General features: G+C 33.7%; 3 protein-coding genes and 1 long non-coding RNA gene across 5 annotated transcripts; 2 read left to right on the top strand and 2 right to left on the bottom strand.

Moving 5' to 3' along the window:
* The first annotated feature begins 26,006 nt into the window (after positions 1-26,006).
* LOC112791594 (proteasome activator subunit 4-like) lies at positions 26,007-42,401 on the top strand. Its single transcript, XM_025834495.3, is given in 36 exon segments — positions 26,007-26,410; positions 27,607-27,709; positions 27,800-27,912; positions 28,185-28,307; positions 28,555-28,656; positions 28,747-28,912; positions 30,898-31,014; positions 31,123-31,190; positions 31,323-31,424; positions 31,509-31,725; positions 31,869-32,105; positions 32,191-32,318; positions 32,422-32,539; positions 32,613-32,825; positions 32,916-33,071; positions 33,151-33,227; positions 34,121-34,326; positions 34,864-35,077; positions 35,180-35,259; positions 35,352-35,469; positions 35,555-35,725; positions 36,209-36,377; positions 36,460-36,503; positions 36,597-36,639; positions 36,726-36,877; positions 37,124-37,218; positions 37,307-38,113; positions 38,116-38,204; positions 39,000-39,269; positions 39,352-39,447; positions 40,291-40,469; positions 40,848-40,929; positions 41,080-41,204; positions 41,550-41,642; positions 41,805-41,958; positions 42,068-42,401. Coding segments are annotated over 36 exon segments (5,430 nt in total). The 5' UTR covers positions 26,007-26,249; the 3' UTR covers positions 42,110-42,401.
* Positions 42,155-43,774, bottom strand: LOC112791609 (transcription factor MYB80). 2 transcript variants are annotated; one of them, XM_025834518.3, is made up of 4 exons: positions 43,682-43,774; positions 43,402-43,540; positions 43,133-43,262; positions 42,155-43,019 (listed from the first exon to the last, which is right to left on the bottom strand). In XM_025834518.3, the coding sequence occupies exons 2-4, from the start codon at positions 43,532-43,534 to the stop codon at positions 42,308-42,310; spliced, it is 975 nt and encodes a 324-aa protein (XP_025690303.1). In that variant the 5' UTR covers positions 43,535-43,540; positions 43,682-43,774; the 3' UTR covers positions 42,155-42,307. The 2 variants fall into 2 exon arrangements, with proteins under 2 accessions (XP_025690303.1, XP_025690311.1); XM_025834526.3 differs by having other exon boundaries at positions 43,650-43,769.
* Positions 42,515-43,173, top strand: LOC140184496 (uncharacterized). Its single transcript, XR_011881490.1, has 2 exons — positions 42,515-42,642; positions 42,754-43,173. It is a non-coding gene; the product is annotated as an uncharacterized lncRNA (long non-coding RNA).
* A 3,233-nt stretch (positions 43,775-47,007) lies between the features above and the next one.
* LOC112791602 (probable amino acid permease 7) lies at positions 47,008-52,199 on the bottom strand. Its single transcript, XM_025834507.3, has 6 exons — positions 51,502-52,199; positions 49,708-49,801; positions 48,921-49,132; positions 48,591-48,724; positions 47,808-48,035; positions 47,008-47,707 (listed from the first exon to the last, which is right to left on the bottom strand). Exons 1-6 carry the CDS (start codon positions 51,815-51,817, stop codon positions 47,306-47,308), a joined length of 1,386 nt encoding a protein of 461 aa, XP_025690292.1. The 5' UTR covers positions 51,818-52,199; the 3' UTR covers positions 47,008-47,305.
* Positions 52,200-72,089: the final 19,890 nt, after the last annotated feature.

The following is a 72,089-nucleotide window of genomic DNA, read 5'->3' as shown; positions in this document are numbered from 1 at the left end:
TAAATATATATTTTTTCAATCATGTAATTTTTACAAATTAAAAGTGAGAAGTTGCGAATGAACCTACAACAAATATGTTTTGTTTATTATGATGTTTATGACGGTAAAAGAGATATTGTAAAATGAAATGGTGAATACAAGAATAAATATGAAATTGGCTAAGGATATTACAAATCTGCACATAAGATTAATGATCCAATTTCTCATATATACCAAATTTCTAAATTACAAAAATAAATTATAATAATAAATAACCTTCAATCTGAATTCATAAAATAACCATATTCATAACAATGAACATCCTAACATATAGAATAAGTAAAAAATGATGTTCAAAATATCATCATTATAAATACAAAATAAAAAAGACTATTTAAAAGGTTTTAAAATACAGTCCAACACAAGATATTATAAAAGAAATAAATAGCCACTAACACACTCATATTCAAATTATATTTATCAACTTCATCCAGACAAGACAACATAAATTGATCTTTATTTTTTTTGATGGTTTGAAGTTTAGAATGGGAACAAATTTCATAAACCATGCCAACTTTAACATTGTCCTAAAACTAACTTCTTACATTGCGTTCACACTAGAATTTACTCTTCTTTTAAGCGACAGTTTATCGGGCCTTGAGATTGGAGGTGGGGTGGATTTAGAGATAGACCTGATAGAGACATCTACATGTAATTAAAAGTATTTGATTAATTACGGATAAGTATGTGAACTTTTAGAAAAATAATTAATTAAATTGTTAGATAATGTTACTTGTTCTATAATTTTTTGCTGTAAATAAGTGAGTTGGGTGAAGTCAATTTCTAACGTAGTGTTTGGTTAGTAGGTGTGTATGCATAAGACAGAGACATGCTGACACACGTTTTCTGTTTGGTTGTTGAGACACACAATTTTAAAGGACACGCTAGTACACAGATTGACACAAATAACATGTATTCAGTGTACTTCTAATAAGTAGAGACATAAAAATTAATACTGAGACACGGATTATTTTGACAATTTTATCCTTGTTTTATTTTTATATTTTTATTTTTGTCATCTCTTTTCATCCATCTCCAGATCTCTTCATCTCTTCTCCCTACCCTTCTCCTCTCCATTTCAACTTCCGCCAATTCTCTCTTCATGGCCAACCAAGCAGAATCTCTTCCCCTCTCCCTTCTCCTCTCCATTTCAACTTATGTTTCTTCTCTCTTCATGGCCTGCCATTGTCATTACCTCACTTCCTCCTCATACTCTCTAGATTGCGTCTTTGTCTTCTTCTTTCTTCTAAATCTCCAAATCTGCGATTTGTATCTCTGCCATATTGCAATCGAACCTCTATCATCAACCGATTGTGCTCCATCTTCATCTCTGTTCATCCTTCTATTTGCTCCTTTCTGGATTTTTTTTCCTAAAACAAAATTCTATTTTTTCTTTGTTTTTTATTATTAATATGTGTTAGGAAAAAATTATAGTCTGGATATTATGGATAATTTATTTCCGTTGACTTCTACGCGTTGAAATATCTCACCCTCCAATTAATTGTTTTAACAACTTAAAATTGACACAAGGAATTCAAAATGAGAATCATGCTAATTAATTACTTGTTATTTAATTAAGAAGATATGTATTAAATTTGTTGTTGAAATTACTGAAATTTTTGTTATCTGAGTAATTTTTTATTATGAATGGAGATGGAAGAAAAAAATCATTGGAGCTGTTGATGATAAAATATAGATAGTGATGATGGTAAAAGTAGATGATGAGGGTATTATTGAATTTTTAAAGTTTTATGTGCTTTATGTATGTTCTTTGCCAAACATAAAATTTGTATACATGTATTTTGTGTCTATGTCTATATAGTCTATGTCTCAATATTCATATCTCATGATATACACTAAACAAATGGAACCTAAAGTCTATAGAGTATCAACAATTTGTATATCGTAGTTGCCGCAGCATTATTGGATATATTTAGGTTAGCTCCATTTTAGAATTTGAATTTAGCTACAACAGCTACAGCAGCAACAAACCAACAAGAGCACGTATAATATCATCAGCTTTCTACTTATGAGAGCAGCTTTTTAGTGTGTCTTTTAATATTATAGTAAGTACAACATGTCACTTAATGTTCCAACTAAGTACGTCGTTAACGGAGATAAGCGAAAGGGCTAACATGAGTACACTTTTAAAAATTGAAAGTTCAATTTGAGTCAATTGAAAATTGGAATCCAATTTGAATCCAAAATTAAATTTTATGGATCATTTTGAGTATTAACTCACCAATATTCTTGAAATATATGAATTTTTTTTTAAAAAAAATTATCTCAGATAAAGAGAAGTTCTTAACAAGACTATTTATGAGTCAAATAAAAATAACAAGGTAATGTATACTTTTATCCTTAAAATTTGTTAAAAAATTTAAAAATACTCTTAAATTTTATTTTATTTCAATTTTGTTCCAAAAATTTTCGAATTACATTAAATATATTCTTGACAATTTATTTTTCAAAAAATTTAGCACGTAACAATTTCACAAGAACAACGTTCAATACGAACAAATTAGACATAGTTATTATGTATTATTGCTAAATTGGTTATAAATTTTTTAAAAATTTAGTTGATAAGAATATATTTAATATAAATAAAAAATTCAATGATAAATTAAAATAATATAAAGCTTAGGAATATTTTTTAAATTTTTAACAAATTTTGAGAAAAAAAATATTTTTTCCACAATAATAATAGAAACGTGAATATGTAAAAATAACAAACTTAATGATCAAAACTCTTGTAAACGTTACACATGCATATATAATTTTAATAATAAATTTGAAAATCAGTTATAAATCATAATAAAAGATTTTTTTACATAACAAGAAAATTAAATTTATAAAATTAATAACCACTAAAACCAGAATAAGTTTTTTTTTGTGTATAATCAAACGGCCCAGAAACTTTGCTCAAGTCAAGCGATGTATCAATTCACAACTTTTTAAGTTCAGATTCGAGATCCTATTATAAAGACTCAAAATACTAGTTTTCTATAATTCTATATATGCTTTTTAATTTGATGCTGTTGAAACCGTTTGACGATTATCCACTAATGTATTTTATGCTTTCTAAGTTTTTTTTTTCTGCTTTATGCTTTAAGTTTGACTTTTTTTTTTTTTTAGAAAAACAAATAATTGTGCACGATTGTTAAAAATTAAGTCTTGTGCTGACCTTTTTCACATTGTTCTAAATCAATTAAATCATTAAATGCTGTTATGTGCAACATTGAAGTGCTTAAATGATCTTACAATAAATTGTGTGCTTCATTTTAGTTTTTAAATTTTTAAAATTAACAATTTGTTCTCTAAAGTTATATTTTACAAAAATTATTTTATTTTTTGATCCTATATGTTCTTCTTTCATAGGCGAGAAAGTGGCATGTCACGCACGTTATAGATGAATGTAACGGAATATATAAAAAGAAAAAAAAAGTGAGTAATAGTTGGTGGTGGAATTATGGTTGGACATTGCATGCATGATGGAGTTGATTCCATGCTTATACTAAAACATAGAAGCATAGCAGACTGTGGCCGTTGGAGTATGTACATAAGGAGGAAGATGGCTCGCGAACCAGTTTCATTAAAGGTTTGTTATTGATCACTAATTAATGAATTATTATTGTATGTACAAAACAAAATTTAAATAAATAAATAAATTAACCATTTGATCAATTAAAATTGATTAGATGGGTTGGTTTTATAGATGTTATCAAGTTATCAAAGATTCTTTACAAGCCATTAGTAACAAAGATGGATGGATATATAGAAACCTATGAACCACGGATATTTGTTTTATTTGTCGTGGTATTTCAGTGTCGAATATATTTCGGACACGACACACATCTACACTCGTTTAACAGGTATATTTTTTATATTTAATCATGTCTTAATAAAATAATTTTTTTGAACACATTTAATTACCATCATATATCAACGTGTTCAATCTTATTTTTAACATATATTTAAAAATGAGTTTAGAAATAATATATATTATTAATTATTAAAACAAAATATATTTTAAATATTTTATATAATTAAAAAAATATATTAAAAATAATTAAAAAATTAATTTATATTTTAATATTAATAAAATTTTAAAATATTATTTTAATTTATATATATATATATATATATATATATATATATATATATATATATATATATATCATGTTCTCATATCTTATAAAAATTTTAAATTTATATTATTACATATCTATATCGTGTTATACTCCATATATGTGTCTGTGTACATGCATAACATATTGTCTTATAGTTGTGGAGGAGTATGAAATCACCAAAAGCGGAGCCTCTTATGTGGATTGTGTTGAAGAAACGACGGCTTAAAAAGGCCAAATATTCTTTTTTGGTCAATATTTATGTGTAATTGTTTTTATGTAAAGTTTATAATTAAATAATAATTTAATTAAATTTATCAAATTAGATAACCGTTTTTAAATATTAATTTTGTATAAAAATAACTGTATGTAAATTTTTATTTTATTTTTCACATACAAATTTGTTAGAAATTTTGGGTTATATAATGCAAATGGTGGGATATGCGATGGATTATGATGGGAAGGCTAAACACTATTTTCTGTCTTGCACAAATGTAGGAAGAAGTAACAACTCTCATATGTACTTGAAAAATGTTAAAAGAACTAATATTTTATTTTTAAAATTTAAAATTTAGTATAAAAATATATCATGTGATATACTAGTATTGCTCTTATTAATTTATTCTTCGGTCGCTTTGGGAACTAAAATTTTGATACATTTGTGCAATGGGAATGGAATAGAAGTTTTGGTTTGCATAAAATGTATTATATCACTAATGATCTTTGATGTATGTTAATGCCTGAAGGGTGATTCAAGGAGTAGAACAGTAGCCTTGTCATCACAATGTGGTGTTTGTAAACATTTTAGACTTGTGTTGTGATTTTTCATGGAAATACCTTGATTAACTTTTTTAAAAATCAATTTAAATTTTATTTAAAAAATTAGAATTTGAAAATTGCATTTAATTTGAACATAATTTCTCAATTTAAAAATAGATTTATATTTTTCATAAAAGATGATTTTTGTTTAATTATTCATTTTTTAAGTTTAAGTAATTATTTGTTTTTTTAAATAAAATAAATTTAAAAATTCAAAGAATAACATTTAAAATTTTAATTTACATTTTGATATCATATTTAGCTTAAATATTTATATTGAGTTTAAACTAAATAATTATTGTTATATTTAATATTGTTTGAAATTAATTTAAAATATTAATTTTCTTAATTTATTTAAGAAAAATTTCTCAAAATAAACTCTTCAAGTTTTAGATATAGCAGTGCAAATCAATATTGAAATGATTATCGCTTAATTATTTTTAGGATAAATTATATAAATAAAATAATTATCTTTTAATATTATCTAATTATAACTTTTGAAAAAAGATTATATTTCAGTTATGTTTTATCACAAATGGATCATATTTCAGCTGATACCACAAAAATTAAGACTTATAGAATAATTTTTCTATACGTTTAATTCTATACATATTAGAATATCATAATTAGGGAACAAAATCAAGAAAATATTAAAGGGAATTAGAAAAAAATCAATGTAATTTATTAGGATATTATTCTATAACGAGCATACTCTTAGCGTACTCTTAGTCTATATATTGATAAGAACCTTGTAATTACACAGATGAGAAATATGAATAAAAATAATATTTTTTTTAAATAATTTTTCATTTTTTTTCTAAACTCTTTGTACCATGATAACATGGTATCAGAGCAGAGTTGGGTTCTAGGATTCAAAATTCTGACGAATTCACATTATAAATTACAAATATGCCACGCAATAGTTTTGGCATGCGATTATCACAAACTAATTCTGACAATTTGTCAATTGGTTCCAAACTAAACGGATATAACTATTCATTATGGGCAACTCTGATGGAAAAAGCAATTGGTGGAAGAAGAACTACAATCCCGCCTATTTTAACCTTACCGTCTTGAGTATTTGGATGTTCCGTCTTTGTCCATATTCCCAAAGCCAATAGAACCAAACTTGATCTTTATGCAGAAAAATGTATTTTTGTTGGGTATGCTACACACCAAAAGGGTATAGGTGCTACAATCCAATCACTCGTCGTATTCATGTGATCATGGATTGTGATTTTTTGGAATCCGAATTTTACTTCAGCCACCAATATGGCATTCAGGGGGAGAATAATAATGAACCACGAAGTTGGCTAAATAACCTTTGTTGCCCAAAAACTGTTCAAACAGAGCAAGTAGATGGAGCCACCGAACATACTTCACTCAATGTAGAAAATAACTCGGTACATACAACCAGTGAGAGTCCTTTTGAGAATGTCAGACAAGAGGTAAGTAATTATCAATCTGATAATTTACTCCCTATTTTTAATGAGGCCATTAACAATAACAGTATAGCACTGGAGCATGAAGAACCAGAGCTAAATACCTTTATTCTTCCTCCAAGAATAAACAGAAGGATCCCTCCTGATCGGTACTCACCAAAACATGTTCCCCGTAACTCAAGATACCCGATAAGAGTGGCTAGAGAATGAATAGCAGATGTTGCAAAGGCTTTTTCCACTAGACTCTTAACAGAAATAGAACTTGGGAGAAGTGTCTCCTACCGGCAGGAAAAAAGCCAGTCGGGTGCAAATGGATTTTCACCATTAAACACAAGGCAGATGGCACTATTGAACGGTACAAGGCAAGGTTAGTGGCCAAAGGTTATACACAAACCTATGGTATCGACTACACTGAAACTTTTTTACCGGTTGCAAAGATTAATACTATCAGGGTGTTGTTTTCAATAGCAACAAATGAAGATTGGCCACTCCATCAATTTGATGTCAAGAAAGCTTTCTTTCATGGAGAGTTGAAAGAAGAAGTGTACATGGAAGCTCCTCCAGGTTTCTCAATAGGATTTAGAAAAAATGAAGTTTGTTGGTTAAAGAATGCTCTTTATGGACTTAAACAATCTCCACGTGCCTGGTTTAGAAGATTTATGGGTACAAGCAAAGTAACTCTAATCATACCATTTTTTTTTTGAAAAAACAGAGAGATTTAATCACTCGCCTAATAATCTATCTGGATGATATGATCATAACGGGAAGTAATGCCGCAGAAATTGAAAAATTGAGAAGGAACCTATTTACAGACTTCGAAATGAAGGATTTGGGAAGACTAAAATATTTCTTAGGAATAGAGGTTCTACGATCCAACAAAGGAATCTTTATCTCCCAAAGAAAGTACATTTTGGACCTTCTAGCAGAAACAAGAATGGTGGATTGCAAACCAATAGATACGCCCATAGAAGTTAATCACAAGTTGAAGATAGTAGAAGGTGTCACTTTAGCAGATAAGGAAAGGTACCAGCGACTGGTTGGAAAACTAATTTACTTATCACATACTCGGCCTGACATAGCTTATGCTGTGGGAATAGTAAGTCAGTTTATGCATAAGCCACAAGAAGATCTTATGAAAGCTGCCATGAGGATAGTTCGATATTTGAAGGGAGCTCCAGGAAGTGGAATCATTTTCAAAAGGAATGGCCATTTGAAGGTTGAGGCATACACTGACGCAGATTGGGCGGGCAACCCAAATGATAGAAGATCAACAGCTGGTTACTTTACACTTGTTGGAGGCAACCTAGTAACTTGGAAAAGTAAGAAACAGAAAGTTGTAGCTTTTTCAAGCGCAGAGGCAGAATTTCGAGGGATCGTTAAAAGCATAACTGAAATATTATGGATAAGAAAATTGATGACTGAGATTGGATTTTCACCACAATTGCCAAGCCAGTTGAAATGTGACAACAAAGTCGCAATCAGCATTTCAGATAATCTCGTATAACATGATAAAACAAAACATGTTGAGGTGGATCGACACTTTATCAAATAAAAAATTGAAAATGACATTATTGAGCTTCCATTTGTGAGATCAACTGATCAGTTGGCTGATATTCTTACTAAAGCAGTTTTAAGACAAGTCCTTGTTAAAGTTCTAACTAAGTTGGGTATTGGTGATCCCACTACTCATCTTGAAGGGGAGTATTAAAATATCATAATTTGATAATAAAATCAGTAAAATATCAAAGAGGATTAAAAAAAAATCAATGTAATTTATTAGGATATTATTCTATAACAAGCATACTTTTAGCGTACTCTTAATCTATATATTGGTAAGAACCTTGTAATTACATATGAAAAATATGAATAAAAATAATATTTTTTTATAATTTTTTAATTTTTTTCCTAAACTCTTTGTACCATAATAACAATACAATCTAAATTTATATAATAATCTGATTTGAAAATCAACGAAACTATTTTATTCATGAATAAAAACACTCTTAAAATCCTTATCAATAAACTTTAATTTATACTCTCTTTTTTGTTTTTCTTAATCTTCTCTCTATGAATATGATATATAAGAGTTAAGAGACCTTTATCACTAAATATTGTATTTGATCACTCTACATCATACTCATAGTATTTGTATACAAATATTCATTCATATTATGTTGTATTTGTAATGGATTTACCTTTGTTCATAATTTGCTCCATCTTATCATAAATTTAAATAATTTATCGTGATACTTTCTTCCTGATGTTTTTATAATAGTTTATTTAATGTTTCAACTTGCTTATAAATTATGACAGAATCTCCCAATTTATGTATAAATTTTGGATTTGTTGAAGTCTCCAAAGAATTATATAAAATTAAAACAGAACCAAAATATAATTTTAAAAAAATGAATAAATAATATTAAAGGAGATTTATTTTATTTAAATAATTTATCCTTATTTTTATCTTGAAAAGTGGGAAGAGATGACAACAATCTAGTCAATTTACAATTTTACACTACTTTCAAATTTTTAGTTGGGTCAATTTGTGTTATTATTTTTTAATTTTAAGAGCGAGATGCCCATGATGATCTATATTTCAGGATGTAAAGTGCATTTTGACTAAAAATTATTCTCATGAAATCAAACAAGGTGGAAACACATAATTTTATCATTTTAAAGTGTTGGGGATATACTGAGAATATTGAGAAGTAGATATCCCAATCTTTAGTGTACAAGATTCAGATGCGCATATGTATGTATCTTAATATTTCCCTCTTTCCACTTTTTGTGGACAGGAACTAACATCTCATGCATCATAAAGTATCGTATGTCATAAAGTATCATATAACACACATCAAACAACAGTCCAAGGAATCAATATAGAAAAAGGTATATCAATAGTTCAATACAATGTGACTTTTTTTTTTCCGTTGAAAACTGTTACCCCTAGTATATGATTTATAAGCAAATAGGCTTTGGTTTTTTTTAAAATAAATAAAAACTCCATATTTTTCCGATTTGAACAAACATATTAGTATTGACGATTTTGCACAATATGTTACAATTTTGCATTCACAGTAATTTCATAGACTCAAACCGCAAAAATATAGAGAGAAAGCATTTCCACAATTTGAATCTGCAAAAAATTATTATGAATGCAAAACCGTAACGTACTTCGACAAAACATCAATATTAATACGTTTGTTCAAATTAAAAAATATTTTTTTATTTATTTAAAAAAAGTCGATTCTGGAAGTATTTATTAGATCTTATCTCCGATAAATTATTATTTTCCCAAATTAGACTAATTTAGGGTTATCTTAAAATCCACTAATTATCTCTAAATGCCAAAAAAAATTAAATAAGATTATTCATTAATTAAAAATTTAATAATTACCTAAATATTTAAGAAATTAATTTTTATGTAATCATAATATCAAAATTTAGACATATATCTAATTATATATTACGATATCATAAAAAATTTTAAATTATTATTTAAAATGATTTAAAGATATAAATTTAATTGAATAATTGTATAAATTTTTTTATATTATCAGTTTAATAAAACTAATCTCAATATTTAAAATATCTCAAGAAAAATCACAAATTAAGTCCGAAATTTTTTCCCCCTTTCTGACCAAAGAATCAAGTCCAAAACTTAATCATTTCTTCCAACTTGTATTGGCAAATGCAATGTGACATAATGGAAAAGAAAAAATGGATTAAAGATCGAAAAGAAAGAAAAATAGGAAGAGAGAGGAACACTATGGGCCTAATGGTTCAATCCTAACACGAAAAGTAGGTAGTCACTGCCTCCCTGCTTTTAATGGCCACACCTTCCCCCCACGCGTGACCCCCCTTTCCCTTGTTCACTCTCCACTCTCCACTCTTAGTTTCTTTTTTCTTAATAAATAAATTAAATATTAAATTTATACTTATAAATACACATAAATAAATTTACGTTTATACACTTTATTACATATTTTATCTTCAGTAAAGATAAATTGTTATGAATATATCTCATGCATTGTTATTAACAAAATATATAAGAAATTATTAGCAGTGTTTTTTATCTGCGGACAAGATAAGATATTAGAATTATATATTTTATTACATATTTCATCTTCAATAAAGATAAAATTGTTACAAATGTATTTTATTTTCTGTCACAAATAAGATGTATAAAAAATCATTAATAATATTTTTAGTCTATAGATAAGATAAGACAATATGATCTTTTTGAACGTATTTCGTCTATGGCAGGGACGAGATATGTTTATAACAATCTCGTCCTATACATATTTAAAGAAATTGTTATATGTGTAGACGAAATACATATGAGACAATAATTTTCAGCTATATAAGGAGCTCGTTCATTTCATTGTAACTCCAATATCCTTTATTTAATTCTCTTGACATATTTTTTGAAAATGACTAATAATAAATACATTGTGTGTATTTATGTAAATAGTTGTATTAAAAATAATGATGAAAGAGATGTGTTTGATCGTCTAGACTCAGTCTTGTTTCAAATCCTTTGGCTTGACACTCTGCATAATTTAGAGAATTTAATATTAATGAAGATGGATGTTCAAGGTTCGAGGGAGGTTACTAGAATTGGGTACAGGTTCCTCGCTCCTTTAGCAAACGAAGGCTTCAAGTTCAAGTTTTTCTAGATCATAGGCGATGAATGCATGCGTGCGATATTTGAGGCCCATGGGAGAATCATAGCACATAAAGTCATGGAGTTATACACAAAGGTCATTGATATTGTTGGAGGTGGAACTAGCCCATCTACATCCGCACTCTTGGGGCCATCGATTGCTGCATATTTGTTGCATTACACTATACTAGAAGATCAAATGCAGAAGGACTCTAAGTCAGTCCGGTAGCTCTGAGGAGGATGAGTTTGTAGCGGATACTCCGTTGGAACGAGAATTTCTCTTACCTTCACTAATTGTTGTGCCTAATCTATCTAGTGTGCCTAGCCATTTTCACACACTGCATCTTGACGCGATGGAGGAATTGAAGATACACTTCGTTGATACGTTAGGTGACAATTACAACCTTGACAAGAGCATTGAGTTTTAGGTGGGCTACTAGTTCAGGAGCATAGAAGCTGCTCATATAGGGATAAAGAATTATAGTATTTGACGGACTATGGAGTACAAAGTGATTGAATTTGATTATATGAAATACCATTATCGATGCAAGCAAAGCTCAGTTGGGTGTCCATGGAGCATACGTGTGTCACTTACGAAATGGGCGTAGATATGGTCATATGATCACCAATCTTTCTAAGTGCATTAACATTGTCTTGATAAGTAATTGAAACTTACCAGTTGGTGTGATTGTCCGATCCACTTAGAGAGGTTACAGTAGTTGTGGATATGAAAGGGTTGTGAGGCACAAGTGCAACTTGCAGGTGGCCAACAGTTTTCACAACATCTCCTTGCAACAGTGGAGAAGAGTAGGAAAAATCTACCGAAGATGCAAGTCACACATTGTGACAGGTGACCATAGGTGTTCAGTGTGGAGGAGCTTGACTCGCTAGAAGGGTGGAGCCAAATCTCGTATCGCATTCGACTAAAATGAATATTTATTTTTGAGTAATTCACCTGAATAAAATGAATGGAGATCAAAATTATGCAAATGTCCATAACAAAAAATTGGTTACAAGTCTGTCCTAAACATATATGTATAAATCGAATCAGTGTAACTTGATGTAGCCATTTACACATAACTTGGCACATACCAATTTGAATTACATGTAACAAAGTATCAAAATAGAGTAATTCAATTTGAATAATGTGAGTTTGAATTATAAGAGGATACATGTCTCCAAGGTAAATAGAATTACCTTGATTAGAATCAGTTATAAATATAACACATAGTAAATCAAAATTAGTTCATTTAATTTAGCAATGGATATGTCCTATAAATACAACTAGAATGTCTGCTTCTGATCAGAGTGGCACTTATAATGGCTAGTAATAATCATTTTTAGTTCTTGTGTACTAAAGAGAGAATATTAAGAAAAATGGGAGAGGGAATAAAATTTAGTGATAAGGATCCAATAAATTTCTTTATCAAATAGTTCGTGAGTTTTGCTGAGCTGCAAAGTACTACAATACAGAAATTGAAAGTCCATGGCATCAAATGTGTGGAAAAATTATTTTATAGGATTTCGAGTTCTGTTGTGCAAGATTTTGTGAAGAATGACTCTTTTGTAATAGAGAATGATAAAGATTTGTAAGTTTTGTTTCACTCTCATTGTCAGTTTCTCGATATGAGAACCCATGAATTGTCGGCCAAGTGTGAAGATGTGGCCGCTAGTTCTGGAGGATAAAATCAAAATACTCAATCTATAGCAATGTTAGAAGCCTCTAACTCAATGCCTATTGTTGCCTTTATATCTATGGCTGCAGTTACACTCGAAGTAGTGTTGATGGCATAATCGTCCTTTGCAGTTGATCTAAACTGTGTTAATGATGGAAAAATTTGTGATAATTATTTTTTTGGTGAACTTATGATTATGATGGCTACTTTTTCTGGGATGATACCAGCTTCAGCCTGGAGTGGAGAACCAGATCCCATGAAAGATGTATTGCGAGATGATGATGATGATGTAGAGCCTGCCATGATAGCTGAGGACAACGATGATGATTTAGGAAGGAGTATTCTAGTTGGTTAAGGTGTCCCATCGAGTTTTGAAACTCAACAATATCCACTACACTGTTTGACTTTAAATTTGGAGGCTATGTGTAAGAATCTGATTTTCATTAAACTGACTTTTTTGGCTATTTTGTAACTTATTCCGCAAAATCTTGAACCACGGCCCAAAAACTATTAGTAAAGTAGGCCTAATGGTAATAAAAAATGAAAATAAATTAAAAAATAGTAATTAATAGGTCAAACTTGACTTTATGAGGGTAATTAATTCCTCTAAGTCAAATTTGACTATTAAAAAGTAAACACTTACTTGCCATTGGTTTATTTTTTCCACTAGAAACTTTTTGAGTTGGGAATTCACTTTTAGTAACGGTTTTGCATGCGCCGAAAAAAGTTAGTAACTGAAAAACTCGGAATCAGTGGTAAAAATAATTTCTACCTTGGTAATTGTGTTCCAAGATTAATATTAGCTATCCATTCATGATTTATCTCTTTAAGAATAAATCTTATCCATTAATTATTTTACCGCAGGGTAAAAGTTATCCTAAACCGAATTTCTGACTAGTATTTTGCAAACGACTCCTAGAAACCCCAAATCCTCTTATTTTCCATTCAAGTAACTAGCCCCTCCCTCTTAGTCTCTAGACTGAGAATATCTTAATCTCTAACCCCTCTCAGTCTCTGCTATGTTTTTAAACCGATTAACTAACTGCGGTTAATTGTGGATAAGTTCGACACGCAAGCGTTGATCCAGCTTTTTCGTTTTCAAGCCCCTTCTTCATTAATACGGTATTAATAATACTTATCCCTTGACCACAAAAAGTTTCAGCCTTTTATCATAAAAAATTCAGCCAAAACTCTAAATTTTTATTTAAAAAAATCTTGCTCACAAATTTTACAAATACTTATGCATTTTTACCACTTTTTTACCGAATTCTTAAAAGAAAAATAATGCACCTTCCCTCTATATTTCAACCTTGATTCCAGTAGCTCTTGTATTGTTTTTCATGTGTTGTTCAAGAATCTAAGCCATACAAACACAATTCCTTGTCCGTTTTCATTAATTCTCGCGTTTTTACAAAAAATTCAACAAGTTGAGCTCTTATTCCTTCTCTATTCTTTTCAATTTTTTAGCAGTGATCATAATTAAATTCTGCAATGCTTTTGCCAAATGTGGTTCAGCCTTTGTGAGAGAATTTTCTGGTGTTTGAGAGATCTAGTAACTGAATTAAATAAGAGGTAAGAATTAGGATTAGTTAGAATATGTTTGTGCTTATTTTCGGTGTTCATATGAGCCATTTTATAGTGAATTTGTGCTTGTTTTGTAAATCTAGAAATTCTCTGAATTATCTCTATTTTGGCTTGCAAATATGTGTAATATGAAATATATTTAACTGTGAATTTTGTGTGATAATAGCAAAATATATGGAAGCACTTGGGGTTTAAGTTTCAAGCCTTAAAGTCACTAAAAGGAAAAAAATATAAAAATTGCACCTTAGGAAATTTTAACCACTAAGAGCACGGAAATTAGGGTGAAAATAGTTAAAAATAAGTTATAAAAATAGTTTTAATCCTATGAAACAAGTAGGTAAGAATAAAACGGGTGTTATGGTTATTTTCGGATAAAAAGAGGGTTAAAAATGTGATTTAACGAAAAGAACAGAAAAATTCTGAAATTAATGTCATCAGGGGTAAAATAATAACTATATAAATTATTTGGGTCAGAATTATATTTAAAATAAAGTTTTAGGTCTAAATAAACGTTTTAATAAAAGCTAGAGGTAAAACGATAAAAATTAAAAAAGTAATTAGAACAAGTAAATAAATTAATAAAGGATAAATTGGTCTTTTAGGTCTCTAATGGTAAAAATTGGAATTTAATATAAATATTAGGAGTAATTTGGTCATAGAAAACTATTAGGATTTCGATAAAATTTTGACGCTAAACAAGGTTAAATGGTAAAATTAGAGTACTTAGAGGCAAAAATGAAATTTTTAGGCATAAAGTACAAAATTAAAAATGATTAATTAACTTAATGAAGGGTAAAAAGATATGTTGGGAATGATATAAGGGTAAAATGGTAAAGTAATAACGTTAGTGGTGAAAGCGTCACCAAAAGTCTAAAAAAAGGGTAAAAAGAGAAGTTATGTACAAAAGGACAAACTTGGAATTAGATAAAGATATCAGGGTCAAAATGATAAAATGTGACAACTTTGAGACATTTTAAGAAAAGAGATTGGGCACACGTTTTTATAAAAGAAGGGCAAAGAAGTCCCTTAAAGAAAAAATTTATTTGAAAAGTGTCACAGAAAAAGAAAATTGTAAACCCTAATGTGCTAAGAGATTATATGGGGAGGAGGAACATCGGTTCTGAGCCTCCGACAGAACCAGAACCATCCTAAGAGATTATCTAGGGAGGAGGAATTTCTGCTCCGACAGAACCATAATCATGTTAAGATGTGGAGATGTCCACCTTATGTTGAAACATGTTTCTCCAACTGTTAGCATACTATGGCGCCAAGCTCTGCGAAGATTACCAATTGCCATAATGCATGTGGCTTTGTCTATTATGCATGTATGCAAAACGTACGCAGTTGGAAAAACCATATTCGGACTTCGTCCCCGGTAACGTCGGGTTGCGAGTAGTCAACCGACGTGTGACCTCATGACCTGCATAGGACTAAACATGCATCATACTTGGTTGCTGTATTTCTCTATGATTGTGATTTATCTACATTTCCTATATTCTGTGCTTGTTACTATTCTTCTATATACTTGTGCTTGTACTTGTTTGCGTGACTTACCGACACAACTGCGCGAACTCTTAGACTTAGGCTGTGGAACCCCTTAGGTTCTCACCCCTTTACTTTCTCCCATTTCGCAGATGGGAACCAGCGTAATTTTCTTTGACTTTTTCGCATTTGGACAGGCGAGCAGCAATATCACGAGTGTGTTTAATGACTCTCTCCTTGCTTCAGTAGAGTGTTTCCTCAGCTACCAAGATATCCATGAGCAGCAGCAGTAATAGTAGTAACAGTAGTAGTAGTCTTTTCCCTTGCTTTGTGTAGACTTTTATAGGGCTAGGTGCTTTTGTAAATATCTATATAAATGAGTTAGATTGGGTCCCAGACTAGGGTGGCTCTTGTGAGTCGAGGCCTGTTAGTATAAATGATGGAATCTATAGATATTTTCATGAATAAGCAACGACGTAACCTGGCATGAACTATGATATACTAATGAGCATTCGGTAATATATATATGATATTACTATGTTTTCTATTCTTCATGTAAATATTATTTGTTTAACTATTATCTATTCCGTTATATCTATCTAACACGCATTCTCGACTAGCGCTACAGGCTCATATGTATATATTAAATATAAGGTTTAAAGTCTCTAAGGAAGCTGTGAAGTAGCGCTTGGCGGCTAGCATTGGTCTGGATGTACTATAAGATGGGTTGTTACACCATGGCACAACAGGGTTTTCCAAATGTAGAATCCGAATTTGGGAGAAAAGATACACATGATACATTAACTCCATCTGAGTTCTAAGTTAGTCAACAATTTTGGAGTAAAAAGGAAGTTGTGTTAAGTGACAAGACTTATAGTATCCGTTGTGGAATTGAGTATAGAGTGTTGAAGTTAGATTATATCAAGTGCCATGGAACGTGTAAGAAATTTGAAAAAGGTTACAATTGGTTTATTCAGATCACTCTTCGCCAGCGAAAAGGTATTTGAGAAGTCAGAAGATATAATGGTCCTCATATATGTCTGACTATAGAGATTACTAATGATCACAAAAAGCTTGATTACCATGTCATATGTGCTTTCATCTTTCCTATGGTCAGAGCTGATACGACTGTGGGTCAATTAAGGTATTGCAAAATGCAATAGAAGTAAGTTATGGTTTCAGATTGAGTTACAGAAAGGTTTGGTTGGCTAAGCAAAAGGCTGTTGCACAGATTTATAGATATTGAAAAGAGTCATACAATGCATTGCCAAGGTGGGGTCTAGCTGTGCAGACAACAATATCGGGTAGTATTGTAGTGCTAAAGATGAATCCTATGTGAGTTGGAGACCAAGTTGACAAGTCATAAGCTTATTTTCATAAGCTTTTCTGGACATTTCCACCATGCATCGAGGCTTTTAGCCATTGTAAGCCGTTGGTTAGTATTGATGAGACCCACTTGTACGACAAATATGGGGTACCTTGACGGTGGCAATTGCACATAATGGAAATTCTAATATCATCCATATTGCTTTCACACTTGTTGAGGATGAAAATGCGAAGTCATGGTCAGTTTTCCTATCTCACCTTTGGCAGCATGTCACACCTCAACTGGGTATTCTAGTTATATCAGATAGACACACCGGAATTAAAACTGTGTTGGAAGCTCCCACCCTCACATCCACCTCTTTTATCACCACCATTTCCTCTCCATGACTAGCATCTCCATCGCTATGACTACCATCCTCTCTCCGACCATCTCAACCTCTACCTCTAGCTCGTCTAATACATCGTCTAGGGCGAGCCCGCCCCTTAAAGCCAACAATCTCCTCCTCAATTCATCTCCATTCACAATCACTTGCTCGCTTGTCTGCCAATGTCACGTTGTTGTTCTACACGACGCCAGACTGGGACATCAGACGCTGGTTCCATAGGAGGTGCTTGTCATTTACCCCTAGGGACCGCCTCTGTCGGAATTCCAACTGTTCTAGGTGTTAGTATTGCAAGTGTGAGGAGTGTCGAAGTTAGTCCCACATCAAAAAAGCATGGAAGAGTGAGGAGTTTATAAGATGAGAGACCCATTAACTTGACACCTTAAGGTTTTGAGTTGGATGTGGTGTCTTCTTATCTTATGTTCTTTCGCTTGATTCCTCTCCGAAATATCTCCAGTTGTCGAGAGCTCCCCACGGTTGGCCCAACAAGTGGTATCAGAGCCGATGGTTTAATCGGTCTGATTTAAGGAGTATTCAAGGTGAAGCATCGAAAGTCTTCCCGGCAAAGGTGGTACGGGCGGCGTGTCCCGCGGTGTTTTGCGGCGGTGTGATGGACGAATACTCGTGGTGGTGGAGGAGCTAGATGGGAGTTGATGCTTGATGTGGAGGCTCACACTTGAGGGGAAGATTGTCAGTATTGCAAGTGTGAGGAGTGTCGAAGTTAGTCCCACATCAAAAAGCATGGAAGAGTGAGGAATTTATAAGATGAGAGACCCATTAACTTGACACCTTAAGGTTTTGAGTTGGATGTGGTGTCTTCTTATCTTATGTTCTCTCACTTGATTCCTCCCCGAAATCTCTCCGGTTGTCGAGAGCTCCCCACAGTTGGCCCAACACTAGGTCACCGAAGAACAACTCTAGTGATAAGAATCTCTAACCATGTTGATACCACCACTTTAAGTATAACTCTTATGGGTCTAGATTCATGACGATATCAAACTAGGGTACATGCTGAATTCTATTATCCTAATGTAAGTGCCAAGACCAATTAGTACTGGGAAAACCAATGATCACCGCCTCTGCCATCTTTCGACATAAAAAAGTCTATATTGAGTGTTGTACGAGGTCAATGTTGTACACCCCCAAATTGTAGTAGCACCCTAATAACCCTATCCACCTGATACCACTTTACTATAACAAAGTATATCAATATCGTTACTACCATCTACAACATCGTATGTTGTGGATCTAGTATATCAAGATGAACCCTCTGCAAAACCTCGGTTGCGCTATAAGACATCCATGTGAATTGTAAAAGAAAAATAATTTTAAAATTCATTAGTCAATACTAAATGAATCAAAGTAATACATTCTATAAATAAAACACACAATTAATGAAGCTACAATAATACTCACATCACTCGGCTGGTGCAATCTAGCCTCAGCCCCATTGCATTACTCTGGGCTCTTTCTTGCTCGAGGATTATTGATATATAGTCCACCTACAATCCGCTACGTTAGATGAATAATGGGAAGGCATAGAATGACTAGCAATCGACATAACACACTTAATATATATACCTCGATACTAACAACAAATGAAATGCGTCAAACCCAACGGACTTAAAAGTAGGAAAACGCCAAAAGATCCATGACTGTAGTAGTTGCAATGGAGTAGCCAACTTAACGACGTTCTTGTTAGAAACACGACTGTACTCATGCATCGATAAAACCATGCAAGAGCGATAGAGCTCCAACTATATTTGCCCAAGTCATCTAACCTAACTATGTAAGGCAACCACCAGATATGAAGATGTGTCCCATACTTGTCACAAAATAACTGAGTCGATAACAACAACATAACGCCCTCGCATATCTCCTTAATCTCTTCATCTGCATCTGGAGAAAGCTCACTGCATGTCTCTAGAATCACGTGCACTTCACAATGAATTTGTAAATGTAGTTTACAGAAAGTAGTATATCTAGCAACTCCTCGAAACAAGTCCAGGCAAGTCTACTGCTCTCAACAAACCTCTCGAAGTCTGTTAGACACCCATTCACATAGTCATCATCGATTAGAAAGCCTAGCTGGTACGCCACATCTTGTAATGTAACGATGTACTCTTCGAATGACATATGAAACGTATGCGTCTTCGGACACCATCTCTCAACAAAAGCGCTAACTAGTGATCGTTGAGTCTTGCAAGACGGTATAATCCAGCGGTCTGCAAATATGGTATAATTCAGTCATCCAAGGGCATACCATACTGTCTCCTTCATACTGCTAATACATCGAGTAAGCTATATAATAGTAAAATACATTTATTAATAATTCATAACAAACTTGACACAATCAACAAATAACTCAATTACAAAATTTTAATATTATTCATAATCCTTTGAAAAAATAATAGCCCAATTCATAAACTTATAATTTATTAAGTACTCCTGATAAAAAGTAATGGCAATCTTATTTTAAAAAATTAAAGCCAATCATATCATATATGCAAAATCCAATCTTAATGTCTCTACTATATATGCTACTTTAGTCTTATCCATAGAAATCAAATCCCCACAAATCTACTTTCACCTATAATTACTACATATCTAAATTTAGATATGATCAACAATTCTAAATCATTATTATCATTAACATTTCTAACTTAAAAAATCCTAATAAAAAATTATAAATCACTACTCTAACTAATATTTATAAACTAATAATTTTAAGTTACTAAAGACAGTTAACATTTTTAATCTAACATAGAAAAAAAAAATTTCGAGTACTCACCTCTTAATTAATGTTACCCACAATATAGACAACTACATCCAATTGGTAGATATGATTTGAATCGTTCTCCATAAACATAGTTTTAAATTTTGTCATTTTGTGTTTTTTGAATTTTCTTTGACATGAGTTTTGGATGGGGGAGAAGTGAACGCAAATCGTATGAAGCCAATTTTATCCTTATATAGGAAAATCAATAATAAATTGAATTAGAGACATTTGATTTATATAGACAAACGTGATAAGTAAATTAAATTAAGGTGAACTTTAACTAATTCAAATTATGGTGATTCGATTTATTCTAGAGATATATATCCTCTTGTAATTTAAACTCACTTGATCTGATTTACTTTGGGGCCAAGTTTTTTCGCGCTCTTCTTATAATAAATCAGATTATCCTATTTTAATTTATTTTGTCACATGGTAATTCGAATTTGTGTAATTTAATGACTAAATCGAGTTACACTGATTTAATTTTTATAAATATATTTAAAATAAATGTGTAATTAATTTCTGTTCGGGATATTTATGTCATTCTAATTTTTATTTATTTTATTAAAGTGAATTATTCTTTATTTTTCTTTTTAGATTTAGATTTTGTAAGGGGTCTTAGTAGGTGTGTAGTTAATTTTCTCCCTGAAGTATCTCTTAGGTTTTAGGATGCTTCAGTTTATATAACAAACTAAAAAAAAGGTTGTCCCGTATTTTAAATTAAATTATTAAAGTTAAAGAATATTTTTCAAAATTAATAAAACTAATTATTTATTCAACTTTTATTTATTTTTTATTATATATAATTTTTAGATTTAATATATTCTGTTAGTCTTAATAATTTTATCAAATTTATAATTAAGTTCTTATATTTTTTTAGTTAGGTTCTTATATTACTTTTAGTTTTATAATTAGATATTTTTTATATCAAAAATGTTAAAATTAACGAAATATTTTTTCTAAAAAGTATATAGTCAAAGATTTAGTTATGTTTTTAATTATATATATCTTTAATTTATAAAAAAATATTCAGTTAATTTTAATATTTTTTATATTAAAAATAATTTAATTATAAAATTTAAATTAGTATAAAGATTTAACTGAAAAAATATAAAAATTTAATTAAAAATTTAATAAAATTATAAAAATTAATAAAATAATTAAATCTAATTTTTAGTATGCTTTAATATATATTGAAAGGAGGAAGAAATAATATATACTGTTATGAAACATTCCATAATAGTTTTATTGAATATCATGCTAAGGTACGAGCATGGTGAATCCATGTGGAATGCTGATCTTCCTTGTAGTTTCATTTTCCTTTTTGTGTTGGACCTTTGCTCTTTTTACGTGGATATATGCAGAAAAAAAGAGAAAAATTCAAAAGGATATTCTTTACCCCAGTCAGCGTCAACGACGTCAAATTAAACTTTTGTTAAAGAATTATTATTTTAATGTGTTGTTTATAGTTTCTTCACAAAGAAGAATTTCGACCGCAGGTTGGATTTTCAACTCAACAGAAAAATTCGAGACCTAAAGGAAAAAATATGTTATTTAAATTATAATTTGTTGACGATATAATATTTTTTAATAATTTATTTGAGCTCAAATTTTACTAAATTTATTTTTTATAGCCATTTTAATTACGGTATATATATATATAATTATCAAATTAGTTATTTACATAAAATATATATTAAAATATAAAATATATATTAAAAATAATTAAATAATATATATTTGTATATAAATATATAAATTTATAATGTATATATATCATTTTTACTTTAATTAACACAAACCTTGAAAGTAATATTTTTTTGTATTTTTTTATTATAAATTAACATTAACTAACTCTTTATATTTTTTGCATTAGAAGTGTTGATTTTTTTAGCATTTTTCATAACTCACCGTATACGTATTATATTTTATAATAGCAAAAATTTGAAAAAAAAAATCTTTTTGTTGTTTTTTAAATTAGGATTTAAGACTTTTTAATCAACATGTAACATAAAATATAAAAAAATTAACACAAGATAATTTTAAAGATTAAATACAATTTTAGTCTTTATAATTTTGGTCAAAAATCAAAATCGTTTATAACAAATTTGGATTTAAAATAAATTTCAGATAACATCTTTTTATGTTTGTTTTTCTCTTTTTATCACAATTTTATTAAAGGCTTTCTTCTTCCATTTCTGCCTCTTCCATAATTTCTTTTATATTTGTTAGATCTCTTCTAACTCTAACAACAGTAGTCATATAATTACTATTGTTTTAAAATTCAAACAAATCAATTAAGTAAATTAACAACACAACAAAGAGAACTCAGTTCAATATAACAATGATGGCAACCGAACAACAATGGTAGAGACAACAAAACAATGTGTGAGAAACTTTTAATAGCGGCGATAGTACTTCCGTCGTCTACTTCTTCCTCATCTTTGTATTTTCTTTCTCTCTTGCTCAACTTCTAACTCTTCTCTCATTCACCTTGTCTCTTCTGGTTTACATTTGCAGCGGCGGCAATAGTTTCTTCCGTTGTGTCATAGTTGTTTTTTTTCTCATTGTTCTTCTATTTTTTTCAACTTTTCTTTTTAGTTTAGTCTCCTTCTCGCTCTTTTTTGTGTGATTGTGTGTGAGTGAGTGGTATGTGTAATGAGTGAGAGTGATAAAAAGTATATCAGAAATTAAAAAATTGTATTATTTTAGAGATGAGAATGTGCGTGAGAAAAAAAAAATTAATACTATTTTGAATAATAGAAGATGAGAAAAAAAAAGTATTTTTGTTCGAAAATTTAAAAAATGATAATTTTTAAACAAAATTTAACATTGAAGATAATTTTAAATAAAAAATTTAAAAACATCAAAATTATAAAAACTAAAATCATAGTTAATCCTAATTTTAATTAATGTGAACATAACAATATTAATATCTTGTTTACTAAGTTAGGCATATCTTTTTTCCCAAGCAAGAAGATGACTTATTCTGCATTGCATTAATATTAAATTTCTTGAAAGGTCAAATCGAAGCACGAGTTTACAAGGTGAATGAATGGTGACGACAAGTATATATCAAATTTTATTTCCTTTTTAGTCATACTTCTTTATCTTCAGTAAAATGATATATCCAAAGCATAATTGATCACCCCAAATAACACTCTATCTCGTGTCACAAACTAAAGAAACCATATTTTTGTGGTTGAAGGCCATGTTATTTTGTGCGGCCACTGCTACTAATATGAACTTAGCTGTTTTTGTCAATGAATTATTTTAATGATATATTTTTTATATTTATTTAAAAAATTGAATGTTCGAGTTTTTTTATTTTTAGTAAAAAAAATATAAACTTGTTTTTAAGGAGATAATAATTAAAAATTGTTAAAAAATAATTTGATTAAATATATTAAATTATAATTTTTTAATTATTAATTTTACAAAAAAGATAATTTTATGAAAATAGAGATTGACTAAAATATTAGGGAAATTATTCAAGTATACATAGATGTGTGTTATGCAGCGTAGGTGTGTAAGAAAAAAAATATTAAGCATTAATTTAATTATAGAGTCAAGTTTTTCAGTTAATATCAATAATTTAAAAAAAAATTATTTTGTATCTTAATTTATAAATTATAAATTTTAAACTCTAAATATCAAATGCTAATTCTAAATACAATAATACTTTAGTAATTTTGTTTTCCAATTCCTAATACTTGAACTGAATTAAAGAAACTATACATAAATGTAACAATACCAATATCAGTTAAACCAACTAATTAAATTACATTAAGTCAGTAATCCATAATTTACAAGATTAAAAAGTATAAACTACACATGTAATAAGCAATCACTTTCTTACTTGTCACACCTTACGCCCACAGATTCAATGCCAATGTAAACGCCAAACTCTACACCTTGGCTATTTCCTTTCTTCTCCAACAATTAACAATAAATAATAATAATAAAACCCACTCACTATTATTTGTTTCGACATATTTGGGTATGAATAATAGTTTTATATCATTATTTAATTTTACCTAGTAGTAAAGTTGAATGATGTGACGTAAGCATTAAGATACGATTTTCGTCTTCATAAAAAATATATATACAATTTTCGTAACAAAATGATAAACAATTCATTGCTAAAAATGATTTTACTCGAATTGCGTGAAGTTATTTGAATTGCAACAATTTTAGTTAATTTTATGGCTAGGAATAAAAATTTTATACCCCCAATAATTGAGTTAGCACATTTTTGTATAATATAAAAGTATTTTTTTTCCAACTTCATAATTTGTCATTTTCTAAATTTTCATTGTATAATGATATGAAATTATTTTATCTTGTTAGTATATGAAATTCTTTCTTTAGATAAATATATTCAAGTAATGAGTATAAATAATCAGTTTTCATTGATATAGTTATATATAAGTAAAAAAATTATTATTATTATTGTTGTATATATAATTATATAAGTAGAATACTCAAAATAAATATATCATATTGCATTAATTGTTTTACTTTTTTTAAATAGCTCGCATAACAAAGATACAAGTTCAGTGAATATTCAATTTGCTTTCTAATTATTCTTTCTTATAAACAGCCATGTCTTAACAAAAATAAAATAATAATTTTTTTTAATTACAAAAAGTGCAAGATGGATCAACCATTGATGATTTATTTTCACGATTAAGAGTTGAGTTGTAGTTTATTTTGTTCAGGATAAAAAATGGTTAGAAACTAAATCAAGCATTTACTTTTATTTGTTATTATTGTTAACAATGGATATAGTGTTTTTACCAAAGACAAAAGTTAAACTATAAAATAATTAATTCTAAGATTTTCACATATAAATAATATAATATTTTTTGTGTAAATATTTAGTATTATATTGTGCATGATTAGTAATAGCTCAACAAATCATTTAAACTTATAAATTTAATTGATGGTCATATAAATATTTTATATTATTAATATATAAACAAATTAATTTTAATATGAAATAATTTTATCTATATATTCAATTACATAATATTATATTAATAAAATTAATATTTTTTTATTTATTACATAAATAATTATTTAAAAAAATATATAATTAAATAATTATATAAAATATTATATTTTATATTATAAATACATTAAACTCTATAAAATAATATAAAATAAAAAAATTAACGTATAATTAATTATTTTAAATAAAATTAATATTAAAAATTTATTAGATAATAATTTAATTAAACAAAATAAATTATTTAACCATTCGTAAATATAAAACTTCATATGGTAGTGAATTTTTGCCAAAAATTAAAAATAAAAATTCAAGTGTAATCAACTATAGGTGAATTTTTTTCTGTTATCTATGGTATTTTTCAATTTGAGACTAATCTATCGCAGATCTAAACTCTACTTAAGGGTTTGTCGTTGGCCAATGAAATACTACATGTAGCAGGTGAAATTCAAATTTTCAACACTTACTTAAACAGATGAGTAAATTGATTATTTGATCAATCCAAATTGATTATTTAGATGGAATTAATAGCTGAAAATTGTTAAAGGATTTTATTAAATTTTATCAAACAGCTCTCCATTTCGAGTGCATCTCAGTTTCACTAAAATGAATCTATAATTTATAATAATATAAAAAAATTAATTATTACTATACATTATGCATTATTCAGATACACATTCTGTGTCTGAGACACCTCTTTCTTGTTGAGAAAGGCTGTACTCTCTCTCTCTTCTCACCATTTTGATATCTATCTATCTATCTCTATCACTCTTTTTCTCTCTCTATATATAGGTAGAGAGAGTCACAGGACCCAATTACCGAAAGCGTTCTTTTTGTGAGTGCGTTTTTCTTATTTCTGCCGTGACATTTTGGTCAGCTCACTCACTCTTCGCTTACAATTACAAACTACAAACTATGCATCTCTACAATGCATGGCTTCCACCGCCGCTCGCCGCCCAAACCGCCGCCGAGAGGGACTCATTCCGCCGTGTCATCTCCGACGTCTCCGCCTCCTTCCGCCCTGACGATCCCGAATCCGTCTTCTCCACTCTCAAATTCATCTCTGTCCTTGACCTGTCAGTTCCATTTTTTTCCCTCTCTTATCTCTTTCTTCTTCCACTTCCTTAGTTCCAATTTTTTACACCTCAATTTCTCTCTCTCTCACTCACTTCAATCAAATTCGGGTTTTTGTTGTTGTTTATTCAGCTTTTCGATTCAAGTGTGTGTCTTTCTCTCTCTTTGACCTTAAATCACTTCTAATTTGAATTTTTTGTTTGTTTGAAGTTGTTATTATTATTTTTGTGGATGCCTTAACTAAGAAAATCTTGTAATCTTGGTTTGATGCATTTGGTTTTGAATTGAGATTTATCATTTATGCTGTTGCTCTGTGTAGTTTTGTGTCTTTTTTTGTTGATTTAGTTATATATTTTGGTGTTTTAGGCATAAGTAGGGGGAAAAAAAGAAAAGGCAAAAGGTTTTGCTTGTGATCGTGGTTATAAATTATTTGAGTTGGAGATGGAAGTCACTGGAGAGGAAATGATTGTGTTTGTGTTTTTCTTATGGTTTTAGGAGTGTTGGATTTATGGTTGTGTAAGCTAGTTGCAATTTTGTTAGGGGGAGAATGATGTATGTTGGAGTTGTTTATGGATATGAGTTTTTTCTGTTTTCTCTGTCTTGCGGTGGTACAGGATTTCTGTTTGTGGTGGGTTTTGCAAAGTGAAGCAATAAGTTGAAGAGAGAAGGAATTATTGGTCTCAATATGTGATAATGTTTTTTATTGTTATGTTTAGCTAGTTGAGTGGGAATTGAGATGATGAAATTGGACAAATTGAAATGAGAGGTGCAAGAAATGCTGTTACCACTTACTAGTCAATAAGACCCTCAACGTTTTCATCCAAGTCATGTTGCAATTATACTAATTACATACAAAAGAAAAGTTTTGAGCTTAAAAAGGAATCTGCTAGTGAATCACTCCGTTTGAAAGTTATATGCTTGATACTGTTGTCACCTAAACTTTAACTAGCTGTGAATAGGCAAAAGGTGACCTTGTTTAGCAATTGTATAATACTGTGTACTGCTTATCTGCTATCGAGTATCGACTAGTCCTGTGAGATTCTTATTTTCATCCATTGCTTATTTATTGTTTCAAAAGCTACAGTATAACTAGACAACTATTTTTATTTATTTATTTTCCCAGTTATGGCTTGTATCTGGGTGGAGTTAGTTGCCGGATGGAGGGGAATGAAACCTGACTTTTGCATGTCTTGTGCAGTTTTATAAAGGCCAAAAGTGATGTAGCTTTGGAAGATGTCGAAGCCCTTATTCAGATGGGCCTTGAACTATTTCACTTGTCCCGTAACAAGCTTTATGCACAGGTGCTGCATTCTGTCTCAGAGATGTGGAGTTTTTGCATTTCAATACATCTCTTCATGCTCTTAAACGATAATCTCATTTTTGTCCATTAGGTTAGATGGGGAAATTTGTTAGTCAGACTACTCAACAAATATAGGAAAAAGATTGCATTGAGTATTCAGTGGCGGCCTTTGTATGATACGTTGATCAGCACACATTTTACTAGGTAAGTTCACATGAATATTGTTTATTAGTTGTTTAAGAATATCCTAGAACCGGAATCTGTCATTTCTTAGTTAACTACTTAATTCATTGAAAGCAAAGGATAATAAAAGAAAGGAAGCAGAGTCTTAATATTTAATCACTGACATGTGGATGAACACCTAAATTAGCTGATTTGAAATACTAGGATATATATTAAACGATTGATTCTTTTGTATTTATATTAGATTATATTAATATTTGGTGCTGATCGCTTTTATTGTTTTCTTGTTACAGAAGTACAGGTCCAGAAGGTTGGAGAATAAGACAACGACACTTTGAAACTATAACTACCCTTGTTCAGTCCTGCCGGAGATTCTTCCCATCAGGTTCTGCCTTTGAGATATGGTCTGAGTTTAAGTGAGTGCTCTGGCATTGTTTCTGTATAACGTTGATTTATCCTCATGAAAGCTTTCTCATTCTGATTTTATTTTTGTATTCTATGTTGATGCTTAGCTAAAATTGTTATTAAAGTGAATTGCCTTGTTTGAGCCATCAGCCACATAAGGATTTATTATTCATTTATTTGTTTTTTAAGGTTGTTTTTTTACTATATTATTTATTATCTAATGATGAATTTTCTTGTGCTCAATGAATAAATTTATAGATCTTTATTGCAAAACCCATGGCATAATTCATCCTTTGAGGGATCTGGGTTTGCAAGACTATTCCTTCCTATGAACGAGGACAATCAGGATTTTTATTCACAGTAAGAAGCATATATTTCCTTCTTTCTTTTTTTCTTTTTAATTTTTTTATTGGCTTTTTGCGGAATTAACTTTTATAATTGAGTTGGCAGTGGTTGGATTGAAGAATGTATAGACTTGTGGGGATCTATACCAAATTGCCAATTCTGGAACAGTCAATGGGCAGATGTGGTAGCCTGGGTCATAAAAAATTACCACAATCTTGATTTGGAGTGCTTTCTGCCTTTGCTTTTTGCCAGATACTTGAATATGTTTGAGGTGAGCATATAAATTCGACTAGCAATGCTTGTCTTATGTCTTATTAACATTAGGTTAATATTGGCACTAAGCAGATTAATTGAGAATGATCACAAAGTATATATATGCCATCTCTGTCTCAAACTATCGAGATTGTTTCTTGTTTTATCCTTTTTTAACTTATTGATAATCTCTCTGTTATTACAACTAAGATATCAACTACAGAACATATAAAAGATGCTTTATACCCTCCTTTATGTGTTATTTTGATATTGCAAAAAAAAAAAAATCTTGGTGGTCTTTTTTATCCGTTGTTCTCATGGCAATAAAGAATTTCACTATTCAATTGTACCTTGTATGCTATTCATACCAAACTTTTAAAGGTATTTTAGTGAAAAGTTTTTCATAATTAAGTTATAGATAAATGGACCAGTGGGAGTAACACTTTGAAGCTGTGAAACGATTAATTTTATTCAAGTGTTGGTCGTGAATATATATGTATATAGATTTCTTGTATGGGTTAATGCTGAATGCCACGTCTTTGGATGATTATGTGTTCCAATCAGTAAAGTGGGTGTACCTGCCATGAATTAATACAGGTTATGTCATGGTAGATACTCCTTGTGATCTGACAGTTACCCACACAAATTGTATTAATACACCAAGTACACACTAAGCAAATTCCCTATATTTCACTCCCCAAAACTCCAAAATTATCCCAAGGTTGCCAGACTGCCTGTCTGCTCTCCTGACCACCATCTCCAACAACGTAACTTAATCTCAACAGAAATCAGTATGCTCAGTATACAAAACAAGCTTTAAACCCACTTCAATCCCAATCTTCCATTATTCTCTACTCAGCTTCCTTTGCTACCTTGGAGTAACTAATAATTTCACATTTTGCAACCTAGATTTTTATTTACTATATTTTTCTTGTTTTGAGAAGAAAAGAAAAAAGAATAGGCAATAAAACAAAACCAAGCACACCATACATGGAGGATTAACATTGTTACACCGAAGAATGTCGTAGAAGCTAATGAAATTTGCGACCCGTGTTTTATTTTGTGAAATAGAGGGAGTAGTAGAACTTGAAGAACAGCTAAGAGGGGCAAAGGGGTGGGGTGGAGTGAAGTGGTTATTGTTTGCCATTTCCCATGAGTGGAACTGCGGCTACAGGTTGTGGATGGGGAGTGAAATTATGGAATAGTGGATTTTGGGGGGTTGGGCATTGGGAGTGGAGGGGAGGGGCAGGGACTGTGTGGACTTCAGGAGAGAGGGGTTCTGGGTTAGAGAGGGAAGAAAAACTTTACCATGAATCACGTGATTTGGTGTACCTATACTTATCATATCTTCTCAGTTGGATAAGGTGGTTCATCAAGCTCCATTTTTAACTTGATGCATGGCATCACTATCCTTGACTGCTAGATTCTTTTACTTAATTTCTGTTTACATCGAGTGTAAACAAAAATGCACAGTTTCTATATAGCATTGTTGACTGTTGGCATGTGTCACCATGCTACTGCATCTTCCCAAGGCCATGAAACAAACATAGTTGTACTGCAGCAGATACTATAATTAGCTTCTTGAGTCCTCCACAATCCTTCTCATGCATATATGCAAGCATCGAAAGACAATTAGTCTTGTGATGTATCATTATGCCAATAGGAATTCCAATACTGTTTCTGAATGACATGACCAAGAAATGCTAATCTTAAACTTATGCAGTTATTATGTTTCTCCTCTGTTGGATATAAAAATTATTCATCTGCCTCCCCCCTGTAGCTTAGGCTTTTGGGAGAGAGTTTATCGGGTTGTGTTAGAGCTTTTCTATTAAGAGGTCTCAAGTTAGATTCTTTTTGTTCCCCTGATTTTCTAAATAACAGTCAAAATTTTAACACATGAATTTGGTTAGTTTTTGGCACTAACTGATTGCTCGTTTTATGCAAACTTGTAGTTGGTTCATTTGCACTGCTCCCTACATTTCATGTTTGTACTTTGAATCACAGGTTCCTGTGGCAAATGGCAGTGGATCTTATCCCTATTCATTGGATGTCCCAAGGAACACGAAGTTCTTGTTCTCCAACAAAAGTTCCACTCCTGCGAAGGCTATAGCCAAAACAATTGTAAGCAAATATACTGCAGCATACTTTTGTATGATTCTAATATTTGAAGTTTTGAACCGTGATACCACTTTCTTTTATTATTTTGATCTCTTGCTTTTGCGATTTCAGGTATATTTATTAAAACCTGGTAGTTCATCACAACAGCACTTTGAGAAGTTGATCAACATTTTGGAGCAGTTAGTTTACTCACTCAGTGCTCTCATTATTCTGGTTTATTCAAGTTTTCCTTATTTTCTTCAGTGTGTTCTAAGTGTTGTTGTCGCCCCCCCCCCCTTCCCTCCTTTTTTACCCTGCATCTATTTCTTCAGATACTATCATCCCTCGAATGGTGGTCGATGGACTTACTCATTGGAGCGATTTTTGTTTCATTTGGTACTTCAATTTCAGAAGCGCCTGCAGAACGAACAGTTGTAAGAATGAAGTGTGGTTTATCATCTGTTCTTCTATTACTGTGACATGCCTGTTTTATGCAACTGGACAAGTTCTGTTTGCAGGGGCACAAAAAATAGCAAACCAATTGAACAACATCTTGGGAAATCAGAGAGGGTCTTCTTTGTTAATTCTGTGCTAAAGTTAATTGATCGGGGACAATACAGCAAGAATGAGCATCTCTCTGAGACAGTAGCTGCAGCAACTTCGATATTATCCTATGTGGAACCCTCTTTGGTTCTACCATTTGTGGCATCTCGGTTCAGAATGGCCCTTGAGACGGTTAGTAGTGCTGGATGTGTTTCTTCTATGGTCAAATTTCATGTTATTTTTGGTCAATGATTTGTCCAAAGTATGTCATTCTTCAAACAAACAATATTTTATATTAGCCTCCCTTTCTGACCACATTCATTCTTCGTTGCTAGATGACTGCCATCCACCAGTTGAAAATTGCAGTTATGTCAGTGGCATTTGTTGGGCGTTCACTATTTTTTACGTCCGTATCAGCTTCCTCAATGAAACAAGTTGATCTTGGTGGTGATGATGAAACATTAATTGATCTTATGGGGGTTTCATTATCGAATGCATTACTTGGCATGGATGCTAATGACCCTCCGAAGACCTTGGCTACCATGCAGTTAATTGGTTCCATCTTTTCAAATGTGAGCTTTCAACTTTTAGATATATTGGATAAACAGCTTTTTATTACTACAAAGAATATTTACTCGGCCCACACTGTAATTGCAGTTGGCTTTATTGGATGATAAAATTGATGACTTGTCACTTATGCCGATGATACGTTTCTCTGAATGGCTGGATGAGTTCTTATGCCGTCTCTTTTCCTTACTTCTACACTTGGAACCAAGCAGTGTTATGTAAGTAAAGGTGCAATATGTTTCTTTATTTGGCAATGATATTGTTTCTCTGTATTTTGTGTATGTTCCTTGTACAATTGAATAAATGGTTTTGGTATATTAGAAATGAAGGTCTGCACTCTTCAGCAGCATCAGGGACTTTTCTGGTTGATGATGGTCCATACTACTTCTGTCTGCTTGAAATTCTGCTTGGGAGGCTTTCGGAATCACTTTATAATCAGGTTCTTAAAAGTATTATAATACCTAGTTTTTGTGGAGGAATATATTATTGGCTTACACATCATTGTTAAACAGGCTTTGAAGAAAATTTCCAAGTTTGTGAGGACAAATATTCTTCCTGGTGCTATTGCTGAGGTTGGACTGCTCTGTTGTGCATGCGTACACTCAAACCCAGAAGAAGCAGTTAGTCAACTCGTTGAGCCAATATTAACATCTGTGATATCCTCCTTGAAAGGAACACCACACACTGGATTTGCAGGAGGAACCTTTTATGCTTCTTCAACCAAGGTATCCTTTTTTGTTTGAAGTGATTACTTCCTCTGCAATTTTGCTGCAGGATTCTTTTGAAATCTGAAACAGTGAGAATTCTCTTCTCAGAATAGATCCACAATTTCACCAGCTCTTGAGGCTGCAATCGACTATCAATTAAAAATATTATCAGTTGGCATCACTTTTGGCGGTCCGGCAATACTCCGCTATAAGGATCAATTTAAAGAAGCTGTCTTCTTGGCTTTTGACTCACCATCCTGGAAGGTTTTATTCTCTCTCAACCTTGTTGATAATGGTCTACTAGTACATATCTGACCTTGGTTATTCTTATTCTCAATGAAAGGTTAATGGGGCTGCTGATCATCTTCTCCGATCCCTTCTTGGAAGTCAGGTTCATTATTATCCAATAGATCAGTACAGGTATGTATATAGCTGGTTGTGTGAGTTTTGTTGTGTTTTATTAGGGTGTGTTTGCGAATTCTAGGGGAAGGAAAGTGCATGTTTGGTTGGCATTTCTGTTTCTATTTTCAGTTTTCATTTTCAATCTTCTTTATTTTTAAGATTTGTGAAGGAAAAAGTGAAATCAGAAAACAGGATTTTAGGGCCTGTTTGGTTGCAATTTCAATTCTATTTTCATTTTCTGTTACATTTTGAGTGTTTTTTTGTTTTTAGAATTTTGTGAAGAAAAAAAAAATGAAAGCATGAAATGGGTTTTATTGTTTTCACAAACAGACCCTTATTGTTTTCACTGTTTCTTATTCTTTTTTCACAAAATTTGGAAACCAGAGAACACTGAATATGAAAACAAAAAATTAACAACACAAACCAAACAGGTTTAGAGGAGAAGTTGGGGCAGTGAAGGAAAGGCAGCAGGTGTTTAAACCTCCTTTTGTTCATGATTTTAATATAAATAAGGAGGGAAATGAACGGTTTTATCATATATATCTCTTACCATTCTATCGATGACTAAAATTTATTGTAATTAATATATATGGATATAGATGATATTACAATAATTTGTTAAGGATAAAAGGTTAAATTAAATTAAAATCTAATAAAAAACTCTCCAATTTTGAGGAACTTGAAAATAGGGGCCTTGGGGTGGCAAATTGGGGTTGGAGGGTTAATACTTATTACTAGAACCTCTAAAACACTCCCCCACCAAATAATGAAACTCATGAACAAGGTCAAATAATTGAAAGGCTTTCCCTCTGCTTCTAAACCAAACCCGCAAAGACACCCTTAGTTTTCTTTTTCCTTATTCTGTGGTTTTGTTTTTCTTTTATCTGAATGTTATACATTTGGTTTTGTAGATGTGTTCTCAGTCATCCTGATGCTGCTGCTCTAGAAGAATGGATTAGTACAAAAGATTTTACTGCAGATGAAAGATTGACCCCGAAGTGGCATATTCCTTGTGATGAAGAAGTTCAGTTTGCAAATGAGCTTTTAGACATTCACTTTAAGTCGGCTTTGGATGATCTGTTAAAAATATGCGAAACTAAAATGCATGTGGATCAAGGTATATTACACATGCACTTACCTCGATTAGTTATGCATCATTCTTAGCTCATGATTCAAGATTTCTTATTTGCATTCCTTTTTGACAGAGTGAGAAAATTAGCACAATAACTCGTATTATGTATTCTCAGTTTTTAAAATTGTGGAGTTTTGAAATATAATGAGAGATTTTAATGTTAAATAGTGGTTAGTAGTTTAGATTGTGCATTTATGGAGAATATTTGAGTAGGTGTTCCACATTTATTACTCTTCTTTCTATATATGTTAGCATTCTCTCATGTAACAATACAATCTGCATACAATCTACACACATCACATAGGAGGAATGTATTTTTCCTCTCATTTCCCAAGTTACTATTTACTCTATTATTTTCATAGAAAATCATGGATTTTAACAGAGTTGCTTTTTTTACTCCTTGAGAGATGATGCTTTGCTGGTTACTTGACTTGATTGGATACTGGTTATTGTTATGGAAGTGGCTAATAAGTCTATCTATTACTTTTCCCACTGTTATCTTGAATGTCATGTCTTGTGCAGGGGATGAGAAAGAGCACTTGAAAGTGACTCTCTTACGAATTGAGTCATCATTGCAAGGACTTTTTTCTTGCTTGCCTGATTTTGTCCCAAATTCAAGGAATGGGATGGCTGATGATTCAGATCATAAGTTTCTAATTGCTGGAGCAACAGGATGTACTGTTGGCAGTACCGCTTTGCGAGAAAAAGCTGCTGAGATTGTACATACAGCCTGCAAGTAAGGATCAACATTGACGCACCTCTGTACAGTGTACACTATTCCTTCAACTTGTGTGCTTGTACTTTTACATATATCCCATTGATCTCGTTTACTTAACAGGTATATTCTGGAGAAAAAATCAGATGACAGCATCCTTTTGATACTCATTATACGCATTATGGATTCTTTAGGAAATTATGGTACTCTGTTTCATTTCTGATTACTTATCAAGCACTTCCCAAATTCTGTGGTATACGCACGCCTAACTTATTCTGCTTCATTTTATAAACAGGTAGTTTGGAATATGATGAGTGGTCGAGTCACAGGCAGGCTTGGAAGTTGGAATCTGCTGCCATAGTAGAACCTCCGGTTAATTTCATTGTGTCAAGTCGTTCTAAAGGAAAGAAAAGGTTTAATACTTTCACACACTTTGATTTGATCACTGGAACTATGTGCTACGGACATTTCTAATAAAACTCTTGATTTTCTTCCCAGACCGAGGTGGGCTCTTATTGACAAGGCATTCATGCACAATACGTGGAGATCTTCACAAGCATCCTATCATCTTTATAGAACAAGTGGGAATTTCAGCCCATCAGATCATGTGACCCTTTTGGTGGATGATTTGTTGAGTCTCTCTTTGCATAGCTATGAAACAGTGCGCCTGTAAGTGAGCAACTTCCATTACTAACTATAATATAAAGGTTTTTATGTTCTAATTTTTGTTTTAGCAATTGATTTAGGTTGGATCATATTTATATTTTTTTAGTTTGGTAACCTATCTTTGATTATCTAACAAATTAGAATTCTATTAAAAGAGTAAAATAGAAGAATGAAATCATTTAACATTTTGTTCATTCACTACTAACTAGCCTTTAGAAAGTTTTACAATGTCTATCATGGGTGCTTAGTATGATGTCTTCACTATTCTTGTTGTTGTTTCCTTATCTTCTCTGTTAAAATTGTGGTCTAACAAAAGTAATATAGAAAAGAATATTATGCACAATGACATCATCGTAAAATTCAAAGTATGTTTTGATGAGCTTGTTAATGTTTATCTTGATCTAAAACTTTAGTCCAACAATTTTTTACTGTTACTTGATGTCACTAGTGTTTTTGTGGCTGATTTAATTTGATATATGGTGCTAGGCTTGCAGGAAAAGCTCTAGTGAAGCTAATCAAGAGATGGCCGTCTATGATCTCTAAGTGTGTTATCACCCTTACCACCAAGTTGCAGGATTCCAATGCCGAGGAATATGCAGTGCTGGGTTCTTGTTCGGTCCTTGCCTCACAAACGGTTCTTAAACATTTGACTACGGTGATGATCAAGCATTTTCTTTAAATTGTCTTTCTGGGTGGTTATTAGTTTCATGTCTCTTATATGCTTTATTTGATTCCAGGATCTGAAGTCATTCTCTTCATTTATCATGGCCATTCTCTCAAGGTATTTCCATTTTCATTGTTTCCCATTGTAGTTAGAAATTGTTGTGCTATGGGTAATTTGAGAGACTAATACGTTGCTGGTTTCTCCTTGAAGTTCTCATCATGAATCCTTGAAATCTCAGAAAGCAATTAATGAGGTAGACTTATTCCCTTCAGATGATTGTTGACTTGTATTGTAGTTTTATTGTCTTGATATAATTTAATAGTTCCTGATTTTCAACAGCTTTTTGTAAAGTACAACATCCAATTTTCTGGAGTATCTAAAAGCTTTTTTAGGATATCAGACAAAGACAACCATACTTGTGGACTGGGATTTTCAGATTTGGTTTCTCAGATTGGCTCTATGAGTTTTGATTCCACTGGCTTGCATTGGCGGTAAATGGCAACTCATTTGGCCTTCTTTCTTTTCATATTTGACTAGGTTTTAAAGTTGTTATAACACTCACGATAGATTGAGATGGCCTGACACATGCTTTAGGCTCTGTTTCTTCACTACTTTTGTTTATCTTATTCATCTTTAGTTTGCTTTCTGCTTTACATCTTTTTGACTTGTATATGCTTTCTATTTTATAATTTTGCACATTCAAAGCCTTGGCTCAATAAAATACTTTTCTCTTTCAGGTATAATTTAATGGCCAACAGAGTTTTGCTCTTGCTAGCTTTGGCTTCTCGGAACCACCCAAATTCATCAACTAGAATCCTGAGTGAAACAGCTGGTTTGTATTGCTTGTTATATACTTTTGAATCCTCCTTTGTGCTATCTTTTGTGCATTGTGTTTACTATTTATGCTTTTGCTCGTATAGGCCACTTTTTGAAGAATTTGAAAAGTCAACTTCCTCAGACAAGGATACTTGCAATTTCGGCTTTGAATACACTCTTAAAGGAATCACCGTACAAGCTGTCACCTGGTGAGAAATCTGCTGTACTCGAGGATTTGCAAGGCAATGCCAAGTCATCCCTTGAAGAAGCTTTAACTCACACCTTTCAGGAAGAGGGTTTCTTCAACGAGACACTCAATAGTCTTTCTCATGTTCATATCATAAGTGATTCTGAAAGTGCTTCTAGAGGAGGTCATGGAGATTCCAGTTTCCAAAGCTTGGCTGACAAATCTATAACCCGCTTCTACTTTGAATTTTCGGCTTCATGGCCACGCACTCCAAGTTGGATCTCATTTTTTGGGAGTGATACATTCTACTCAAGTTTTGCACGTATTTTCAAGCGGCTTGTACAAGAATGCGGCATGCCAGTTGTAGTGGCGCTAAAAGGCGCTGTAGATGAGTTTACAACTGCCAAGGAGAGGTCTAAACAATGTGTAGCTGCTGAAGTATTGGCGGGTGTGTTACACTCTGATGTTGATGGTCTATTGGGAGAGTGGGAAAACTGGCTCATGCCTCAGTTGAAGAATATCATTCTAGCACAATCTGTTGAATCAGTTCCTGAATGGGCCACTTGCATACGGTATGCAGTTACTGGCAAAGGGAAATATGGAACAAGAGTTCCTCTGCTGAGGCAGAAAATTCTTGATGCTTTGATGACACCTTTACCTCCAACAGTAGCTACGACTGTAACAGCCAAGCGATATGCTTTTCTGGCAGCTGCGCTGATAGAAATATCCCACAGAAAATGCCAGTTGCTGAAATCCAGCTCCACAATATACTCTTGAATGAAGTTCTTGGTAATATGTGCCACTCATCAGCCCAAGTAAGCATTCTCTCTGGTTCTATTTGATTAGTTGATCACCTGATTAAATTTTCCCTTATGTAATTGTCCTAAATTCTTTTCTTTTCTTTTGGTGAGAAAATTTCTTCTATTTACTTTTTCAGAGCTCCCTTCTTTACAGTATATGTACTTCAACTATGTAATTGATCTTTCGTGGTTGTCCGTGCAATTTTAAAGCTCGGCTTATTTATTCTGTAGTTTTAGGAAAATCATGCCATTTTTTAATAACTCCACATCTTGTTATGCCAGCAGTTGATATATTGGTATATTTATAAACCCCTGAGCTCAATATATTCTTAGTATTTATTCATTTATTTATTTATTCATGATGATGTTCTTAGTATTTAATTTAGGACAAGGATGAATAGCTAATATTTTACAAGCATATTCAGTCAGTCATTTGGTTGGTTATTCAGCCAATACGGTAAACAAGTGACCTTAGGATTGTAATTCTAAGTCTTGTATATTTCACAATGCTATCTCTTTATAAAACTGAATACCGTGTTATCCAGTTTGATGTAATTATATGTTTTTGAATTTGATATATTTTTAATTTTATACCATGCTGTTGAGGTGCCTTCACTTTTTTTATACCAAAGCATGGTCAGGTTTTATGCGAACATATGAAATGTCTCTCTTTTACAGCTCCTCCATGTTTTAAGTTGGGGATCATGGTAGAGAAACTGGAATGGGTGTAATATGTAATTAATGTGAAGTGCAATCAAATTTTGTGAGTTGGTTGGGTTTATGATCTATTTCAATTTGTATATGTAACAGGTGAGGGAAGCTCTAGGTGTTACCCTATCTGTTTTGTGCTCAAACATTCGACTATATCACTCAAGTCATCATGATGATACAAGCAGCAATGTTGATACTCCGATGAAAGATGAAAGCTGGGTTCAGCTTCTTACTGAACGAGCTGCTGAAGCAGTTGTTAACATTCAGAATGTTAGCCAATCAGACAAAGTAACCAATCCCATAGATACAAGATCTCAAAATGGGCATGCAGACAATGATTCTCAAGATGATACGAAGTGGATGGAGACGGTACTAATGGAATCATATAGCTGAATTTTGCTTGTATTCGTCATTCCATTCACTAATTATTTAAATTTTGAAATTTCTGCAGCTACTATGCTTCATCATCTCATCATTGAAGTCTGGGAGATCCTCTTATCTACTTGATGTTATTGTGGGGCTTCTTCATCCTGTTATTTCTTTGCAGGTTTGTTGTCTAGATTTGACTGTACTATAACATCTTTGTTTTATATCTTTCATTTGTATGGTTGCTTTGTATGCTTTTAATTCTCTTAAGTGTTTGAACTCATGATCATCTTAGTTGTATTAGGATTTAATTGCATTTTCTTAGCATCTGTCTGATCAGAGTATTACTGAAAACACTGACCTCAATTTTGAGGTTGTCATCAACTTGCAACAGTTAATTGTAGCATGATATATATTGAATTGGTCTCCAGTCATCCTTAATTTTCTTCCAAAACTATGGGTTCCTCATCTTTGGGAAAACAGTAGTATGATTGCCAATTAATTATATAACCAAATCTAGACTACAAGCATCTGAAATTCATTAATTTAAAATTTGATCCTGCATTTGTGTTTGTGCTACGCAAGGATTCCCTGGGACTTCCTTTCCTTTTTTTTTTGGTCGTAACGTGAGTGAAAAATATTCTCGAGACCAACAATCTTTCCTCTTACTTCTATACAATGTTGATCTTTTTCTTATTCTATTAGACCCTTGGTTGTGTTTATACTTGTGCATCTCATTTTCATTTCTTAACTCAGTTTCCTTTCACATGGAAGGTTTCTCTTGAAATTTTTGTTTGGAGACCTAAAGCTCCTTAGCTTAAGTCTCAGAAATTTTCTCACTTTAATGAAGGCTACTATGCTTCTTGTAATGCACTTTAATATTTATTTAGATTTTTGAGAAGCTGTATTCGAAAAGTCATATAAGATTTTATTTTTATTTTATATATATATTTGATTCCCTTGTCAATCAAATAAGAAGCATGTCAATGATCAAAATTCTAAGTAATTTTATTTGTTTTGTAAGGAAACCTCGAATAAAGATTTAGCAACAGTAGCAAAGGCAGCTTTTGAATTGCTAAAATGGATGATTGTCTGGGAACCTCACCTCCAGAAGGCTATCTCTGTGATTCTTTCTGCTGCCAGTGATCCTAATTGGCGAACTAGATCTGCTACTTTGACATATCTGCGCACTTTCATGTACAGGTATGATGATCTTCTGACAGATTTGCTGTGGCTTATAGCCATGACTAGTAATTATAATTATTCATTGATCATGTTTTTCAAGTTTTATTAAGATTGAAATGTACAAGACTATGTAGGACAAGTGATCCCTTATAGAAGAACAAAAACTATTAATGAAGCATACCTTTCGGGTGTCTCATCTTGCTCATTGATGATTATTTTCTATTATAGGCACACTGGTGTCATTTACTTCATGTAATTGATTCTACCTAGTGGTGTAAAACTTAGTTGTTATTGTAATTTATCTAGTCCTCCGGTTTAAGCTTGTAGGGTGTGTTATTTTACTTTTTGGTCTTTCATGAAGCAAAGCACAAATGAAAATTTATCTTTCTGTAACAGGCACACTTTCATTCTCTCAAGTCCGAAGAAACATGAAATTTGGGGTACTGTTGAGAAGTTACTAGTAGACAACCAAGTTGAGGTAAGCTCTCGCCTAAATGTTATCGAATATTGCAAAATATCTACTTGTGTAACATCAATCATTGATGGCTGCAATTGATAATTTATTATTGTTATTTTGATTGTCTCTTTTTAAATTGTCTCACTATGGAAGATTTGATCTTTGATCTAGGTAAGAGAACATGCGGCAGCAGTCTTAGCAGGATTAATGAAGAGTGGAGATGAAGATATAGCTAAGGATTTCCGCAATAGAGCTTATGTAGAGGCAAATAATGTATACAAGAGAAGGAAGTCAAGGTCATTCTTTTCCCTATGTTCCTGGAAAGATTAGTTGTTTTGTAGGAAACTTAGCTGCTAAAATGGCACCAGATCATTTCTCTGAATCAAACTTTCTTTATCTAATGTGGATGGTCTTGCAAAGTAATATATAGCTTTCACCTTTAAACATACATGAGCGTTATATATAGTGTGAGATAGGAGTCACTGCAGTTTGTGGGGTAAAAAAATGTTTGTTACTTGTATAGGCGTGAAGTGAGTATGTTCAAGGTGATATTTGCATATTTTATGAGTTATGATTTTTTATATTAAATAACTGAATGCTAATGTTTATGTGTAACATGATGTGAAAATTTCGTGAAGCAGAAAATCAAGTTCTGGTTCATCCATGGCCTCTGTTCATGGTGCTGTACTAGCTTTGGCAGCTTCTGTATTATCAGCTCCATATGATATGCCCAGGTTTGTCCTGCTATAATATCCATGTGATATGACATGCTTAATGCTTTATCTAAGTAAAGTGATGAATTGATTTAATTGAACTTAAAACTGATAGCGAACTAGGAAAATTCAATAAATTTTCACCAAATCCTAAGCACCTAATATAATTAACTCTTTTTTCAGTTGGTTGCCTGAGCATGTTACATTGCTGGCTCGTTTCAGTGGGGAGCCCTCCCCTGTGAAATCTACTGTTACAAAAGCTATAGCAGAGTTCCGGCGCACTCACGCTGATACATGGAATGTTCAGAAAGAGTTATTTACGGAAGAGCAACTCGAGGTAATTTGTTTTTTCTAAATATTCTGAAGAGACCTGTCTTTCATAAAAAAATATTTTATTATTTCTGCCTCGCATAATTCTTTTTTACCTTATTTCCATATATTTACAGATCCTGGCAGATACATCATCTTCATCATCGTATTTTGCTTGACCTTACAGTCCAAAGATATTGCTGTGATAATACTAAAAATATCAGTTAGAGGAAAAAATACTTTTCATTTTGGTGTAACTATAATCTGTAAAAATAGCTCTTATTTACATTTGTACCATTGATTATCTTAATAATTTTATTCCTTATTCCAGCTTCCATAAGTCGAGTTTTTGGCCTTCCTCAATTCTGTAATCTTTCTTACACCATTGGGTTCATTAGATCATCTGCTTGTAAATCCCACAAGACACAATCTGAGTTGAAAATATTGGATAAGTTTCTCATTTCTTTTGTAGCTTCGGAATCATCCCCATTTTCTTCAAGCTTTTCATGTAACTGGTTTTGCTGATCTACAGCTGTGCATGTGCTCCCAGTGCATACACTTTGGCTCCATGGTGAAGCATCCCCTTTAGTCCCAAAAGGTACTGGGTTATACTGAAACCCGGGCATGGGTGGGAATACGCTGTATGACATTGCATAGCTTGCAGATGTAGCTGCACTGGAATCCCAATGCTTATTTGAGGGCATCATTTCAGGTTCTTCCTGTATTGCCTTTGATAATCCAAGCTTAATCTTTTCAACAGTGTCATCCTTTTCTTCTGGTTTACAGTTAATATAATCTGTGATGTTATTCCCTTGTGTCATAGTTGAGTGTTGGCCTTGGAAGCTAATTGGCTTCTTGGTCAGAAGGTGGAGTACCTCATCCTTGAAGCAGCCAAGTGCTGCTTCGGCAAGGTGCGCTGCCTGTGGCGGTGCCAAGGTTGTGGCGATTTCAGCCATTAGGTGTGAGAATGGCTTGTGTGTCACAGGGTCAATTCCCATGCCTGAAAGCTTCTTCTTCAGCTTGGTATTCCAGTGGTTTTTCACATCATTGTCGGTGCGTCCCGGCAGCTGTGCTGCTATCAGTGACCACCTGAAACATCAATTTAAGTATAGATTATTTGTGGGCTTAAAGTATGATTAAGCTAAATCACCTGAGTTAAAGATGACAGAAACCTTGATGCACATGTTAAACATTCAATGTACCTGTTGCCAAAAACTGAGTGAAGCTTCACAATAGTTTGTTCTTCAGAATCAGAGAATTGGCCATGTTTGAGATCAGGACGAAGGTAGTTTGTCCACCTTAGCCTGCAGCTCTTTCCACATCTCTGGAGACCTTTATACATAATCAATTAACTATTAAAAGGGTTGTTTACATCAACATTATTATAGGTTAATACCAAATCATTTGTTTTGTTAAGATTTTAGAACAGATAATTCATGACAACACGGATGAATATAAGATAGGAACTAACCAGCATTCTTGGGGATAAGGCGCCAATTGCGGGTGCCATGTTGAGCAATGTAGGAGGAGAGCTTGTTATCTTCCTCCGGAGTCCATTGTCCCCTTTTCACATTGTCCTTCTCACAGCATGGAATGCGTCCCATTGTTTTCTGTATTGGAATTTGTTAAATTGTTTTGAGAAGGGGCAGGTAAAGGGACTATAATAATGATAATGATAAATAATGATAACAATAATAATGGGAAGTGTCAAAAAGTTACAAGAATTGTCTTTCTTTGTTTCCCACACCAACCTCTTAGAGAAACACACTCTACCAGTCTTTCAATTCTTTGAGACAAAGCAAAAAGGAAATATTTTCTTTTGCTTTTTGTTTTCTTGTGTGCATATTTTTGGTTGTAGCTCCCTATTCTTTTTATATATAAAGGGGGTTATGTTATGGCAATTGAAGTTGCATGCAATAGGGGTAACATGGGTAAAGAGGCCCAAAGAGCATCCATCAAAGGCGCATGATTATATTAAAGAATTCAACGCTATATTGTGCGTGTGAGAGAGGCAGGTAGCTCACCCACAAGATGCCGCAGTCAACACCTCCCTTTCTCTTTCTTTCTTTGTTGACCGCTTTGTGATCATAGTTTGTGCGCTTTTTTCAATGCACATGTTGGGTAGGTTTCTGCTTTGATCACACAAAACCACCTCATCTTTCGGTTCTTCATTAGCAAGAGTGGCATGGCAGGGTTAGATCCAATCCCCGTGCTTGTTAAGGTTGTTTCACGTGCGCTGTCTCAATCATTCTTTGAGCAAACTCCTAGTTATGGTTTTGGATTTTTTTAAGTGGTCATCCTATGCTTGCTCGTGTGTTGGATGATTGGATCTCACAAGTACGGTTACGTTGACATGCATCACTTCTCGATATATCTTGGATTTTCATTTTCACTATTAATTGCTTAGTGCTTACTACCTTGTAGGCTCGTGTTTTACATCTTATGTATACTTTTAAAATGATTGCCATTTGCCAAAGGATTCCAATAAAGTCGTTAGTTAATTTTGTTCAAAATGATATTTTTATGTAATGTGATTTATGTCAAAATTTTCTCAAATAGAATAATCAATCATGTTACGTGGATATATTAAAAATCAATTACAAAATCAATTGTTCGTATAGAATTTATGTTGAAATACAAAATACATTAAAAATGATCTAAACAATATATGTATATACCTATGAAGTATAGACACTTTGCTGAGTTGTCGTGTTGGTGTGTCGGATACATTTCGACACTTATCGACATTCGTCTGACACGCGTGTTTGCAAAATTCTTTTCCCAACACATTTGAACACACCTAAATACCATTACGTGTCAGCGTGTCTAATCTTATTTTTAATATATATTCTTGAAATAAATTTAGATGATATAGTATATATTATTATTTATTAAAATAAATATTTTAAATACTTGATATAATTAAAATAAAACATTAAAAATAATTTTAAAAAATTATTTTATATTTTAATATCAATAAAATATCATTACGATTTATCTAAAAAATATTTTATATTTTATATGTATACGTGTTCCCGTATCTTATAAGATTTTAAAATTTGCGTGTTGATGTGTCCGTACAACATAGATATATACAAATATACAGTAATTGGTTGATTGATTTTTAGTCGGCACATATTTATTTGAATCGATAAAGATCTTTTACTATGGTTTTGGCTCGAAACTACATTTGGGATTAAGTAAACTCTCTAAATATTCCGTACAAGCGACAAATATTCAAATATGAGAGGAGGTCTGTTTTTAACAGTCATTGATTCACCTAATTTTTCTTTCAGAACATTTTAAAGCATAAGATCTTTGGAAGTAATAGGGGACTTGCGGAATCAATGTATAAGTAAAGCGATAAGTTTTGATACTAACCGCTGAATCGTGACCCTATATTGCAAATTTGCCATGTTAAAAATAATAATAGCTTTGCCATTTCTAATCAAGATGCTTGGTGTAATTGGCGTTCGGCTGGGTTTCTTAACCATCTAATTAACGGGTTTAAAATTATGTCCAGAAATTGTTATTAATTTTTAACTAGTAGTCATGCTCTTTTACTGGTTAAAAAGAGAAATGCTAGGTGTCCAAGTATTTCTTAAATCAAGTTTTTAACTAAATATTTGTGTATTTCTTCTTTTTCAATCGAGTATTTCTTTCTCTTCTTCTTCCTTCTCTTCTTTCTCTTTTGTTATTGTAGTCATCATCTTTTTTTTTGTGCGCTTCTTTCTTCAACGTCGTCATTATCGCCACCACTATTTTGTTGTTTAATTTCTTCTTTTTTTCTCTCCATCCTCATTTAATTATAATCGTTATGGTCTTCTTGTCTTCATCTTCTTCCTCTCTTATAAATGTTTAGAAAAATAGAATACAGAAATTTGTGTGTGATGTGCAAAAAATTGTGTTATATGCAAAAATTTGTATACTATATCAATGAAATATACACAACACAAATTTTAATATACAAAATAAAAATCTTGATATATAGTACAGAAATTTTTTAAGAACTATATATAGAACATTGACTCATCTATTTAATAAAATACATACACAGTAAAGATTTGTGTATTATGTGCAAAATTTGTGTCTATGATTAGATACTCAGTAGTAGCTGGGTTGTAGTGAAATTAGAGTATGTGTGTGAGTGGGGGTGTGTGATTGAATTAAAAAAGGTTGCAGCTGAGGCTTGGAGCTAGTGGCAGAATCTACTGCCTCACAAGGAGCTGCCTAAGGTTCGAACCTTGACTAAGATCAGGAGGCTATAGAACCCATAATAGTTGTGGTCTTGTGTGTATGGGTGTGCGGTGTAAAAGACCAAAAAAAACAAAAATAAAATAAAAAAAGGTTATTTATCATCTCTATGGTGGTCATTGCTGTTCTCTACTGAATTCACACAAAAGGGTTGGTTTTTCTCTTTGATCTTGCCTCGCTTTGTCACTTGGTATCTTTACAAGTTAACTAACAAAGATCTTAAGTTTTTAGTTTATTTCTGAAATACATTCCAAGAAACTAGATGGGATCAAGGTGACATATGCTCATTACAATGAGTATTCAACAAATCCAGCAAATACAACTACAACTGCCATTTACCATTGTTTTGTATGCCTCAAGTATACACCTTGCCCTTTGATATTAGAAGACAAACTTTTTGTATTCTATTTTTCTTAACTTTCAGTTTTGTTTTTTTTTTTTTTTTTGGTCGGTGGATTGGACACAATACACACTCACACACTCCTCACATACTTACCAATTTTTTCTCCTCGGATGCAGCTGATAGGACTCGAACCCGAGACCTTTGAGGTGGGGAGGGGGCGAAATGTCATGTGAGCTATGGCTCATTGGCTTCTTAACTTTCAGTTTAAACACTTAGAAAAGAAAGGTACACAAAAAATTGTGCATATAAACATTCTTCCTTTCAATTTGTTACCACAATGCTAAGAGTGAAGTGGAAGTGGAAGTAGGGTCATTTTTTTTTTTTCAGTTAAAAACTTAGAGCCCTACAACGGGTTTCATTTCCAGGCTTCTGAGAGTGAAATTTATAACATTGGGCATGTTCAACCTTATGCTTCTTCCATCACATAAAAAAAATGCATCTTATATCTATCTTTCAGTATTACAGATGAAACTAACTAGTTTCCGAAGACCAATCTAAAAAAAAACAATGTAATTTTAAGTTCCAGCAGCTCAATCATACATATTAATGAGACAAAAGCATCAAAACCTTCAATTCAATACTCTCTCTAAGCATAATGCTTTATGCTTTCTAGTCCTATGTCTAATGACTAATGTTTTTTTAATATAAAAACTAAGGGGAAGAAAGAGGACATTTCCATAATATAATTCAAGATTTCCAATTTTGGGGAAAGATTCTCTCAGCTTAATTTTGCACTTATTATTCCTTCAATGGATCCAACAAGAGTAAACATTCCCACCACAAAACAAACAATGCTAAAAGTTCTAAGCAAGACCCACTTCGTCGTCCATGGTTGAATGTTGCCCTGACTCAAGTACATTTCCACCGGAAAATATATCGTTAATGGCCAAAAGATTATGCCACCAAGAACCCCCAAGATCTGATTGAAATAGGGAAAGAGCATCCCAATGATGGTTGTGGACACAACATAAGCAGTTCGGAAAGTAAGCCGAAGGAAGTTTAACGGAAAAGCTGGCAGAAAAGGAAGTTTCAAGTTATATGTTTGATTCACAAAATCGCTGTCCGGGAATTTGAACCGAAGCCAATTCTCAACATTGGCGAAGAGTGGCTGGCTATACACCTGCAACAGATCAACATAGATGTTGAAGAATGTAGGATAACAGATGTATGAAATGGAAGCACCATAATAAAAATTTTGAGGGTGCTATCTTTATATGTACCTGATATGCACCAACAAGATGAACAACTATACAAGCATTGGCAAAGTCTACTAGCCAGTGAGGCCTTGCAAATTCAAACCCTGTTAAAAGGTTTCCCGGTGTGTCATTGCCGAAAGCTGCATATCCAGCACAGCCGCAACAGAGGTAGAAAAACGTCGTGATAATGACTGCTATTAGCGAGGCCCTCCTCATGGTTACGTTTTCAGGAGGAGGTGACTTCAAGGTATCCTTCAACAATTGTACGGATTCACATTAGCCTTTATAATTATCAAGTTCTGCTAAAGGTAGCATGTTTTGTTATTGTCCTGAGACAAATGGGACTCAGATATTTGGGACAAACATGTTTGAAAAATCAATCATGCTACATGTACACAAAATTAGCTACCAAATTAGCCACCTGTTTAGAGTATATGTTGGAATACAAAATACACATTGAAAATGTGTAAAACAACATATATATATATATATATAGACACACACACACACAAATACATGGTGGCTGATTTTTGGTGTGTACATGGTATTTTTATTGAACAGTAAGAAAGACAAAGGGTTGTCCTTTTCTCAAAACAACTTTGAAGACAATCTCTGTACATTCAAACTAGAGGGAGATAAAAGACATGTCCTAGGGGCAAATTGAATTGAATTTATGAGCCCCAAAATAGAAGGGACATGAAGGTAACATCTCTACCATCCCACTGTCTCTGTTCTTTCTGTTCCAAATGCTACCCTAAGGATATTGTAAAGTTACATTCTGAGTATCTGATTTCATAAGGTACGTACCTGTACTTCTATAAGAATTACTGAGAATGGATAGGAGAATGCTATGTCACCAAGAGCTTGAGCAACCAGCCACATCTTTTGAACATCAGTAGAAGTAGGAATTCCTTCAATGGTACCCTCAGCATATCCTTTTTCTGATCACAATGTAATGGTTCAAGACAAATGTCATAAAGGGAGTCAAAGTAGAAGAAATTATTATATGATTTATGATAGGGCACTATTTGATCTATGTAGCCTACCCATTTAATGGTATAAGGCTTAATTGTTGTTGTTTTGGTTCTTGTTGTATTGGTTCAAAACAAAATAACAAATAAATACTGATGAGCATACCTACGGTTTGCTTGATGGCGAACCCCATTCCTATGAAGGCATAAGCGAAGGACATAACCGCCGCGACAACCGAAAGCCACTGAATGTTATGGAAGTTTGGTATCTGTGAAAGAAGAATCTGGATAACTCCAAATATAAGCATGTAGTATGAATCCCCAAACTCACATGCACCATTCCCGTTCTTAATGTGACAGTTTGATTCTTGGATTGCTCTGCAGCAACAAATACAAATAGCAGTCTAAATCAATAAAATTATTGTTTAGCATTTACCAATATTGGTAGTCAGATTCTGTTGGAGTATAAATAAAATATCATGCTTACAATAAGTGGCACTAGCAGGGTTAACTGCATTTTATTCCCTGAATTTTACACCATGTGCACTTTAACTCCCAAATCAAATATGTAAATTTGGGTCCCTTAACCTTTGGAAAATATGCAGATTACCCAACATAAGTGCATCATACTTCTTTAAACTTTCAATTATGTGCAAATTGCTCCTCGGAGCTTTTCCTATATTTGCAACTTCGATACCTTAAATATGAGTTATTTTTGTAAACAATCAATAGAAAAATTAGCAACATGGTTAAGTTGTACACCTTGAAATGTTTAAGGGATCACTTTATACTTTTGAAATCAAGGGCTAGAATGTACTTGATGTAAATTTGAAAGAGGTAAAGCGCAATCAACCCGGCATTCGCATTCCTTGATTAAATGTAGGAAAAGTAAAGTAGAAGCAAGGAAATATGACAAAACAAGAGGAACCAGTCTGATTAACCAAAGGACTCACCTCATGCTGATAGCTGAAGTAATAATGTAGGCAATTCCAAAACCATATAAGCTCACATTCACAAAAACACCACAGAGCCTTCCAGTTCCAACTCCTGTAACCACAAAATGATCATCATTTCATGGTAATTTCGTATATACAGTTAAGAGACTGTTCTAAATGTTCTGTGACATTTTATCAAACATGATGTGTGCACTCAATAGTTCAAAAAGTTTACACTTGATACATTGAGACACAATGTTCTTGATCTTCAGCTTATTGGTATTGATTAAAGAGGTCAAATGTAGAAGAAAACTTTGCTAATTAAATAGGAACACATAACCTACCATAGCTCCATCACTATAAATATCACCATGGTTCATCTACCATTGCTATCATCACCATTCACCAATTTCACCATGATGTCTTTCACTGCTACCTTTCCTTGATCACGTAATCTCAATGTTAAACTATATTAATATTGCAATGATATTTATCATTATTAGATTAGCAGAGATAAATTATATATTTATCATACTACTACTTTTTCTTGGTATCAATATGTGATTATTGAGAGTGTTAGTATTATTATTATTATTATTATTATTATTATTATTATTATTATTATTTTCTTCCTTTTGTAAATAAAAACACACAATCATGTATATTACACCATACAACATTATTCCTATCCTTTGTTATTGTATAATTGCATCATTGAGGAATTATTGAATCTAATTCTAATAGTTCATGAATATATTTTATCTATAACATGAGAAAAAGAAATATTTGGAGGAAACATTAATCTCTAAGAGATAAATCAGAGGGAGAATAGAACTTCAAAAAAAAAAAAACTGTATATTCTAACTAAAACTTGATGGTTTAGAGTTGAATTTTTTTTCTTAAAAAAAATAATTGTACGCAGACAGATCGGAAATCAGAAATATATATATACACACAAAATTTTCACGTGACATGACCATGTGCATAGATTTGTGTTGATTACATTAAATTAGTCATATTAACGGCATAAAGGTTCTATCTTATAAATCAATTATAAAAAATGTCCACATAATATAACTTAAGCCATACGAACAATTAATCTGAATCATAACAATCATTCATTTGAATTTTCTTTTTTTATATATAAAGTGCTGTAACTTTCCAATATAGTTTCGTAAGGAGGAGGAGAACTGTGAAGGCAGGGTCATGTAGTGGTCATGATCCATGTGGCAGTATTTAATATTATTAAAATTAAATAAAAAAAAATAAAAATGAGAAAGAGACCGATGAAAAAAATGGTTGCCGTGACATTAACGTATTAGGCGGAAAAAAATAAAGAAAAAAAAAGATAATTATTTTATATCCTTGCTGGAAAACTTGTTCTTCCTCCCGGTTATTTATAGCCATCCGATACGGCGATACAAAAATTAAAATGCCAAGTCAAAGGGCAGATTCGTAGATAACTATAATTTAGGCATTTAGCTTCGTGTTATATATTCTTTTAAAATAAAACATAACTAAAAAATAGGTAACGGAATTCACAAAAAAAAGGCTTTTAATCCAAAGTTAAATGAAAGTAAAATTAAAATTTTAATGATCTGATACATATAAAAACGAACCATAAATTAAAGTCCGTAACACTTGATAAAATTTCTTTAGATGATACGAAAAAGCGAAGGTTCACGGGCCTTGATTAAGAAGGGAACAAATAAAAAGTAAAGATAAAATAAGAGTAAAATTATAAGAAGTAGTAAGTAAGATTAGGTATGAAGATGAAATGGTAAAAGTAACAGCATGGAAGTGAAAGCATACCCTGATGAATATTAACGGCGTCAAGATAAGAAGAACTCCGTTTGGGTCCATATTCAGGGTCCGGGGAGCGATAGGTGTTGCTGAGAAGAAAAGAGGAAAGAAGAGTGATGGAAGCGAAGAGAAGCATTGCGAGAGGGCCTCCGATCCATCCAAGCTGGGCTATGCTCCATGCGAGTGAGAGCACTCCTGAGCCTATGACACCTGTCACTATGTGCGCCACTGCTGTCCACACCGTCCCTGTTCTTTTCGGCTCCGATTCCGCATACTGGGTTTGCAGCAGTGGTGTGCTGTCGTTTGATGCACAGTCATCTGCCATGGCGTTTGATGTTGTTAGTTACAACTGATTCATTCAGAATCGCTGCGATGGCTTTGTGGCGTTCGTGGAATTTGGGGATTGGAAGCACAGACTCCAATGGGTTACAGAAACGTGCAATAGCCTAACTCCAAAACTTATATACTATACTAACATCTCTTCTATCCTTTCCTCATGGTTGCGTTGCGCCTTCTTCTTCTTTTTATTATTATTATTATTATTATTATTATTATTATTATTATTAGAGTAAAGTAATATTTCGGTATCAAAATACTTTTTAATATTTTAAATATTTTATTTTAGTTTTTAATGGATTTAATGTTATTTCAATTAAATTTAATATAAATAATTAACATATTTAAGAGCTATAAAACAGAAGCATTTTATGAATTATTGTGGGGGATATTTTTTAGATTCGTCGATATTTGTTTGATACATATGTCTGTCATATTCAATCATATTTTAATAAAAAATTAAAAAAAAATTTCGGACTCACTTGAATATATTTAAATACTATTACGTATCGAAATGTCTAGTTTTATTCTTAACATGTATTTTTAAAATGAATTTAAAAATAATATATTATTATTTATTAAAATAAAAATTATTTTAAATACTTTATATAATTAAAAAATATTAAAATAACTACAAAATTATTTTATGTAATATTAACTTGATTCAATTTACTACTAATATATATATATATATATGCAAATCAAATAATATTTGCATTAAAAAAAGTGTTAAATTCAATTTACATAAAGAATAAATAAAACATATATGTAATGAAAATCGATTTAAAATATTTATGTAATTTTTTTATTTAATTTATCTATATAAATTACCCTTGTTTATTGGGTGGAGTATTTTTATTGTGCATGTAGTGTTATTATATCAATTATGTTTAATTATACTATATATATAGATACAAAAAATCAATCACCAATTATCTATCGTATAAAATTATATATTTAAAATTTTTAAAAAAATTGATTATGTTATAAATATATTTAATTATTATTATTATTATTATTATTATTATTATTATTTTACACATCTTTATATAGAGTGTGTAAAATAATATCTATAAATATTCAAAAATATATAATAATTTTGTATTTATGAAGGATTTTAATTATGTTTTTGATATTTAAACCAATTTGTGAATTTAAATCCATTTGGAGTTTTACAATAAATCACAATTAAATTTTAAAATTAACTTCGATTGTTAATGGATTAAGTGATCATTCAATATCCAGCTTGGCCATCACACTAGACTCAATTTTCATTCTTATCCATAATATCATCATGTTCATGTAAGCATTTAGCATAATAAATTAATAAAAGTTTTGCAGTTCATAAATCAGCAATTTTTAAGTATTTTATTATCAATTTGTTCTATTTGTAAGGTTGAACCAGAATTCTTATTATATTACATCTTCAATTATTTAGATGCTTTAAAAATTTGGAGCAAAAATTTAATAGTGTATCTAATCTCAAATTCAAACTGCATCTTTCTTTTTAATTGGTGGAGATTCTAAATTATTATATCAGATTACTAATATATGAATAAGAACTCATTCATTTTATTTTGATTATTGTCTGGCATATATAGAAAAAAAAGTGTGGGAGAATGTTCGAACGCCAATCTATAAATTTTAAAACATTTCTAGCAATTGCTATCAAACAAAATCAGAAACTTGTAAACTTAGCTACTGAAACCCTAACTTAATTTCAATTTTGCTCTCTTCTTAGTTTTATTCTTTTTACTATGTCTTGCTACTGTTTAAGTAAAAGATAGAAGAGCCCCACCTTCTTTTGTGTAGTTTTAAATTTTAGACAAAATATTTTTTTTTCATTTGAAATAAAGTAACCTACTGTCTTTTTGAGGAAAAAAATTAACAATAAAAGTTAAAATAAAAACTTTAAAATATGTTTAGGATTCGGTAGGAACTAAAATCAAAATTTAACTCATTTTATGATAATTATAAATTTATTTAAGCTTAAATGAAATTAGTATCAAACATTAAACATTAGTATAAATGTCCAAACCCAAGCTCCTATATATTATTAGACACATTTGGGAATTCCATGAAGATCAAACATATATAAACAGAAAATGAAGCCGTTAATAATAACCGAAATATGATGAATTGCAAAATCTAGAATTAATGTTTCACTTCTCTTCTTCATGATTGTGGAACATTGCAGAAGCATCTATCCTTTATAAATGCTATTCAAACATGTTAAAACCTGGAACATGCTCATTGGTTGATGTTCCTTATCAATTTGTTTTGTCTGCTCTACGATGTGGCATTATTTGCCTCGTCACCATATTCTCTTTGTCAATCAACAATCATAATTAATAATAATTATAATTGGTGGCTATAGTATTACTTAATTCAATGAACCTCAAGGCTCTTCACATACTTTCTGATCACAGTCATCGGATCCCATGTTTTGAATCTCGACAATAGATTCTTTCAAAATTTTATACTTTAGTTTAATCACCTATTTTTATACGTTAGGATCTACGAATTTAATTTTAATATAAAGATTGATAGAATTGAATAGATTTAACTAGAAAAATGATGTTAGGGATCTAGTTTAATTTTAATATAATTATTAATATAATTTAACTTTAAAAAATAATTTATAAGTAATGTTTACCATTTTATGTTTTATATTATTTTTTTATTTTATGTAAAATTTTGATTTTAGGCTATTTTTTTATATTGATTAAATATATGTAATATATTGTTATTGAAAGATGGGGTATTTTTTTATATGGTATTTTTTTATTGGTATTATTCAAATCGGACGGTTCGATTTATTTGAAGAAAAAAATAAATTATAAATCGGAGGGTCTGATTTATATTTTTTATTTTTTTAAAATAAAAATCGGACAGTTCGATTTTAATATTAAATTTTTTTATTTTCAAAAATACAAATTAGACCGTCCAATTTATGATTGGTGGTTTAAAAAAAGGTGAAAACTCAAGTGCAGTCTACTTGTATAAGCAATATAACGTAAAACTCATCTCTTCTCACATCGTTCTAAGATACATCCTCTCTCTCACACACACAAAACAATAAGCGATTTTGTTCCTCACATGTATACAGAAATAGACAAAACAATAAAAAAATAATAAATAGTTTGCCTTTTGCTTCAGATATAGGTGAATGATTGGAGTTTTTTTTTTTAATTTATTTGTAGGATCAAAGTTTTGAATTTGGCTTCTAATGATAGAGGCTTTCAGTTTCTGATAGAGATCTCCAACTCCAACGTGTTATTTTAGGTCACAAATTATGTAATGTTAATTGGACCCTTTCAGTGACAAGTTCTTCAAAATTACCAACAAAGCAAAACAAAAATCTCAAATTAATGAAATTATGTTTCACTGCGATACGGAATTGTAGTTTTCAATTGCCAAGTCAGAGTGTTCATCGTCGTTTAGTTTCGTTTTTCATGAATTCTGTGAAAGTGGAAAAAGAAAATTAAAATATTTTTAATTATTCTACCCTATTTGGATTAAGTAGATTTGAGTAATCAAGTATGAATGTTAAACTTAAGCATGTTCATGAAACAGTAATTCTTTCTTAATTACGAAAATAGGATGAGCGTGTTTTGTTAATGTTTAATTATAATGCATGTTATGGTGCGTATATTCTGGTAATCATAGTATTTAAATGTTGTTAAAATTAAGATAATTTTATTTTATTATTTAATAATATTTTATAATTTAAGAATTAAAAAAAGTATGATTTTGATTTTAATGATATTTGTATGGACAAAAAATCATAATAAGCCAATGCCATCTCGAATTTACATATATAAGCCAAACCAAAAAGTGTTTTAGTAATCCGCCAGAGCATATATTTATATAATTCGAACAGAGATGGTTCGAACTGCATCTCTTAATAATTCGAACTAGATGAGTTTGAATTAGGAGTTGACTTTTCTTAATAAATCGAACCAGGTTGGTTCGATTTCTGAACACATGTAATTCGAGCCACCTGAGAGAGAAGACGCCCAAAGTAATTCGAACCAGGATGGTTCGAATTAAACAAACCATAATTCGAACCAGATCGGTTCGAATTAGTTGGAGACTGAGCTCTATATATATGGGTGTAAACGTGAGTTAGTCTTATTAGAGGGAGTAAGATGGCTAGTGAGGAGAGTTTTGTTGTTTTGGTTCACCACAGAGGATCTGTTAAGAGGAAAACTCGTTCCGGAGTGAAGTTCACAGATAAGAATCCTCTCTGTATTGTCGTCACTCCTACGACGAGCTATGATGACCTTGTTAGAGATGTACTGATGAAGCTCGGTGTGGAAGGTGTGAAGCAGGTTAAGAAGTTTTTCTATCGCATTCCAGTCACGGTGCTACAGAATACTGTGAAGTATGATTGCTTCACGATTAGTAGTGATGTGGACTTGCAAGTAATGTTTCTTTGTCGGCGGCAGTTTCCGGAGGTGAGGACACCAGAGTTGTTGGCACGGCTGGTTGATGTGGTATCCAGCTCAGGGGGTTCGAACCGGAATACGACCAGTTTAGCTACTCCAGCAGGTTCTAGTTCCCGGCCTGCCGTTGCTTCTTCCTCCGTCCCTGTGTACCAACCAGTGGTCCAACCTGTCGCCTCCCCGTCTTTTGCTGTTGACCTCAATGGCAGCGTATGCGACGAGGTAGGGGCAAGGAAAAATCTGCCGAACGCTTAGTGGGTGTTGCACCGGTTGGCGTTGGAGACGGATTGTTGGATGATGCAGAGGAGGATGACGTCGAGCCGGATATGATTGACGATGACAGCGGCGATGATATTGGAGCGAGTGAGCCTGCATTGGCGGTAGGTGGTTCTAGCTCTGGCACACAGCAGTATCCACCACATTTTTCCTCTTTGGACTTGGATGCCATGAGGCAGGAGGGGGTTTCTGGGCACTCAGTTGGATTCGGAGCTAGAGATGTGGATGGATCTGCTGGTCTGACAGAGTTCCAGGTTGGTCAGCAATTTCAGGATAAAGATGAGGCCCTGTTAAGTGTCAAGACTTACAGCATCCGGCGAGGGGTACAGTACAAGGTTGTGGAGTCTGATTATCGTCGGTATGTGGGCAAGTGTTCTGAGTTTGGGAATGGGTGCACATGGTTGATTCGACTGAGTCTGCGGCAGCGCAAGGGCATTTGGGAGGTCAAACGATACAATGGACCTCACACTTGTCTTGCCACCTCCATCTCGAGTGACCACAGGAGTTTGGATTATCATGTGATATCGGCGTTCATTATGCCAATGGTTAGGACTGATGCATCCATCAGCATCAAGGTGCTCCTGAATGCCACGGCAGCACACTTTGGGTTTAGGCCGATTTACAGGAGGGTCTGGATGGCGAAGCAGAAGACTATTGCCCTCATCTACGGTGACTGGGATGAGTCATACAACGAGCTGCCCAGGTGGGTGTTGGGAGTCCAGTTGACGATGCCTGGTACTGTTACAGTCCTAAGGACTAGCCCAATTCGAGTTGGAGGGCAGGTAGACGATTCACAATGTTATTTTCACAGACTTTTCTGGACGTTTCCACCTTGCATCGAGGCATTCCGCCATTGCAAGCCGCTAATCTGCATCGACTTGCACCCATCTGTATGGCAAGTACGGGGGAAGTTGCTCATCGCAATTGCACAGGACGGGAACTCCAACATTCTACCTGTTGCATTCGCACTAGTAGAGGGTGAGAATGCTGAGTCTTGGACATTCTTTCTTTCCTACCTTCGTCAGCACGTTACACCGCAGCCGGGTCTGCTGGTTATATCGGACAGGCATAACGGCATCAAGGCTGCGCTAGAGGCTCCTGACGGAGGTTGGTTACCTCCATCTGCATACCGCGCATTCTGCATTCGACACGTAGCTGCTAATTTTGCGCTAACCTTCAAGGGCAAAGATGCACGGAGGCTTCTTGTGAATGCGGCGTATGCCAAGACCGAGGTTGAGTTTGATTACTGGTTTGATATCCTGCGGTCTGAAGACCCGGCGATGTGTGACTGGGCGAACCGGATTGATTATTCCTTGTGGACTCAGCATCGTGATGAGGGGCGGAGATTCGGTCACATGACAACGAATATATCGGAGTGTGTGAACTCAATCCTCAAGGGTGTCAGAAACCTACCTGTATCCTCACTAGTGAAGGCAACATATGGAAGGCTTGCCGAACTATTTGTTCGCAAGGGGAGAGATGTTGAGGCCCATATGGGAACCGGACAACAATTCAGTCAACACTTGGTAAAGTGTATTGAGGCAAACTTGAAGACGGCGAGGTGCTTCACGGTGACTTTGTATGACAGGGATAATTCCGAGTTCACCGTGGCAGAAACCACTCCGACTGGTTCCTTCTCATTGGGTAGCTACAAAGTATCGCTTGCCTCTCGGACATGTGACTGCGGGTACTTCCAGGCGCTTCATTTTCCCTGTTAGCACGCGCTTGCATGTTGTGCCTACTCACGGGTAAACTGGACCACTTATGTTCACAGCGTGTACCGGATTAGTTCGGTATTCAGTGTGTATCGGATGGGATTTACCCCTCCCATTCCAGAGGGTTTCTGGCCACCATACGACGGGCCCAATGTGATACCGGACCCTGACAAGAGGCGTGCGAGAGAGGGTCGTCCGAGGTCCCCCAGGATACGAACAAATATGGACGAGGCAGATCCAAACCGTCCAAAGAGATGTGGTCTATGTCGCCAACCCAGACACACACGTCGGAGTTGCCCACAGCTTGGTGGATCGTCTCACACTGGGGGCCCTTAGTAGCCATGTTATTAGCGTTAGTACTTATTTTAGTTTAGTTTTAATGTTGATTTTTATACTTTCATGTATTGTGCATGCTGCGTTAAGTAATGAATATGTTATGTTTCACTTTGAGTCTTGTTACAAGTCCCCTAAATGCAAAATTTAATAAATAAATGTATATAACAGACTGTTTAATGATGCGATGATAAAAAAAATGTCACTGATAAAACAGGTAAACATCCTTTTTCAAAGTACAAATCGATGAACAAACAACAAAGGAAAACATCTCTAAAATAACAACAAAGGAACACAGCTCTAAAATAACAACAAAACTACACATGAATGAACTCTAAGGAACAAAATACATGAAAAGTGAATCATCTAAACAGATACGAGCCCGTAAAGCAACGACGGGGTACCTGTGCCCTCTGACCTCTGCGGATAAATGGCTCCTCATCCTCGATCTCATCGGCGTCTTCGTTCGGGGCAGGCTGTGCAGGTGGCGTAAAATGGACGGGTGCCGCAGACGACCCAGCAACAGACTCTGATGCCGCAGCGTAGGCGGATGGTGGGGTGCCTCCCAAACCAAAATGATCACCAACAGATGTCGTAGGAGGCTCGTTCAGATCAACATCTAAGGGTGCCTGCGTGCTGGATGTCTCACCACGCCTCCTGGCCGGCACGTCCTCCTGCATGATGGCGGTAATGTCTGCTAGAAACTGTGGACCCCCGAAGTCCGCATCAAGCGTATCTGAGCCAAGGAAATCTGACCACTGTGATCCCGTAATAACCTATGGGGTACCCTCCTGCTGAGGCTGGTCATGGGCGGGTACACCAACGAAGTAATCCCCAAGAGGCCCAGGCCCAAGTCCAGTGTCACCAGGCTCAGCCCCATCACCCATACCTGACCCATACCACTCACCTCCATGTCCGCCATCGTGGGTACTAACACCACCAACTGCAACAGCCCCTGCACCATCCCCGCCCTCCGGACCATGCTGATCATCGTCATTGTCGTGGGGGTCACGACGACGGACGTCCGCCGCACCACGCCCTCTCTGTCTCCCTCCATGGCCTCGTCGTCCGCCTCTAGCAGGACCAGCATCGTCATCATCGTCTATAGCCGCATCAAGCCACCTCCACTCACGCTGGCTCCGTCATGTGCCCACACGAGCTCTCCTCTCAACCCTCCGCCTGTCAGGCACGTCCTCAGGACGATCCATGTCAGGAACTCGCCCGGCACCCCGCTGTGAGGCCTCAACTGGAATAGGAACGGCTCTCGGATCCCCCAACTGCATATCCGGAGACAAGAACCTCTTTCCATGCTGACTCCACCACTCGAGAAACAACTGCGATGGTCCAGGGTCGGCAACAACATCAAACCTCAGCACCGTGTCCGCACGGGACTCCCAATACAGATGCCACTTCCGAAGATCGTACGGGAACCATCGATCGCTGCCTCTGCCATCCTTCGACATCAGAAAGTCGATGTTCAGTGCGGGATTCGGAGGGGGCTGCACCCCTCCGAACTGCGGAAGAACCCTATCAATCTGATGCCACTCTATGACGGCAAAGTAGATCAGTGACGTCACAGACTGCCACAAGGCCACATGCCGATGCTCCAAAACCTCTGGATGCACAACCTGAAGTACGTCAGGAGTGCTGTACGGCATCCAGATAAACTGCACCGAGAACTCTCCATTGTCAGGGCAACTCATAAAGTGTGGTTAAATAAAGAAACTTATTAAGTAGCGTACTCACCTCCCTGTCCTGTAACCGATTTATCCTCAGCCTCCACATCTCCACTCTAGGACCCTTCTCCCTACCAGAAGGGTTGTATCCTAACCATCTGCATCATACATGTGTCGTATGGCTAGTTAAATGTGTGTTTAGGGTTTCTAATACATTATTAATGAACATGGATTTATTTATATTAAAATGAAATAGAGAAGGCTGAGTAGAGTACCTCGACGCCAATGGCTAGCTGAACGTCTCAAACCCAGAAGGCCTAAACCGAGGAAATCGCTAGAAGATCCAAGACTGAAGTAGCTGAAGTGGACCCGCTAACTTGACCACATGTCTGTTCGCCACTCGGCACATGCACCGGTACAACCATGCCAGTGCTGCAGAACCCCAGCTATAGGTACCCATCTCCTCCAGCCTGGCTATGTAGGGAAGCCATCTGATGTGAATGCGGTTGCCAGACTTGTCCCCAAACAGCTGCGTACCCAACAACATCATAATGTACGCACGGGCATATCGCCGCACAGTCTCGTCATCTGCTCCATCGGGGCACTCACCAAAAGTCTCCTGAAACCAGCTGCAGTTCACTGCGTATTTCTGAACCTGGCTGGGAGGAGGAACCACTCCAAGCAGCTCCTGGAACCACACCCAGGCTGGACGGCCACCCTGGATGTATAAATGGAACTCTGATAGGCAGTCGCTCACGTAACGCCCGTCCACTGGCAAACCCAACTGGTATGCCACGTCCTGAAGGGTGATCGTGCACTCTCCGAATGGCATATGAAAGGTGTGCGTCTCCGGACGCCATCGCTCGACAAATGCACTGACAAGGGCCTCGTCTAACCGGAACCACCTATCGTTCAGCCTTGCAAGATGGTATAGTCCTGCCATCTGCAAATACGAAACGTATCTGTCATCTAGTCGCATGCCCTGCTGCCGCCGCATGCTCCTGATGCATCGCTGGGGCTGCACATGACATTCACCGCATTGTTAGAACCGGATTCATAACCAATGACAAACATAACCAAATTGATAACTCACCAACAAAACATCATACTAAATAAGACCGCATAAAAATCCATGAACGAGAACCACATGCAAAATAACTACCATAGATCACACAGCTAAACCACTAAAATAAAACAGCTTAACTAGAACCACTAACATAAAACAGCATAAGTAAAACAGGTAACATAAAACAGCATAAGTAAAACCATTAACATAAAACAGCTAATATAAAACAACTAACACAAACCCCTAACATAAAACAGCTAACATAAACCACCAAATTAAAAACAGCTAACATAAAACAACTAACACATTCCACTAACATAAACCATCAACATAAAAACAGCTAACATAAAGCCGGCTAACATAAAAACAGCTAACATAAAACCGGCTAACATAAAACAGCTAACATAAACAACTAACACAAACCACTAACATAAAACAACTAACATAAACCACCAACTAAACTACCAACTAAACCACCAACATAAAACAACCAACATCAAACAACTAACGTTAACCACTAACATAAACCGCTACCATAAACCACTAACAGAAATCACCTACATAAACCACCAACTAAAGCACCATCTAACATGAACAGCCACTAAAACCGCATGCAAAACCACTAACTCACAAATACCACTACCACGAAGTTATTTCTGTACTAACCTCCTCGTTGATGACCCCGACTATATGAGCGACTCCATCCAAGCGATATAACCGTGCCAGATCGTCCCCCATTCAGCAGAGTATTCTGTTCAGGTCTTCGTCGGAGAGAATCTGGGTCGTTTTCTCTGGGATTTGGTGGGGTAGGGAAAGGGAAGAATGGTTCGAATGAGGCTGATTCGAACTCCTTATATAGCCGAATCATGAGTAATTCGAACTAGGTTGGTTCGAATTACTTTTCCCTAAATCGAACCATGTTGGTTCGAATTACATGCAACGCTTTCCTATGTATAATTCGAACTAGCATGGTTCGAATTATGTACATTTTGAGTTCGAACCACCATGGTTCGAATTATGTTCAAGCAATTCTGACCCTAATTCGAATTGAGTTGATTCGATTTATTAACTATTGTAGTTCGAACCACATTGATTCGAATTATATATAAATATCCATTGGCTTATTGCTGAAACGATTTTCGTTTTGGCTTATTTACGTACCTTGATTCTGGCATGGCTTATTATAGTATTTTGCCCTATTTGTATAGTTACTATAGCTACTATAAATATATATATATATATATATATATATATATATATATATATATATATATATATTATTTTTTACAAATAATAGTATTTTTTAATTTGATAAGTTAAACATTAAGTTATCATAAATTTAAATTTTATTTAAAGGTTTTTCACTTATCAATAGATTACAACATATAAGATGAAATTTAAAATTTCAACTCTTATTTAAACGATTCGACCAATTAGATGAGCTTGTATAAACTATTTTTTTTTTGGGTATTGAAATGGGGTTGAAATCCAAACTATAGAATTACAGCTTTACTAGGTAAAAGTCTCATTTTGGCTAAATATGACTGACACATTATTATTGTCCATTAAGACAACGTTTGATTTATTAATAAGTTGAGACATAAACATAAATTATTAGTGTATATATATTATTTTTGATAAAAAGTAAATAAGACACAATAAAAATTATAAAAAATTTATATTAATCTTATAATAAGTTTCTTTTTTAAAAAAAAATTATTTATCACTCGCTGTCAGTAATCACTTCTTCTATCACCATGAATTTATCATTGTACACATTATTAAAAATCAATTATCAAAAAATAATTTAAAAAAAGGCAAGAACATCATTTTTTTAATAAATAGAAAAGAAACAAAAAGAACATATCAATCGTGAGACAAAAATTAAGATAGATTGCATAATACAGAATGGTAAAACTGAAAAAAAAAACGAGAGAAGAACGTGTAGTGACGCATCGTGGTAAGTAAAGAAGATGAATCTAATAATATTCACAGTTGCGTCACCGAACAAATAACAATAGTGACACGTCGTGAGCAGCAACAAACAAGATAAACCCAAATTTGATAATAAATAGAGACAAAAAAGAGAGACACAAGGAGTGGTGGCCAAAAAAAAAGAGAAAGGAGAAAACAACACAAAAAAATAAAGGAAGAAGAAGAAAAAAGAATACATCATACATGAAGAAAAAGCGTAGAGTGATAAAGAAAAAAGAAGGATATAGGTCTTTGGATAATAAGAAATAAAAATAAAAATAATTTGTCTCGTGTATTGTATCTCCGTGTGTTACCTTTAATTTACTACACAAAATTTGTGTATTTGTATATATTCGTATTTATCTTTATCGTAAAATATTCTGCGTCTTAACTAACCAAATAGTATACATATACTACTGTTCACGAACACTAATCAAACGTTGTCTAAGAAGTCTCTCTCTTACTTTTTTTTTCTGACATAGGAGAACTCTAACCATTGGAGAAAAAAATAGCTGGTCCTTTCACAAATCGTAAAAAGGAAGAGTTCTTCTTCGAAAGGACTCTATCTCACCAATGATAACTTGTCATCTTTAAAATAATAATTAATTCAATAATTATATCAAATAATTAAATTATAATTAATCAATTAATAATTAATATGATTATTTAATTAATTATTATTTAAATAATTAAATCATAATTAATATAAATAATTATATTAAATTATAATTAAATTAAATTTATTTACATAAAAAAATAAATTTCATTTTTTTACACATTACAAAATACATTTTTAGTGAATTGTTTATTTTTATTTATGAAATTTAGAATGCTAACCATATTATAAAATTAGTCGTTGCAAAACTAGTCATTAAAAACTAGTTGTTACCGTTATTATTAATAAATTATTTTTTATTCTATATATACTACTTACATACACTTCAATTCTCACACTTTCTTCTACTCTTCTTCATCTTCTTTCAAAGTTTACGAAATCAAATTCTACTGATATTATTTTTTGTTCGAAAAAATGGATCCAAACTAACTCAACTCTTTTTTCAATTACTTACAAAACTTTTCTCAAATTTCAAATACCCAATAATCTCAAATTTCAAACTCTCAATTTCCAAATCAAAATTTCACACTACCAAATACATTTCAAAATCCAAATCCACAAAATCTTTCTAATTTCAATTTTCAAACTCCTTATAATAATCAATTTCCTATGTTCCAACCACAAAATCAAAATTCACAAACACCACATTTTCTATTTCCATCTATATTTAACCCCTCTATCGGAAATGTTACTTCAACATCCTTGCCATTTTCAACTCAATTCAGTGCATCGAGACATAGCTCATCTGGTGTTGGTGGTTCTTTTAACCTATCCTCTCAAACTCCGATACAATCTAGTCCAAATTCGCAATATTCAGATTTTGTCAACCCTCGTGGATTAGATGCTATCGACCTCAATGACGATAATATTGAAAATCGTAGGCAAAATAGTATTCAATAGTGACAATGGGAAGAGGATAAGATGTTGATCAGTGCATGGTTGAATGTTTCAACCGATCTTATAGTTGGTACCGACCAAAAGGACGAAACATTTTGGAGTCGAATTCACAGCTATTGTATACAAGTAAATGCTAACATGAAAAGAGGGGCAGTTGCATGTAAGAAACGATGGTATAGGATCAACAAAGTAGTTGCACAATTTGCTGGTTGCTATGATCAAGCTAATCAAAACATAAGAAGTGGTTCGAATGCTGATAATATAAAAGAGTTGGCCTATAAACTTTATTCCACAAATTATGATAAAAATTTTACTTTTGAGATGCATTGGAATATGCTTCGTTTGGAGCAAAAATAGAGAAGCCAACCACCTACAATTGAATGCTTGGAAAAATTTGTTGAAGGTGTCATTTCGGTATTCAAGGATGATACTTGCAAAAACCAAATTCAAATGATGTACGACGCCTGCTACAAATGGTGGAAGGTTGTGGCTTTTCTGTCACGTTGGGTAGCATTGACTGCATGCATTGGCAATGAAAAAATTGTCCAAATGCGTGGAAATGTATTACATGAGTGGTTATCGTGGAGTTGCAACCATAGTACTTGAGGTTGTAGCATCTTCAGACCTTTGGATATGGCATATGTTCTTTGGAGTTTTTGATTCAAATAATGATACCAACGTGTTAGATCGTTCACCAGTGTTCAATGATATTCTAAATGACCGGGCTTCGGAGGTAAACTATACTATTATGGTAATAAGTATACTATGTGATACTATTTAGTAGATGGTATTTATTTTGAGTGGGTCACATTTGTCAAATCAATCTCAAAATCACACGGAAAAAAATGCAAGTTATTTGCACAATATCAAGAAGGGTGAAGAAAAGATGTAGAGCAAGCATTCGGAGTGTTGCAAGCACGCTTTGCAATTATATGTGGTCCAATGCGCTTTTGGAAAAAGAAGAAACTTACAAACATAATGAGAGCTTGTATTATATTACATAATATGGTTGTTGAGGATGAAAGAGACACTTATGCAGAAAATTTTGCTCAAAACTTAGAGTATGACGATGTCGAAAACAGTTTATCACAACCTCAGTTGGGTGAAGAAGATTTTGCATTATACCATCAATTTCTTCATAGAAATGCCCAGCTTTAAAATAGGCAACAACATAGACAGCTGAAAGAGGACTTGATTGAACACATATAACAATTTCACAATATTTGTCGTTAGTTGTAGAGTTTAACTATATTTTTTTATATTAAATAATTTTACAAATTAGTATAACCTCGAATTATATATGGTGTATTATTTTTATATATGATTTTTTTAATATTAATATTTTTTAACAGTAAATTATTTTTGAATTTATAAATTTAAAAATATTTTTATAAAAAAATAGTAATTATATTAATTTTAATTATTTTAATTAATTAATTAAGTGAGACCACAATAAAAAATAAGTTAGTTTTTTTAATGGAAAAAAGAGAGATATTTTAAATTCTTATTTACTATTTATGACACAAAAATTGACGTAACCTCAATTACTTTTTATGACAGATAAGTTATAAATAGAAATTAGAATGAGTTTTCTAACGAAGTTAATGTAAACGACCAATAAAAACTATAAATTTTTTATTTTATTCTTCTTGTTGTCCATTGGTTTTTTGGATACGTTCTTGGTGTCCATTAAAAGCCCAATAAAAACAACTAAATATGACTGACACCTTTTGTTGACCAAAACAATAAAAAAAGGTCGATGTCCAGCTACTTGGTGAAAGGTCCTTCCTTCGATTTTTATATATTAGAATGAATTCTTTCAATTTTTATAATTAAAAATATAATATAAATTTTATATTTTTAATTTTTTATATTTTTTATTTTATTTATAAAATATATAGTAAAAATCTATACTTTATCTTTTTAAATTTTAACACACTAAAATAGAATAATTTTAAAAAATATAATCTATATAACAAAAGTAAAAAGAACATAAAAATGACTAAATTTATTATTATTTATGTCATTGTCATTAACAATCAAATAGATCAATATCACACTAATTTTTATAGTTCAACAACGATCTTATTTTAATGTCCTCAACGCTATTCTCTTTATTCTGAAAAATTCTCGCATTTCGTTTCAGCTATATATTTTAAATTACTGCAAAGAATTTAATCAACTACTTTTTTTGCTCATATTTTTTATCATGCAATCCTATCGATCTCTCAAATAATTTTTTGATTATACTCAATATAGCTCAAGTTCTATCAAAGTATATCAACCATGTGCATCACACCTATCAAGTAAACTCACAGCAAAAAATAAATGAATAAATTTTACATTTTTTTTATACAGAACACAAATATTATCACTTTGATGAATGACTTCTAATCTATTCAGTCTCTCTTTGATATTCATCCTTTTCACTAAAATAAATCATGCAAAAATCTCAATTCTTGGCAGGACCAAGCCTCTTCAAATTGAACTAGTGAAACTATAACTTGTGACTTCCTCCGGAATAATCTCTATTTGCAACACCTGCACAAAGGAGTCAGTAAAAAAAAATATTTTTTATTAAATTTTTACACTGCTATGTCCTCTCTACCAATTGATAATTTAACTGGCTTTAACTTTTCATGAAGTTAGTTAACAAGTACCAACTCTTATTGGAACAACTCTCTCTTCCAATGAAAATTTCATATCCACTCTAACCCATACCGAAACCCACAATCTCCTATAACAGATCCTTACTAGTTTGAAATAGAAAAAAGTCTCGGAAAAATCCCTTTAAAAGGCCCACCCTGTAACCAATCTTCTTTTAAAAAACGCCGCTACCACTTAAACAAAAGTGATGTATTCCTAATCACCGCATCCCCCACTCCCAATCCACCTAAATTTTTCGGCGCCTGCACCATTTCTATTTTACAAGAGGCATATCATTGTTATTGTTAGAAACAAGAGACTGAGAGGGTAATCTGAAAAGTGTATTATTGAGTTCTGTTCAAAGGTACAATATCCAAGGGGTATTTATAGGTGGTAAATGAATCAGAACAATAAAGGTATAGAATCCTACAATTAATATACAGATATACTAGACGATACTAATTGATCTAAATTGATTCTAATGATTCTCTAACATCCCCCTCAAACTCAAGTGGGAGTTAAGGATACCAACTTGAGTTTGGATAACAAAGTCCGGAAACGAGTCGGGTGATGAGCTTTTGTGAAGATATCAGCAGTTTGATCTAGTGTTCCAACAGCAATGAGACGAACAGCATTAATAAGGATACGTTGCCGAACAAAGTGACAATTAATCTCAATGTGTTTGGTGCGTTCATGAAACACATCATTATGGGCGATCTGAATAGCACTGCGGTTATCACAAAAAACATCAGTAGGGGACGACTGAGGAGCACCCCCCTTCGAGAAGCCAACGAATCGAGATAACTTCAGCAGTGGTGTCAGCAAGGGCACGGTACTCAGCTTCTGTGCTTGAGCGAGCAGTGAACGTTTGCTTCTTAGCACGCCAAGAAATGAGAGCGTCGCCAAGAAACAAACAGTAACCAGTAGTAGAACGACGATCAGTGGGATCACTAGCCCAATCAGCATCGGAGTAAGTCTGAAGAGACAAAAAGAAATGGGTAGAAAAATAAAGGCCATGAAATAAAGTGCCTTTGATGTAACGAAGAATGCGAAGAACTGCCGCATAGTGAGTAGTACGAGGAGCTGACAAGACTGGCTAAGTACATGAACCGGATAGGCGAGGTCTGGTCGGGTGACAGTCAAGTAGACGAGACCGCCAACTAACTGTCGATAGAGAGTCAGATTATCCAAAATAGTGCCATCCATAAGGGTAAATCGAACATTAGGCTCAAGAGGAGTAGACTCAGTGCGACTATCTGTAATCCCAACACGAGCAAGAAGATCTGAAGCATACTTAGCCTGAGAGAGATAGATGCCATCATCGGTGGAGATGACCTCGAGACCAAGAAAACAGCTGAGAGAACCAAGATCTTTCATCTCAAAGGTACGGTGAAGTGAGGTATTGAGATCAGAGATACCATCAACATCATCCCCAGTAATGATCATGTCATCAACATACAAAAGTAGAAGAACAACTCCACGTTCGCTTTTACGAATGAACAGGGCATTCTCATGAGGGTTAGAAGTAAAACCAAGACTGCATGTGGTAGTGCTGAACTTGTCAAACCATTCACGAGGAGCTTGCTTAAGTCCATAAAGTGCCTTGCGAAGGAGACAGACCTTATTAGAAGGATAAGGATATCCCGGAGATGGTTTCATATAGACTTTCTTTTTCAAATCCCCATTAAGAAATGCATTCTTCACATCCATCTGACTGAGAGACCATTTTTTAACCGCGGCAATGGCAAGAAGAGCTCTAACAGACGTAAGACGAGCGACAGTGGCAAAAGTCTCTTCATAATCAATACCACTCTTGTGTACAACCTTGAGCAACCAAGCAGGCCTTATAACGGTTAATAGAGCCATCAGAGCGAGTCTTGATCTTGTATACCCATCTACTGTCCACAATTTTTTTTATCAGAAGGAGGATCAACCAGATCCCAAGTGTGTGCTTTTTCAAGTGCCTGTATTTCTTCTTGCATTGCTTGTTGCCAATTTGGGTTTGAGGAGGCTTCTCTGAATGTCTTAGGTTCATGTTGATGAAGAATAGTAGAAAAGCAATGGTAATCAAGAAGATGAGGAGGTGGATTCCTTACTCTAGAAGAACGAGCGGGAGGAGGAGGCATGACGGTAGGAGCAGGATCATCGTCCGGTCTGGAATCATCAGGAGATGGAGAAGTCAGAAGAATAAGAGGCTGTGGAGGGTCACTCGAGATAGAATCTGTAGAATCATCACTAGGAAAAAGATCAACATTGGGGTTAGTAAACAAAGGTGACTGAGTAGTAGGAATGGACTCAAAGGATGAGAATCGAGAAAACATGTGGTGCTCCCAGAAGACAACATGACGAGATATACAAATACGTTTAGAGAGAGGATCCCAATAACGATAACCCTTGTGTTCAGTGCCATAACTAAGAAAACAACACATACGAGCCCGAGGTTCAAGTTTACTATGTTCATGAGGCTGAAGAAGAACAAAACATACACAACCAAAAACTCGAAGAGAACTATAATCTGAGGAGGTATGATAAAGACGCTCAAAGGGAGTAACATTACCAAGAACAGAAGAAGGAAGTCTATTGATAACATGAACAGTAGTAAGAACAGCTTCACCCCAAGTACGTTCAAGACACGAAGAAGAAAGGAGCAATGCACGGACGGAGTCAAGAATGTGACGGTGTTTACGTTCAGCTCTACCATTTTGTTGAGATGTACCAGGACAAGAAAACTCAGACAAAGTACCCTATTCTGCAAGAAAGGCTAAGAGTTTGGAATCACGGTATTCCATAGCATTATCACGTCAAGAAAGGCAAGTACGGGGGAACGTTGCTCATCGCAATTGCACAGGACGGGAACTCCAACATTCTACCTGTTGCATTCGCACTAGTAGAGGGTGAGAATGCTGAGTCTTGGACATTCTTTCTTTCCTACCTTCGTCAGCACGTTACACCGCAGCCGGGTCTGCTGGTTATATCGGACAGGCATAACGGCATCAAGGTTGCGCTAGAGGCTCCTGACGGAGGTTGGTTACCTCCATCTGCATACCGCGCATTCTGCATTCGACACGTAGCTGCTAATTTTGCGCTAACCTTCAAGGGCAAAGATGCACGGAGGCTTTTTGTGAATGCGGCGTATGCCAAGACCGAGGTTGAGTTTGATTACTGGTTTGATATCCTGCGGTCTGAAGACCCGGCGATGTGTGACTGGGTGAACCGGATTGATTATTCCTTGTGGACTCAGCATCGTGATGAGGGGCGGAGATTCGGTCACATGACAACGAATATATCGGAGTGTGTGAACTCAATCCTCAAGGGTGTCAGAAACCTACCTGTATCCTCACTAGTGAAGGCAACATATGGAAGGCTTGCCGAACTATTTGTTCGCAAGAGGAGAGATGTTGAGGCCCATATGGGAACCGGACAACAATTCAGTCAACACTTGGTAAAGTGTATTGAGGCAAACTTGAAGACGGCGAGGTGCTTCACGGTGACTTTGTATGACAGGGATAATTCCGAGTTCACCGTGGCAGAAACAACTCCGACTGGTTCCTTCTTATTGGGTAGCTACAAAGTATCGCTTGCCTCTCGGACATGTGACTGCGGGTACTTCCAGGCGCTTCATTTCCCCTGTTAGCACGCGCTTGCATGTTGTGCCTACTCACGGGTAAACTGGACCACTTATGTTCATAGCGTGTACCGGATTAGTTCGGTATTCAGTGTGTATCGGATGGGATTTACCCCTCCCATTCCAGAGGGTTTCTGGCCACCATACGACGGGCCCAATGTGATACCGGACCCTGACAAGAGGCGTGCGAGAGAGGGTCGTCCGAGGTCCACCAGGATACGAACAAATATGGACGAGGCAGATCCAAACCGTCCAAAGAGATGTGGTCTATGTCGCCAATCCGGACACACACGTCGAAGTTGTCCACAGCTTGGTGGATCGTCTCACACTGGGGGCCCTTAGTAGCCATGTTATTAGCGTTAGTACTCATTTTAGTTTAGTTTTAATGTTGATTTTTCTACTTTCATGTATTGTGCATGCTGCGTTAAGTAATGAATATGTTATGTTTCACTTTGAGTCTTGTTACAAGTCCCCTAAATGCAAAATTTAATAAATAAATGTATATAACAGACTGTTTAATGATGCGATGATAAAAAAAAATGTCACTGATAAAACAGGTAAACATCCTTTTTCAAAGTACAAATCGATGAACAAACAACAAAGGAAAACATCTCTAAAATAACAACAAAGGAACACAGCTCTAAAATAACAACAAAACTACACATGAATGAACTCTAAGGAACAAAATACATGAAAAGTGAATCATCTAAACAGATACGAGCCCGTAAAGCAATGACGGGGTACCTGTGCCGTCTGACCTCTACGGATAAATGGCTCCTCATCCTCGATCTCATCGGCGTCCTCGTTCGGGGCAGGCTGTGCAGGTGGCGTAAAATGGACGGGTGCCGCAGACGATCCAGCAACAGACTCTGATGCCGCAGCGTAGGCGGATGGTGGGGTGCCTCCCAAACCAAAATGATCACCAACAGATGTCGTAGGAGGCTCGTTCAGATCAACATCTAAGGGTGCCTGCGTGCTGGATGTCTCAC

This window comes from Arachis hypogaea, chromosome 1, assembly GCF_003086295.3.
Source record: "Arachis hypogaea cultivar Tifrunner chromosome 1, arahy.Tifrunner.gnm2.J5K5, whole genome shotgun sequence".
In the NCBI taxonomy this organism is placed as follows: domain Eukaryota; kingdom Viridiplantae; phylum Streptophyta; class Magnoliopsida; order Fabales; family Fabaceae; genus Arachis; species Arachis hypogaea.
The sequence above is the reverse complement of the archived record's forward strand: the minus strand, read 5'-3'. Positions and strand labels throughout refer to the sequence as shown.

Coding starts and splice junctions, on each gene's coding strand:
- LOC112791609 (XM_025834518.3), bottom strand. CDS start 43,534: ATGGGACGCATTCCATGCTGTGAGAAGGACAATGTGAAAAGGGGACAA. Junction 43,263..43,401: donor CCTTATCCCCAAGAATGCTG/GTTAGTTCCTAT, acceptor TTATGTATAAAG/GTCTCCAGAGATGTGGAAAG. Junction 43,020..43,132: donor CACTCAGTTTTTGGCAACAG/GTACATTGAATG, acceptor TTGATGTTTCAG/GTGGTCACTGATAGCAGCAC.
- LOC112791602 (XM_025834507.3), bottom strand. CDS start 51,817: ATGGCAGATGACTGTGCATCAAACGACAGCACACCACTGCTGCAAACC. Junction 49,802..51,501: donor CGCCGTTAATATTCATCAGG/GTATGCTTTCAC, acceptor TTGTGGTTACAG/GAGTTGGAACTGGAAGGCTC. Junction 48,036..48,590: donor TAATTCTTATAGAAGTACAG/GTACGTACCTTA, acceptor CAATTGTTGAAG/GATACCTTGAAGTCACCTCC.